Consider the following 69,005-nt stretch of genomic DNA (forward strand, 5'->3'; position numbering starts at 1 on the left):
GGAAATGGTTGAAGAGCTATGGGGAAAGCTATGGACGGACTAATCACATAAAAAAAAAAAAAAAATCTATTCATCTTGAGAGCTCTAAAATACTTTACCTATTTTCCCCTTTTCTCCACATAAACGTTTCCCAATGGATAGCAAATTCCAGACAGAGCTAGGCTACTGTGATTGGCTTGATGGAACAGTCTAGACTATAAATCTAAAAGCAAACCAGCAAACCTGTTGAATGTTGGTCTGTATGACTGGCTTACTGATGAAGCTGAGCATTGAACAAAATGGTATAAACTGATGACATCCTGCTCATAAAACCTAGTCTCCTAAAAATAGTCAGAAGAATACAGCTGTAACTCTGCCTGAGAAGGACAGGTTCAGTGGAGAACTCCAAGCAGCAAGGAGCTTCAGGATTGGTTTTACTGCAATATAGACACCATGCTCAAATCTACTATTGCTGCATCGATTTCAACACACAACCTTTGTGATCAATGGAATTAATTGTGGCTTGTAACTTAAAACAGTTCCTTGCTGTGTTGTATGATCCCTGTTCCATTAGGTGCTCTTTAGAAAAAAGAAAAAGGTTAACCCACAGCCTTGTTCTCAAGCATGATTTCATGCTTGGATCAAAAATAGTCAATGGTTAAAGAGTGAAAAGGCGGCATGGAAGGCTGAGAGACAACAAAGCATGAGCAGCCTATTTAGGAGCACACTATTATGCCATAAGACAATGCACAAGGAATATTCTTTCCAACTCTGTTGCTCTGACTGGTTTAATAACCTCTCTGTAGATGCTGAAAAGCACAACTTTATGTTCAGTAAACAAAGAGTGTTACACATTGGACAAGTATTGAGGTCTACATGCCACTCCTGTGAAAGGATGGGTTTTACATACGTCTCTATCACTGTAGATGTACTCAGCAAGAGCACTGCACCTCACCTATCCCATCAGCCACACCTTGTCTAGGTAAAGCTAAGCCTTCACATGAGGAGTGGGATCTGCCAACCAGTAGTAGAGAGACGCTGTTCTGTTCATTACACCTCCACTGGCGACTCCTTGCAGCAGCAGTTGGACAGGATGCTTTCAAAGACGACAGTTGTAGTATTATATGTTACCTGTTTTTCCATGAGTAGTGATCAAACCCCACACAATACAAACAAGTGCACGTGCTGAATTGTGCATGCTTAGATGATGAGCTCAGCCAGCAAATGACAAACAGAGAAATAATGATTGCCTTCTTTTGTCCACCTGCCACATAATCCAGCAGGTTCCCCCCTGCTCTTATAAGAAATGACATTAGCAGAAGAGCTGGAACTTCTCATGTTGCTTGTCCTAATCTTCCCACATACCACTCAAGGCCCATCCTAGCTCTGCCTTACTGAAAAGTAGCATACAGTACTGATGGAAAGGAGATTCAGCAAAAGTTTAACGTTGATTCAGTGGCTCTACTGGCAATTTGGGGTCAGGTGCCAAGGAAAAGGGAGCAGAATGTGTTGACAGCACCAGGAGAGGGCTCCACAACAAGAACTCTCCCTTACTAAGCAGACAGCATAGACTTACTAGGCAGCACAAGAAGGATTTTACCCTGATGTCAGCTGAGTTGAAACCCTTGCTGCCACTCCATACCTAGGCGGAGGGGGCTCTGCAGAGCAGCAGTAGCATTCAGTTATGCATCTCATGGACTTCATGTAGCTCCTGTGGCTGCCTCTATTGTTTGAGGGATATTCTCCCCCCTTTCCTCCTTCTAACAAAGATTCTGATTAATGATCGCTCATTCCTAATTGTCAAATTTCTTTTCCTTCATCCTGTGTCTAATCACCAGTGACAGAAGCCATTACGCAAATGAGAGCAGACGACTTCCCACAACTGTTCTCTTTGGTAAAAGCCTTGTAATTTAAAGCTCTGATTTGTAGAGGAAAGCTGCGTTTCCCCAAGGCGTCCGGGCATCTGTTCCACTTACACTCCAAGAGACTCTACTTCCGCTCCCTCCCCCCACAATTAGTCCTCTGCTTGCAACAAATATTTGACTTTGCAAGGCAGTAATTAGAACTTACTTTGCATGTGTTTGTCACAGTAATAGCCTCTCTTTTACTTTCCTTGAACAAGAACTCCTAGGCAGCTCCAATATAGAAAATCACGCAGTGAGGATGGCAACTTCCCATCCTGGGACACTGACAGGAGAGATGCCATCTCTCAACTGGGATGAGAAGACAAAAATCATAAAAAACTAGAAAAGTGCAAGAAAGCCTTTCAGGCACACGCAGCAGAAAGGTTTAGAGAAAAGCCCTTCTGAAAAAAAAGCCACATACAAAGGCAGTACTCCTTACTGCAGCTGCTGCTATACTTCCAGGAGAGGACATGCATGAACACCAACTGAGACCTGCCAAGAAACTGCCAGTGCTGGAGTGCATCGTCCCATTCAGAAGCTTCGGAGTTGGGAGTAGCTTGTCTATTGGTAACAACTGCTGCAAAGAAAAGCAGCAGCTGCCCTAGCCAGGGCCTGCCCTTTCTCCCTTCCCCTCCCCCCCCCATCATAAAGAGCTGCTTTGAATCTGAAGATCTCACCCCTCATCTCCACCCGTGTTGGGCTGTCCCAGCATCAAAGCCATGTCTGCACCTGATGTCATAGCTTCTCAGTTTTAACTCTGATCCTGACCAGCTGGCTTCCTGGCCTTCTCCTCCTCCAGGCACCCTGAGTGCTAGAAACCACAGAGGGGTTAAAAATGTACACCAGTCTAGAACACCATGCTTTTATATTCTTACAGGAAAAGTCCTGCAGATAAGGCCTACAAGGATTAAGAAATGTGTCACTCTTCTTCAGAAAAAGAGAATGTTTTTCCAAGAAACAGGAGAACTGGGGAGCAAAATAAAATATCACAAGGTAATAAAAACAAACAAGACTAAGAATCTGACCTGTTTTTCAAGTGACACAGTTCTGATACCTCAATTTTTTCTACTTCTTTGCCTGAAACATTTCTGAGCTTTATAGTACCAGCTGTGCATATTACTCAAGAGATATGCACACAACAGAAAGACTATAGCAACAAACAAATGCAGGCAACTATGCCCAGTGGAAGAGAAGCAACTGCGTATTCAAAGAGGTGATGATCCCAGCAGGCACAGCAAGGGAGAATGCTCATGCTCATAGAAAACACACCCGCTAGTCTTTTCTACTCCCTCCACATTTAAACTGTCCCTCGAGGGTGCAAAGAAAGAATGAATGTTACAGAAGCCCAGGGTCAGGCAGCTGTCTCTCTCTTACCACCCTCCAACATCCCTATCCTCTGTTCAACTCTCCACTATTCTACTACACATTAGAAATTTGTTCTGATTTAGCCAAGGCTTTTTCACTGATGATGCTGAGATCACTGCGGTGTTATTACCACCAGAAAGTAGTCCACATCTTCAGGTCATTGAGAGTACTCTACCACCCACAGCTGTGTGCCTCTGCAAACAGGAAGCCTTTCATTCACTAAGATTACCTTGACCAAAGTATGAATTACATAAAGAACCAAAGAGAGAACAAGATGCACATAGGAGAAGCAATTGATAAAGAACTCATTACACTGATAGTACAGTTTGCTCCTTTGGTCCCGTCAGCAACCAGAGCACAGCAATACCACTCAAGTCATCAGGAAAGGAAATTCGTTGCTTCCCTAGCAGTATATGCAGTTGATAAGTTGTTGGTCCTTGGAAGCTACAAAATTGCTTCTGATAAATTCTTTGTGATATTAAGCAAAGCATTGTTGGCAACAATCATATTGTAGGAAAAAGACAACTCACCCAACTGGTGATAAGGCCTCCAGTTACAGAACACCCCCTCTCAGGAAGTAGCCTTCATCCAGGAGATGTTCTCCTTCCAGAGGCTAGCCCTTAAATGAGCCCAGAGAGGGCCCAGCACCCACTCGTTTCAGCCAGGTGGGAGGCACAGGTGAATTGCTTGAACCTGTGCTTCCCAGGCTGGCCACTCTCTTCCCCCCCCCCCCCCCCACACACCCACCCCAGGTGCTCAATTAGTTTAGGCTGTGTCTTAACAGTTCCCTTACAACAATTTTTAAAGATTCCATCTTATACCCAGCTTTCCTGTCAGGCTTATGGGGACGAGCTTGGGGTAAATCATGAAAATGCAGTTGGTAATGCTGTTGTGAAGTTTCTGAGACCAGCAGACTTTACCAGCTAAGAAAAAAAGTGACATTATTAGACCAAAAAGTAACTCCCTATGTACATCCCTTTATGCAGCTTTCATATACAGTCACTCATAAAATAGAAGCCACACAGTTCTGTTGTTCAACATTGGTTGTATTTAAGAACTACACTTCAGAAGGTACCGTGTGTTTGTCACACCCCACCCCCTGCACACACGCACCCCTAGCAGAGAACACACACAGCTTCCCAATACCATGGCAAGGGGCATTGAAAGCACAAGGTGAAAACGGAAGGGGAGAGTCAGTCCATCAGTGCATTGTAAATGAGCTTTCACAAAGTCAAGTGCAGCAAAAACTGTTCAGACACTTTAAAAGTTAGACCTTTGGCAAACAAAAAAGATCCTAAAGTTACATATGTACCATTCTCTCTCCACATGGGACATGAACTCCCACCCTGAGCTCCAGGAATTGATGGTGTCTAACAAGTAGTACTGGAGACTACTGTGTGATAAATAAATAGCACAGAGATGGGATTTCATTTGAGCATCTTTCAAGCAAGGGCAGAGACTTCCCAGATTCCTGGGAAGGCCTTTTTTTGGGCCAGTCAGCAGACTAGCCTTTTTCCCCACCTGCCCAAACACTAAGCATTGAGAAGCATCCAGGTGAGCAACCTTCATTTGGCAGAATCTGCAACAAGTAACACGGCAGTCAGACTATTCTGTGACATGTACATTTTCTAAACAAGGGCTCTGTAGCTGCCAGTTACACTTCATTTGCTCTGACCTGCAAGCAGCCATAAAACTAGCCCCTAGAACCTCCAGTTCAATAAGTCTATCACCTTTGTGCAAGAAAACCTCACAGTTCGTGGTGCATGAGCTATCTCTGCAAAAGATGAGGCCAATGCCAGAGCACTTATCGAGCAGCATCTTCTCAACACTTATCGAAATCCTGTGTCAGAATAAGACCTGAAGAAAGGGGAAAGTAATGGGAAGTCTCAACAACAACAAAAAAATCCCTCACTATTTTCTTTAATGAAAAAAATAGCTTCTCCCATCTATACTCTTAGGACCCATTACAACTGCATTAGATATACAAGTCCTTGGCACTATCTCCAAATCAGGAACAGCACTGCAGTGCACTCTGGGCAATAAAAAGCCAGCCTCCATATGAGCCTAAGGTGTTTGGCTTTTTTTTTTTTTTTTTTTTTTTTTTTTTGCAGCAGAGATGGAAGAAAGCAAAATGATTTTTTAGGGTGACTGCTGAGAACTCAACCAGAAGCTCCTCTTATTCCTCTGCCCCACTCTTGTCACTTCCAGCCATGCCAAGTTCCAGAATGCAAGAAGGATTAAAATAAACTTAATTACAATTAAACAGAAAGCCCTGACCTCTTTCAAGTGACTACACAAGGAAGGGAACATCACACTGGCATGGATTAAACTGATGGACAGGAACCATACAACATCACACAAACATGTGTGCAGCCACACACACTCGAGTTTTTGCAGGTTTGGTAAAAAGGGCAAAATGTCTGAGGAGCTGGCATCCCTGATGGGGATAAAGGAGACTTTGTACCTGTCTGACACTGTATCTCTATAGTCTCTCTCAGCACTACCACAGAATTTTTTTTTTTCCAGACATGGCTTGATCAGTCAAGACTCAAAGACTGGCCTGACATTTATCTATCTCACTTCACAATTCTTCATCCCCTTTTAAAACACTGCAGCTTAAGAGTGGGAGAGAAGTCTTCACTCCCTAAAACTGCTGTCAGATTGAAGGTTTATCTAGACTCCTACAACAGACACTTGGAGAGCACAGGAATTGGTGCTCACATACTTGGTTAATTCACTTTCACCTCTCTACCCTGTACAAAGTCTCAAGCACAGATGTCTTGAGTTAAAGAAACTGAATCATTTGTCCAGTTACTCGCCATACAAGATCATTTCACTTTTTCACCTCTGCTATACAAAAAGGTGCCAGAGTTGAGCACGGACAGGTCTTCTGATAACAAAGAACTGTGAAACCTGTCACTTTCCATTACATATCCACTGCAGGCACCAACATGTAAACCCAGCCAAGAGGCCCAAACCCCATGAGGCTGAGGAAACACAATCGATCCCAGTTCCCCTTCAAACTCTTCTTCAAATGCCTGAAAATCCTGAAGCAACATCTGAGTGCCAGAAGCCATGCTTCTTTTTGTGGCAAACAGAGCAGAGGAAGAAAAAAAAGTTAGTGAGCATGAATCCAGCTTCCAGTAAGTGCAGACTCTTTCTTGGGAGGTTCAATCAGATGACAGTGGAGAATGATCGGGGTACTAATGGTATTGCAGTTCCAGTAGCCCCCTTTATTGTAGTGGGGCAGGGATAGGGATGGGCCAGGAAACCCATCAGTCTGTTAAGTGCTGCGTGCAATACTAGCTCTCAGTATCTTCCATTGCTTGTGAACAAAGCAGCTGCAACATCAGTCACCTGGGCAGCCAGGCATTTAGTCATACCGTCCTTTAATCATCATATTCAACAAGGGACCCACCTGTTGAAAGCAAAAACACAGTTAGACAAGATAGTTACAGAGAAGAGGCAACTGCACAGCATGCTCCTTTCACATCTAGACAGTTTAAGAGTCAAGTGCCCAAGCGCAGAAGATATCAATATTCAACTTCAGATGCCACCAAAATACTACATGCATAGTATTGGTTTGACATTTTTTCCACTTCCCTGCATATGATTTCTCAGAACACGCTATGAAAAACAGCCAACCTTCATCAGGGGTTGCTTTTTGCATGTTAGAGAAGGGATATTCTTCACAGCTAAATCCACTCTGGTCACTGGAGTCACTTGGAAGGCAGGCTAGTACAGTTTTCAAGCAAGACCACTCCTATCTCTCAGCACTGCCTGTTGGGAAGACCTTACGCATGCTACAGTAGCAAGACAATTGCAGGGGACAGGACTGACCTCACATTATTGAACTAAAGAAGAGTTCCTGCACAGTGGTAAGGGATACAGACTATGAAAGCATTTATATTCATATCCAGTATTTTCACTCTCAGATCAACATGACATCTTCAAAAGCATGTATCAGTACTTCAGTCCACTGTTTTTGAAATATCAGTTAATTAAAATTGGGGGGAAAAAAAGTAGAGATGACTGGGATTAAGGGGAAAGCTCACAACTATGGAAGAGTTATTTCCAATTTAAGATATTTGGACTCAGCAGGTAAAAACAAAATCATTTTTATTTATATATACTGGATATTGTTGCTGCAAGGAGACTTACAATAGCTTGGGAGCAACATTTTCTTGATACTGCCCAAAGCCAAAGTACATCTTTCTCCTTAAAGCTGAACAGTTCCTCCATTGCCTGTAGTTTTCCTCTATAGAGTTATAATTTAAGGAGTTTGCACTTTTCAAGCCAAGAAGAATTCTGAAGACAGCACAAAGAACCAACTACGGCAAAAGAGTAAAGCTGTGTTCTCCTACCTGTGCTGTGACAACACCTGCAGAGCCAAATAGCTTGTACCTTAAGTTTTGCATTAGCCTACAACCATTTCAACAGCAGCAACTATTTGGTTCTCATTTGTACCTCTTGTGGACTTCCTAAGGCTTCTCCCAACATCTTCTCAATGTTTCTCATTATCGCCACTTTCTGATGAGCCTTTAATGGATATTCAATTCTCTTTGGGGTCGGGGCACCCTGAAATACCAAAAGTAGCTCACTGCACGCTTACTGAATTGGCAATTAATTCAGTCTTCTCCCAGCCACTCAGCTCTTCACACCACATGAAACACAAAGTAGTTTTCAACATTAAAGCACACAGTTTGTTGCAAAGCAGATCTCACAATGACAGCACGTGCCAATAGAGCTCTATTTGAAACAGTCATCTGCAACAGAGATATCCAAGGTGTAGGAAGGTGCTTGTACTCACCTTGTACCAGAAGTTCACAGTGATGGTAATCCCACCATTCAGGAGAGACTCGATGTGGTGCCACCTGCACAGAAAGATCAAAAGGAAAAAAAAGAACTACTGAGAAGATATTTCTACAGCTTATAGGCAGATCGTTTGGCTGAATGAATTCAGACTGCTCTGGACAAAATTGGCCCTATACCTCCAGCATGAAGAACTCAGAACTTCTGGAGAACTCCTTTATTAAATACAGATCATTTTCTTGCACATTAGTAGAGAACACACACAGCAAGGTAACATCAGGAAGAATTATCTCTCTCATCTTAAAGCAAGGAAGCAGGCTGGCCCAAGATATAACAGAAAATGACATATTTGCTGGAAGAGGCAAAGCAAAATTCTCCTAAGAGCCAGCCCAAGAGTTTAAAGCAAACTTTTTAACCCCGACTTGTTGGTCACTGCGCAGTCCCTCCATCTTGCTTACCAGTACATAGGTATGTACAGCACATCCCCTGGACCCACCACCGTCTCGTAGCCAACCACGCTCCGGAAATTTGGGAACTTCTCATAGTCAGGATTATCAAAATCCACCTAACATAACAAAACATTAAGATACTTAGAAAAACTTCCTGCTGTGACAGTCCTTATTTGGCCACAGAATGAAATTCCTCCCTATCTTTCTTTCCTGGCTTTTACAATCCCATTTCCATCTTAACTCCATAGTATGCTCCTGCACATCCAGAAAGTACTACCAACTCAGTAAGAGTCCTGAAGTTCCTCTCCAAGCAAATCTATCTTTGGTCAAGTGATCTATGAATCAGAATAGAGGAAGCAGCTGCTGAAGACCAGACGTGCTATCAGTGAGAGAAGTTGATAATCCTAGTGCTTGCAAGTCAGGACCACACACAAACAGAAACACCTCCTGTCCTCCCATCTATACTCAGTGTATCCAATAGTTAACAGATCTGAGCACAGGTGCTGCAAAGCTCAGAAGCGCTATGCAGCTTTAACTGTAATACAGATTCTTCCCACACAGCATCTTCACAAATACCCTTGTTCTCCCACGGAGCAGAAAACAGATCTGCAACTCTCACCTGGCTCTGTCTGTCACATGGGTGGTGCACAGGATAAGGGTAGAGGCATTCAAACTGATCAGGAGGAAAAAGGATACACCTCTTGTAACCCTTAATCTGAGCGAAGAAGTTTTGCTGCTCGTCATAATGAGCTGGTGTCACATTCCCTATACAGAGAGAAAAGATAATCAAGACACTTCTGTGCAGTTATGAGAGACTGAAGCAAGTTCTATTCCTTGCTGGAGACTGTAAATACTCTTCCACATATCAAGAAAACTAAGAAAGGAAAATAACTCCAGGAACATTACAATCTGATCATTTTATCAGTCGGTCATTACTGAACAGTTGTTACCCCACACACAATTGCCATGCTGAATCCATATTCAGCAATTTATGCTCTGCAGGATTAGGATTTCCAGCTTGTCTCCATGAACAGCAGATGGCAAATGTTGATGGGAAGCTTTTTCATAAGATAGTCTGTTTAGCTGAGAATTTTTTATAGTCAATTCTACAACTTATTATTAATCTAGAGAAAAGGAGTTTAACAGCCCGATTCCGAGAAAAGTCCAGTAATTCTGCAAGAAAACAAGTAAACAAACCTCCTTGTCATTTGGGCTTCATAATGCAACACCCTCCTACTGTCTCAGGCACTGATTAACGGTTATGAAACTTGACTATTATTACCAGATCTTAAATATAATCAAATCTTAAAATTTGATTATATTAAAATACAGTAAGTCATTTTATACACATCTGTTTTTTCCTTTAGGGTAGACATTGTCACTTCTAATAGAAGTCCAGAAGGCTAACTTCGCTCATCTTACAAACTCTTAGACTGCAGACATTTTAAATCTATGGTATCTGAAGTGTTCAAACAACAACCAGGTCTCAAAATATGATCACAATAATCACCCTGCAGTATCAATTAGAGCCTTTCCACAAGCAGAAGATTACCTCCAGTCATTCCCAATAAGCAAACTATTCATTTTGGTTTCTTCCTTTTTATAACCTAAGCTGTGACAACAGTCCCATTCCAACTGAAAGCTTTCAATTGCTTGCTGGGGAAGAATGCTTAGGAACTAGCTGAAAATCCATCTGAAAGACTTTCAGGAACTCAAACACAGAGTTGCTAACCAAATCTTCTCCCTGACTCATAAGAAGCTACTCACCTTCCATGCCAATGAGCAGCAAGTTAGAAGTCAGTTGACCCCAGCCACGTTTCCCCTGCTGTTTGTTAATCCAGTTCCAGTTGAAGCCAAGGAAATCCACCACAATCTTCCTTCCAACCGTGTCATTCAGAGTTTGCTGCAGGTAAAGTCTGTATTTCCCCAAAGACAGGCAGGAGGCAAATATTAAGCTTTATGATGAACACATCTCTTAAGAAAGACTTCAAAGACAAAGAAATATAACTCCTAGAGATTTTGTTTTAACAGCACTACACATGGCTGTGAAAATGAATGGCTTCAAAAAGATCCCACAGTTTGCCAAATGGTTCCCTGGTACACAGCAAAGCAGAATACAACTCCATATGAACAACCAAAGGGGGAAAATTGGAATTTTAGATCAAAAAAAACACCACCTCACAGGTGCAGGAGGAAGAAGCCCTGAACAGCCTGGCTCACAAAAAAACTCATAAATAATCCTCAGATAGATGTTTGCACTGTAAGTCATCTGCAATGAGCTAGAAACGTGCAGGCTCGTTTCTCAAGGCTCAGAAAATCCAGCATGTTTCAGTTTCAAGCTGTTTGTTTGTGTTAGGCAGACATCACCTACAAACACACAGCACACAGTCAACTTTTCCTCATCTCTGTAAGAAAAAGTTAAGACAATTTACCTCAGTATTCTATGAAAAGGCTGATTTCTATAGCCTCTACCTTTTTATCCTCAAAGCTCCTCTACCAATACCACAGTTTGTCAAAGTCAAGTGATGCATAAGGCCTCCTCTAGTTTCATGAACTGAGGGCACGTTTTAGTAAGCTAACACAGCTTCTGTCAAATGGCAGCTATGCAGGAAGTGCCTATAAAAATGAAGTTTGAAAGGTTTTTATCACCAGCTCTCACTAAAATGTACCCCGTGGAGACCTGAAGAAATGGGGGAATTTCTACCTATCACTTACCTCTCAGCACTCCCTTTTTGTTGTATTTCTTGAAGTCTGTCCACAAACTCAGCAAACTTCATCTCTTCCCTACTTGACTTAGGTTTGAAATTCTTAAAATTGGCCATCTTCTTTTCATCATAGTACAAAAATTTGTGTGTACTGGCACTGTACACTGAGAAGTCCCCATTGCCAATGTTTTCCTGGAGGTAGTCCAGGTCCCACTTCAGGGCAGGATAAACCAGATTTGTATCCGTCAGCACCACTGGCTCCTGGAGAGAAACAGGAAGTTCAGTGATTCAAGGATCATTTAAACTTGAAAACTATCACGTTTGTTACTGCAGCTCTACAAACTCTCTTTTAAAATTTATAATTGCAAAAGACACTTAGAGCAATGACATGCCTTGGCCTGGAGAGAAAAACACACAAAACACAACAGGAAGTCTTAAGTAAGTGGTGGCTGCTCCCACAGCCAGCTCCTAGTAGCAACAGGACAGATTCTGCTATCTATTTAGCTAATCTCTAACATGGGAGGTTAGGCAAACAGAAGCTGGGGACTGTTTCAGATTTGCTTGGTTCTGTCACGTAGCAAGGAAACAAATTCTGCTCATCATTTCCACTCTGACAACTAAAGGGTAAATACTGGCAAAAAAAAGTAATTCTAAATCCAGAGAAAGTGTTTACTGCTTTTTTCATGGAGAAAAACTGCAAAATACAACCATCCAAAACCTGAGATTATAACCTCCCTTCTACCCAAAAAAACACTAGAGAAGTAAGGTAAAAAATGTTATTTGTCTCCTCGTCTACAAACACTGAGAGTCCTAAACAAGAACGACACCTGCTATATTCTCACACTGTGCAAACACAACACCCCTTCCTGCTGGACTGCTGGCCCCAAACCTGGCAATCTTACCAAACTCTGAGCTTGTCCTCCAGAACCAATAGAAGAGCAGCCACTGCAATGCAAACTTCACATCTGTGGCCACACTCACTTCAACAATAACTCCATGCACACGGTTTTACACAGTATTTCCGTGATTTCCGCTCAAAAAACTGAAGTAAATAAAGCAAAAGCTCCTATACGTACAAAAGCCAAGGCTGCAGCACCAGAAGGAATAATAACAAATAACGGAACCGGGAACCCGGCGGGCTACAAGTCCGCACGGGAAGAGGGCAAGCGGGGCACACAGAGCGAAGAAAGCGGCAGTCCCGAGGGACGAGTCGGGAGGCGGAACGGATAGCACAGGCGCCAGAAGAGCCCCGTAGCCCATAAGCTGCCCCGCGGGCTCCGTTCCGCACGGCCGGAGGAGCAGCGCCGCCCGCTCCCAGCCTCACCTCGTTCTCGATGAGCTCCTCGGCGCGGGGGTCGCTGTGGCTGAGGCGCGGGATGGGCCGCGTCTCGAAAGAGTAATGGCGGAACTGGGAATCGCTCCAGCCAGGCCCCGCTGGGCCGTCCCGGCACCCCGCCGCCGAAGAGGAAGAGGAGGAAGAGGCCGCCGCCATCACCGCCTCGGCCGGGGAACCCGGAACTAGAAAAGCGGAAGCGGAAGATGCCCGCCCACGGCAACGCCGGAAGCGAAGAGGAAGGGCACCACGGAGACGGAGGTGGGAATAGAGGCTAACGGCGCCCCCCTGCGTTGTGGTGGTTCTGGCGGAGGGCCGGCCCCGGCTCTCGCTTTTTCCTCTCTTCCTTTCTGTCCTTGCCAGCCACCGTCGGCAGCGCTGCGCGGCGGGGCGATGGCGGCGGCGGGGCGCGGCGGTGTTCTCTGGCAGCAAGCAGCAAGTTGGCTGCGGGCGGCGCGGGCCGCCGCTGCGGCGCCCTCAGGGGCACGGGCGGGTAAGGGGCGGCCGGGAGCGGGGGGCCGCGGCGGGCCGCGGCGGGATGGGCGGCTGCGGTGGGATGGGCGGCGTCCTTGAGGCCTGCGGGCTGTGAGGGCGCCGTGCCCTTCCCGGCCGGGCCTGCGCCCACTGCCCCGCTCCGTCTAGCTTCGGGTCTGACCAAGGATCAACTGCCCGGGCCATACCCAAGAACGGCGGAGGAGCGGGCGGCAGCCGCCAAGAAGTACAACATGCGAGTGGAGGACTACCAGCCCTACCCTGACGACGGCTTCGGGTGAGTTGGGAGCCCCTGCCCCCTGCGGCCGGGGTCTGGCTGCAGCCTGCTGCACTCCTCACTGCTGCGTGCCTGTGGGCTTGGAAGGCATCGCGTGGGTATTGCAGCGGTGGGTGTGTTGGCGTAGGTGTGTGTTCAAAAAGATACATGTGCACGTGGATCCATATATAGATATGTATATGGATATATATTATGTGCTAAATGTGCCAAAATTAACGCAGATTTCTCGAAGCTGTGGGCTTTTGTCTGTTTCTCACAGGTATGGTGATTATCCCATGCTCCCTAATAAGTCCATACATGAGCGAGACCCCTGGTACCAGTGGGACCAGCCAGATGTGAGGCGCAACTGGGGAGAGCCGGTGAGAACACCTGCAACAGTGTTCAGCATCAGTGCTGCTGTTACTGAATGGCATTACATGGGCATCCTTACTGTGCTTGCTTTGTTATTCGTTGTTCAAACACATCCACAAGCATGGGGGTGTTACACACAGTGCAGGAACAGTCAGAAGTAAAGGCTGTGACCATCAGGAGAAACCTGCTCAAATAAAGCATCTGTGTCAACTTTCATTATCTTAAGCTCCTCAAGCTCCTGGTCAGGAGTAAGCACTTCTGTTAGTATGTGGCCTTTCTGTGAAGGACTGGAATCTAGCTGTTATTATTGAGTTGGTAGTTGACTTGAGCTCTTTTTACTAGAAGTAGAGTTTATATAAGTTTGTGATGTAATACATCATAGTATAAACATGCAAGAGCTTACTAGCATGTGTATCACAGAGTAGAGTTTGAAGTCTGTGTTGCAGTGTCTGCAGGAAGCACCACATAGAAAACCTTGTGGTGATTCTGTATTTTTGTGCTGGTCAGCACATGAAGGCATGTATAGGTAATGCTGCCCTTAAGATGGGTAAGATTTTTAGTTGTAAGAACTGGCTCTTGTTACTACTTGAGGTGGCTTCCCACTGCCCTTACTCTTAAGGAGTAGCAGCAGGTGCTTTACCTACTTTGAGGAACCAGCTTCCAAATAGCAGGTGGTTGCTTCTTTGTTTGGAATACAGCTGATAATTCTGTTCAGATGTGTGACTGATCTTTCATAAAAAAAAAAAAAAAAGGGTCCCAGTTTCTACCATGACTTCTCAACTGTGCTGGGGAATAAATCTAAAGTGGAGTGATTATGCATATAAATAAACATTGCTCCTGTCTTATAATTAAGCATGATTGCCAGGTATGAACATAGGATGGAACTTGGAGCCTTGTTTTACCGTAAGCAATTATTGCCTCTGTGGCTTTATCTCCACTTGTGTGGTGGAGATTAAAGGTAACTTCTAGCAGTTTTGTGATTGAGAATGTTGTAAATAGTTCTAGGTAAAAGCAGCTTGAGTACTGCTGGTAAATCTGTATCCTTCTTTGTTCTTGTTATTCTTTAGATGCACTGGGACTTTGACATGTATATTCGGAATCGTGTTGATACATCACCTACTCCAGTTCCATGGCATACTATGCGCAACCACTTCCTGATTTTTTTGGGTACCATGCTGGTCATGTTTGCTGTTGGAGAGATCTATCCATCTTACAGGCCTGTGGTGAGTGATACTCTTGGGCAGAGGGAGGGAAAATAGCTGTGCTGCTTGTCACTGCTGATGGCCAAAAGAGTATTTTCTGCTGCAGTTGGGTGAGTGTGGATGTGAAACCCTGCTGGCAACAAGAGACACTTAATTCAACCTAAGTTACTCTGTTGGCTGGCTCAGTTGAGTTCACAGGTTGTTTCACAATGAGCAGTTCTCATTTCCAGGGAACTAATTTTTAATTTTCTTACGGGATCCATCCTTTGGTCTAGGCTTTCTACTGCCTGTGTGCCCATGTGCATGAGAAATGCCTTTTTGCTCTTCTCTAGCCCCGTGTTTTTCATTCTCTCCAATGACCTGCATCATTTTGAATACTACTGATAAATGAGTCTGAACACAAACAAGCAAACAGTTCTTGCAATGCGTTATCCTCACACTGTGAGATGAACTGTTGGTTGATTAAATATTTCCCTGTTGAAGGGCTTGGGTTTTTGCAAAAAACAACCCAACCTCTAATGTCTGAATTTCCTGATCTGATATTTCTACTGAAGCAGTTACACTGAAATTTAAAGAGTGGCTGACATACCTTCTTTTTTAAGGGGGAAAGGTTAGGGGTCTTAGAGGAGACTGAGGGGGAAGTTGAATGAGATGTTTTCTCCTTACCTCCTAAGTTGCTTGTTTGAATGTGGTGTATTTGCTGCTGTTTTTGTTTTTGTAGGGACCGAAGCAGTATCCCTTCAATGATCTGTATCTGGAGAAAGGAGGGGACCCCGATAAAGAGCCACCAGTTGTGACGCACTACAAAATCTGAAAGCTGCTGGAAGTGCTTTTTATCCTGCACTAGCTCTGCTGGGGCTGGCATCTTCTTTAGTTTTCACTGCAGCATAAGTTAATGCTTGTTCTTCAACATTGAACCACTAACTGCAGTGAAATATATCAATGATACCTGTTGTGCTAGTTGTCTTCTGTTGTTTTAAAAAGGTAAAGCAGTGGCCAATGGAATTAAATGTTATTTGCCTTTTTTCTAGACAGGCTATGATGTGGGGCAAACTTCTGGCTTATAAATATTTTTGTAGAAGGTATATTTGTTAAACCTGTTTATGTTGAAGATATTGCTTGTTACTAAGTGGCTTATTGGAGATACAGCTTGGAATTGAACTAGATCATATAACTTGATGTGAAATGTCTGGTCTGGTTAAGTGTAAGTGCCAGATTTCGGGAGTCTCATTCCATGCGAACAACTGTCCTTCCTCAGTGGTATTTGGCTTTGATCTTTTCCTGCTGTAGATGACTTTAGTGAAGCCTGCCAAAAAAAGCTAGCAAACAAACCCAGCTCTGGCCTTCACTTCAGGTCTGAGAGCACAGGTGCTCAAGCTGTGTGCTACCCAGCCTGAGTTCAGGTAAGGGCCTCCTGTGGTGTTATTCCCTGTTTGACTGGGAAAGTTATGCATAGTTTAATTAAGCTCTTTTATTTTCTAGCTCCACCCTTTGCCATAACCTTTTCCCTCTTTGCTAAAGGGGGCAATGCCTTCCGCATAGGTGTGTGATAGAAGTTCCATTTCCCTGCTCTGCTGTCAGCACCCTGCTGTCATTCAGTTGTGTGCATTAAGGGAAGCGGACATTTACAGGAAACGATTTGCAATTACCGGTGTAAGAAAAGACCTCATAACGGCATTCTAGAGGGCAGTTTGGTCTCTGTGTCATTTCTGTAGGGATGTGTGTGCAAGGAAATGAGGTGACCCAGTCCTAGGACACAGAAGTGTTTGTAAATAAGGCTGACCTCTTGGGCAGTGCTGAGCAATCCACGCGCTGCCTGGCTCCTGCTTTTAAGCTGGAAACAACGGTGCTTTACCTCAGCGGGGTTTGAGTTTTTCGGGTAATTTTTTGAACTGCGGGGACCACGAAACAACGTGTTGTGCACAGGAAGGCGCTCCTGGGGACGCTGAGCGGTAGGCGCCGCGCCGCAACTCTGCCCGCACTCCACCTGCGGCCGAGCCGCGGGGAGGCGCCACTGGCGCGTGCGCAGTGCAGCGGGCGTGGCGCGTTCCTCGGAGGCGGCGTCTTTTGGGCTCCCGGCGGCCACCGTCGTAGGGCTCAGCTGCGGGACCGAGCGGCGGGACGGCCGGCAGCCGGTAAGGGCCGCGGCCTCTCCTCCCCTCTCCTCCATGTCCCGCCTCGCCCCCACCCGGGCCGGCACCGAGCGGCCGCTTCTGCTGCGCACCTCTCGGCCCCGGGAACCGCCCGCGGGCCGACCTCGCGGCCTCCGAGCCAGCCGCCTCCGCCGCTCGGGTCGGCGTTACCGCGGCTCCGTCGCCGCCCCTCTCTCCCGGCGGCACGGCGCGCGTGACCGCTGGGTGCGCCGGGCCGGCCCCGTGCCCTCGGAGCGGCTCTGCGCCCGGCGGCCTCCGCCGCCCCGGTACGTGTGCGCGCTGCCGTGCACAGAGCGTGCCTGGCGATAGTTGGAGTGTGCTCGCAGCGTGACAAGTTTCTTTAGGCGTGTGGCTGGAGCGCACGAAACTCAGAAGTTTCTTTCCGTGCCGCGATGGTGTCGAGCCGAGCCCTGCCCTGCTGCGACCCCGCCTCGGCAGCGCCGGCGATTAGCCGCGATTAGTGCCTGTGCCGCCTGTAATCTGGGTCTATAATAAGCACCTGGTAGAGCTGTAGGCTGCGATGCCGGAGAGCTGCGGAAAGGAAGGAGCGGTGCGAGGGTTTGTGATTGATCCTGGGGTGTGGAGCGTCACGCAGTTTGCGTCTCAGCTCCTGTGCCGTGGCCCTATGGCCTCTGTCGGTTCCGGGGGGGCTGCTTTGCTGCCAGGTGACCTTGGCTGAGTGTTGTGTTCTGCTCTGTGCTTGGTTACAGTGGGTCGGGCTGGCAGCTTCCTTCGTGGGCTGTGCAGGAGGGCAGCATCACCGGGAGCTGTTGAAAGGAGCGGGATGCCCGGGGGCGAGGGGGTGTGGTGTCACTATCCCTGGAAGTGTTGAAGAACCGTGGAGGCGTGGCACTGAGGGATATGGTTAGTGGTGTTGTTAGTTGTTGGTGGTGATGGGGTGGTTGGACTCGATGACTGTAGAGGTCTTTTCCAACCTTAATGATTCTATGAAGGGGGAATGGTTTGATGCCCAGTGGTGTGGGGGACTGGAGAAGTGAGTAGGGCCATACTGACAGTCCTGGGTGGGGAAGGAGAGAGGCCTTGCAGGAGTGGCATCGGGGTTGGTTATTGTGGCAGCTCTGAGATTCAAACAGAAGATAGAAGGTCAGCTTGGTCTTTACAAGTGTTTCAAGCTATTGTAGATAAGGAATTCTGCCCCTGTCAGCACTGCGTGTAATCCATCACGGTATTAGAGCATGTGCTCCTACCCGTGCCCTCCATTTCCCAGCAGTGAGCGGTGCCCGGCAGGGCCGGGTTTGGCTTTGCAGGCGTTGTTACCATTTAAGGACACTGCAGGAAAGCAAGGCTGGGAGAGGCTTTAGGGGAGCACTGCTTCTGTTCTGCTGCTGCCACTTGGGCTGAGATCCGCTGATGCATTGTGTCTGTAATCGGATGTTCCTCTGGAGGAGTGGGAGGTGGAATTGTCATGGCTAATTAATTAAAGGTCGTAAGAAAAGCATGAGCTTTCTCAGAAGTCTTAGGTGCTATTTTGGGAGATGACAGCAGGTGGCAATCTCTCCTTAAAAATTGTGCTGTGGAAGAGTCCGCTACTTGTGGGTTTTTCTCAGACAACCACAAGAGGTTGCTAAAGAGCCTTTTCTTTCTTTAAGGATCGTGGAAGACTCAAGTCAGGGCTTCTTACTTTATGGACTTAGAGCCCAGGGACTTAAGGAAGTGTTCCTGCATTGGTACTGCTGCAATGGAGCTGAAATAGTAGAATTTGCTTTAGGGCATGATACTGTGATCTTCTGGCTTCCTGTTGTCTTCTGTGGGCCCTCAAATCTGTTGGCCCTGCTGCTGCATTGCCTTGATGGCTGGGGACATAGAAGCTGTCCAGTTCCTGTTGTCTGATACTCCTGCAGTTGTCCTGTTGATGTTCAGCCAATTTATTAGGCAAGCCACTTGTTTGCTTTCCTGTATCTGAATGAGTTAGCATGGGCAAGATGTTTTACCTTCCAGTTTTGTTCTAACAGAATTTTGTGAGAAGAGAACAATAATGCTGACTTTCTTATGCAAAATGTTTAGTGCTTTACTGACAAGAAGAGCTGGGCAGTCAGTAAGGTTTTTATGGTTTTGTGAGTTTGTCTTTGAGTTTGCCTGTTAAATACAGATTGTGGCAGCCATCCCTGCAGCCTATCCAGCACAGAGGGTAAGCAGAGGGAGGAAGCCTGTAACATTCACCTAGCCAGGAGTTTGGTGGTTATACTCTTTATTGTTTTACTTACCAGGAAGAGGGGGTCTCTTGGCCATAATGTAATAACGTTAATGGGTCAGCAGGAGGTTGTCATTTCAAAGTAAAGCAGTGAGGCTTGTGTGTGCATCTGACTCCTGCAGCTGATGGAGCTCAAGCAGAGGAGGGAGAGGCAGGGAGGGGACTGATAGGAAACACACCGGCTGTCTGACACCCCTGTTCTGATGGAGTAAGGGTGTTTTTGCATCTTGCTAGCAGATTCCTGAGGCTCCTTTTGGGGATGTTTTCATTCCTCACTGCTGAAAAGGGGAGCAGGCCAGGACAGTGTTTCTCTGTGACTGTGCTCCCTAAAAAATGAATGCTAAAAAGCATTCAAACAGCATGTCCTGGCATGACATGAGGAAGTGGGAATATGTCCTTACCCTTCTGACTGGCGACAGAGAATAAGCTGAGGCTGGAGTTACTAGACATGAGGTCTGAGTCCTAGAAATGCTGCTGACCAAATGTCTCTGCATGGGGAAACTGTCAGTTGGAGGCCGTCAAGATGATGGAAGACTTTCAAAACTTTTCTTAATATGCTTTGGCCAGGCAGTGGGCTGGGCACAGCGAGCTACCTTTATGAAGGAGACCAGGAGGAAGCGTCTGTGTTCTGGTCTATGGTCAAACTCTGTATGATTGACATTTGTTATCCTGCATCTGGACAGAGAGACCACGTGGGCTCGGGATGTGACTAAACTAACAGCCTGGCTAATGGTTATGTGCCTGAAAGGCCTGGAATTGATTGGTGCTGGCTGCTTTCTACCCAGTAGGAATGAGATCCTACCTGGAATAGCAGTTATATTTGTACTCAATGTTGCAGTCTCCTGACTGTGCACTGTTGATGTTTGTCTTTCAATTATTTCGCTACATTATTGCCTAACTGTTTCTGCAGTGATGTTGGGAGGTTGTGTTGCCCTTGTATGGATGTGTGTCTGTCTACTCAGTCTCAGTAAAAAGAATTATGGTCAGAGCTGGGCTTGAAACCCAGTGGATAATTCTGGGTCACTTCCTCTCTCCTTTCTGCTACCATTTACAAACTGAAGCAGAAGGTCAAATGATTTTTCCTTTGGCTTCTCTGAGGTGTGAGAGCAAAGTACATTAATTAAATTGGCATGTGGTAGCATTGCACTTTGTTTTCTGTTGCCACATCGCTTTGCTGTTTGGAATTTACCCTGTCCTTAGATTCCATCTGCTCCATTTTTTCCTATGTGTCCTGACACCAGCGTGTTCAGAGAGAGCAACTGGTGCTTTACAAATACATTTAAGTGAATTTTGGAGCTGATTTAAACCAGCCTGGGCTGAAGACTTGAGTGCGTTGTTTAATTCGGATCCCCTCCCTTTCACTGAAATTCTCCTGTAACTGGAGTATATGAAAAAGCGACATGCACTAAGGAAACTCTGAGTTCAGACAGCAGGAATTGTGTTTTCATTAATTTGTACCAGTAAAACTGTACTAACTCAGGAAGCAGCAAATAATTACTCTCAGTAGAGAGAGAGCTTTTTTTCTTGATACCACTGTAAGGAGTATGCTTTGTTACTGTTGTTATTTTCATGTTGGCTTTGTCTAGCTATTTAACTGCTGTGTGAAATTTCTTCTAGAGCCTAGAAAATGAAGCTAAAGGAAATTGAACGAACTGCTGTAGAAGCTTGGAGTCCTGCAAACAACCACCCCATTTATCTAGCAACAGGTAAAGTTCTTCATGATTCAATAAACTCAGAGTATGAATCACAGAGAGACTTTAAGTAGAGCTGTATTGGTAAAAAGAAAAAAAAAAAAAAAAAAAAACCCAGACTTTCAGGAATTCCTACTTTAATTATCTCTTGAAATTATCTCTTAATATGCTGAAAACATTATCACTTTTTTTTTTTAAGTGACATCCCTATGGAGGTTATTTTTTATGCCTGGCATTAACACCTTAAAGAGCAGTCATTTTTCAGAGGGTGAATACATTGCTTTTTTGATCTAGCTTCTAATTAAGTCTGTATGAACTCCAGTGCCTGCTTGCTATAAAAAATTAAACAAAGTTACATAGTATATCTGTGGAACTAATGCACCCTAATCGTGTTCACTTAAGCTCACTTTCAGTTTGTTGGTTTTCAGTCATTATCAAGTAGCTTGACAGCCAAAGAATAAACTTCTTTTCTTCCTAATATCACTTGGTTTGGTTTACGTTCAGTTTTCAATGCTTCTGCAGAACCATCATTTACAATTTTTATAACCATATTATTTCCTGAAGCACAAAATCACCACGTTCACAGAGTTGGAAGTAGGTGAATTTAGCGTCCATGTGGATCTTACAGCTTGCGTTGTCTACCCAGTGTGGGAAGTAATCAGGCCTGTCTGCTGTCTGTCTGGGTTGTGCAGGGTTGACATATTGTCCTGCTTTTGTTTTTTTTCAGGAATGGCTCTCAGAAGACTACAAAAGCCAACTAAAGTTTGGCTTTTGCCTTAAAAGCAGCATTACTGTTTTTGGGGTAGATTTTCTATTTTGAGTTTCTCTACTAAGACCAGAGTTTTGATTGGACCAAAGGCCTTGGCTTCAATCTGTTTTAGATCAGAAGCTGCAGTTTATTGTTTGTACTGCTTTTTTATGATCCCTTGGGCTCTTCTCTTGCCATAGGCAGTTACAAAGCATCCCTGTTGTAGCTGGGTAATTGTTTGCATGGCAGTGTCTCATTAGGTGATGTTAAATCTATTTTTAACTTTTATTCCCTAAACTGGGGAGAAGGAAGCCATCACTGAGTGACTACTGTTTCTGTGTGGGTTGCAAGGAATGCTTTGTTGGCTTAAGACTGGAGAGCTTTTGTTGTAGGCTAAGTATAAAACTTATGATCGTGACTTCTGGTCAAAGTTGAGTAGTATACAGAAATATTTAAGAGCATAATTTTACCTGGATCTGAAAAAGCAACTGTATTTGTAATTTCAATTACAACTTAATATCAGGAACTGTGGTAGTTTAGATAAGATACATGAAGTATATCTATCTAAAAGAGAGGAAAATACTTGCATAGCAGTGATCCTCATGCCCAGAATTTCTTGAAGAGTTTTTAATTTCTTTTAAAGTCTCAGTTGTACTAGTTCCTGTTTCTGAGGTACTTGCATATGTCCTCTCCCTGAATAGGCACAGCACTGATGATGTGTTGACTACTAAGTTTACTAGTGCCTTGTTTATATATAGTGATCTTGAAAAAGTGTCAGTTCTAAGTACTACCCTTGTACTTCTGCTAGGAACATCTGCCCAGCAACTGGATGCATCCTTCAGTACAAATGCCACCTTGGAAATATTTGAGGTTGACTTCAGGGATCCCTCTCTGGACATGAAGCAGAAAGGAACGCTTCCTGCCTCAAACAGGTATCAGTGTCTCATGCTATTGCCCAGTGGAACTGAAGAGGGCTTTTCTGGTACAAAAAAGGAGAGAGGGGATTTGTTTTCAGGGTATAAAGTGATCTTTTGAATCAGTTTATCTCTGTCATCAAGGACTAAATATTTTTGACTTCACACAAATCCCATTGGAGGTTTGGTAATGCAAAATGTCTTGACTTCCACCAAATACTGTAGCCTATGCCGACTTTATTTTCTTCTTTAGGTTTCATAAGCTGATCTGGGGTAACTTTGGAAATGGGTCCCCAGAATCCTCTGGAGTGATCATTGGTGGAGGGGAAAATGGTGTACTGACAATGTACAGTGCACACCGGATCTTGGCTTCAAAGAGTGATCCTGTGATTGGGCAGACAGAGAAGCATTCAGGGCCTGTTCGAGCTCTTGACTTCAATCCTTTCCAGGTATGTCACATAAAGATACTTACAAACAAACATGGATTTGTTTTTTTTTCCCTTGTATATACAGATTTATTAACTGTAGGAACAGTAGTTAATGTGAAAGAGATGTGCTAGTTGTGTCACAAGATTGATTTGGAACTTTGATTAGGGCAACGCTCACAGCTTTGTTACTGGATTACACAGTGACCTTGATTCATTTTACCTCAAAACAAACCATATCTTGTAATGCCATTACAAGCTGGACCATTACCCATCTGAAGGCAGGACTTTTTTTTTTAATTAGTGTTTAATGCAATGGGGTTTTGATTACGCTTGAAGAGGCTGCAAAATAAGCAAAAACTGCACAGAACACGAGTTCTTGTGGCAGCACAAAGGCAAATTGGTCTGTGAACGCAAACTGTTTTGGGAAGCCTGCCCTTTCTGATGCCTGGAGCAAAGGCTCAGCTAGCCAGAGGCAGTGGCTTCCAGACCTGTGTCAAAGTTTCATGATTAAAGGTATTCAACTGCAAATCTAGTTGCCTGCTAGACAAATTTTAAATAAGCTTCTATCATGGCACAGCTGAAGACATAGAGGCCAGAAACATGCTCAGTTTATAATTTTAGAGGCATCTGTTAAATACAACTCTTATTTGACTGTGGAAGTCTTGAGTTTTTTTGCTTATGCTTATTCTTAGGAAATCTGTCCTCTTTCCCCATAAGCAGGAAATTCAGATGACCTTTTCTTTTTTTTTTTTCTGCAGAGCAATCTTCTGGCTTCTGGAGCCAATGATTCTGAAATTTTCATCTGGGACTTGAATAACTTCACTGTGCCTATGACTCCAGGAACTAAATCACAGGTAAATGAGTTTTCCTCCAGGCAATAGCCCCGCAGTCGTGTATCTCAGTAGGGAAGGCAAAACGTGTGACTGTATGGAATCATCTTGGTGTAGTTAGTCTGTGAAGGGAGAATAAGCTTGACCTTTGTCAGGGGAAAGATGAATCATAACTGATAGGCTTCATTTTGAGGGGGTGGAAAGAATGCTGTAAGGAAGGTGAGGTAGGCTAATAAATTGTGGAACAATGCACTTTGCATGGATGAGTAAGCTCTTTGTGAATTTGCATCGGGTACCTGACCAGTTTGTCTTAAGGTGCAGCTGGGGCATGTGTTTTGGATTAATGATGCTTTATTGTGCTTTCTCTGAGGAATCAATTTACTTCAGGCTTCATGTGAAGCTTTTCATATTCCATGAAGGCAAAATATACCCAGCGTGGCCAGTGAGCCATTTAATGCTTCTCAGCTGTTATTTCTAGATAATTTTTCCTGAGTTTGAAAAGGAATAAGCTGATTATGATCATGTTATTCAGGACAACCATAGTAAACTTGTCTAAAAGCAGGTTAGCTTTTTCTCTAATAAGCCTCGCATTTGTCTCCTTTCCTATCTATCTCCTGCATTGCAGGAGATACAGAAACATCAATTAGCCTTGAATGCTGTACCATTTTCCATCTCGCTGCACTTCTGAAATGTTGCACAAGGTCATTTTTTCCATTTATGTTTCTCGTGGGAGTCAGAGTAAAAACATTAATATTCTCTCAGCTATAGTTTGCTCTAGTCTGCAGCCTGATCTTACATGTTTTGCAGGTTCTAGTTAGTCTAGTGTCAGATCCTGTGATTAGTGCTTCCTCAGCACAGAGATAATAGACCTATGGCCATTTCTATCTTTGCAGCCTCATGAAGATATCAGTGTGGTGTCTTGGAATCGGCAGGTGCAGCATATTCTGTCCTCCGCTCACCCCAGTGGCAAGGCAGTGGTTTGGGACCTCAGGAAGAATGAACCTATCATCAAAGTCAGTGACCACAGTAACAGAGTGAGTGAAGACTGATTCTGACTTGTTTATGACATGGCACCACAGCGAAGCAGTGGCACAGCTCTTGGGTTCAAGTACTTGTACCGTGGGAGCTGTTGTGACTTCTTCTTGGAGCTACAGCATCAAAGCACACTTCTCTCTCTCTTCCTAACAAACTGCAAAAACAAGTTTCCTACCTATTCCTGAAGTACACAGTGCCCTTGTTTTACATTTGTGTTTGTGTCTCATTTATGAGAAGCCTCCTTCATTTTTATCCTAGCTGTCTTCCTCAGTCAACTTTGACCTAGTCATCCAACTTCTATTGGTTAGTTTTTTGGCTGTATAGAGAAAGTAGAAATTCTTGCTTCTCATAGTAAGGTATTGCTAGACTTGCTCTATGTCAAGCATTCTAGGCAAGTTACTTGCAGAAAGAAGTGGCTCTTGGCCATTTGTGCCATTGCCAGCTTGCGTGGCTGAATTTTCATCCTGTGCTGTTTTTGTCCCGAGATGCATTGCTCAGGAATGGCCTGGCACCCAGAAGTTGCAACCCAGCTCGTTCTTTCCTCTGAGGATGACCGCTTGCCAGTGATCCAAATATGGGACTTACGTTTTGCTACCTCACCTTTGAGCCAGCTGGAAGGACATACTAGGTGAGGGCCTGCTTGTCACGTTGCCTTTTCAAGGACCTCCATCTTTCAGAGGCCAGCATCTGCAAGACCGGCTTTGGAGAAGTGAGGCTATTTATTTTAGGTTGTTTTGCTTCACAGATGAGTCTGGTTGAAGCAGGTATGAAAACTTGTGTTTCTGAACTTAAACCAACATGCACCAGCACTTCTTATTGACAGAGTGAGAGAGAGGGCTGACTATGAAGTACCACTGATTTCTTTCCGGTCTGTTTTAGGGGGATTCTGTCTGTCTCCTGGTGCCAGGCTGACCCTGAATTGCTGTTGAGTAGCGCCAAAGACAACCGGATCTTGTGCTGGAACCCCAGTACAGGGGAGGTACTTAACTACTATAAGTACACCTTGTCTTCTTCATACAAGCCTGTGTGCTATACTATGTGTTTGACCCCTTTTTTGTATTTGTGTGGAATGCCAATGTTGTTTCCTCCACTATGTCTTCTGCACTGTTCTTTTTTGGATAAAATGACAATGCTGTCCATATCCTGACTAAAAACAACAAGCAGAGATTTTCTCTGATGTATCTGTGTCCAGAGGTCATGGACACAAACTTTGACTAAAACTTTATTTAAGCAAATCAAGTCTACTCTGCATTCACACAGTGTTCACTATGTCCATTTGTTTCTTTCTCCAAGAGTACTAGAAGATGGGGGGAACTTAAATGGGAGCAAGGATCATTTTTTGTGGTCATTCAGAAGGGAACAATATAATTAAATATGCTTGCAAACTTTATTCAGAGCACAGTGGTTTCACATGTAGTTTTTTACCTGTATCTCAGAATTAACATTTTTGAAAAAGTTATGCTTCACGCTAAATTTAAGCATTTAAAGTAAATCTGTGTAAAAAATTCTCAACATGCCTCCTCACTCAGTGCTGAGCTTCTGGATAAAACGGAAATTTGAACTTTGAACAGAATTTGCTGGGTGGATCTTGGTGATAGCGCAGGGAAAGTACTTCTACAATACTGAACAAAGTACGCCTGCGAGCTTCAGAGTGGATTCACCTCATGGGACAACTTGATGTCTGACCACTTGCCATGAAGGCATGAAAAAAGGTTGCCCCTTTTGTAAAAGACATTACATGTGCTGTTGCAGTTTCATGGGTTTTGGAGCTCACTCCATACGGGTAGCTGATGACTGGAAGAGAATCAGACTCTGAAATGTGTAATTCTTACTGAAGTCTTTTCCCTTTGTTTCAGAGGAAGAACTTAAAAAGCATTTTTAGTACAGCTGGCTTGTCTTTATGCATCCAGATGTAGATTTGCAGAGTCTAAATTCAAGCTAAGGCATTAATGCAGCTTATTTTTAGGGTGCTTGTTTGACTTTGTGCCAACAATTAGAAAATTTTCAAATGATACCAGAACTGGGAGTTTTCAGTAATAAGGACAGGGATTTACATAGATTGGCTGATCTGCTAATTTTAGGGGTAGCATTGGTTTCTTTGCTTTTTTTTTTTTTTTTTTCGGGGGGGGGGGGGGGGGTGAGGGGATTTATTCTTTGAGAGCAGTCTGCATTTTAATATAAGTAAACGCAAGGTTTTATACCTGCAAACAGACAACACAAATAATCATCACACAGAACAAAACTGGGATTCTTTATGCTGGAAAGTTTTCTACCTGAGAGGCACAAAGCAGATACCTTCATTTTACGGACTTGGAGGTTTACACAGAATCACAGGGTTGGAAGGGACCTCAAGGATCACGAATCTCCAACCCCCTGCCACATGCAGGGCCACCAACCTCCATGTTTAATGCTAAACCAGGCTGCCCAGGGCCCCATCCAACCTGGCCTTGAACACCTCCAAGGACGGGGCATCCACAACCTCTCTGGGCAGCCTGTTCCAGAACCTCACCACTCTCTGCATAAAGAATTTCCCCCTGATGTCTGACCTAAATCTCCCCTCCCTCAACTTAAAACCATTTCCCCTCGTCCTACACATATCAACCCTTTCAAAGAGTTGATTCCCCTCCCCTCTGTAGGCTCCCTTTAGGTATTGAAAGGCTCCAGTGAGGTCAAAGGTTGTGGTCAAGGTTGTGTTAGTGAGTTGCCCCAGGTAGGCAAGAAATCTATGAATGGGCCATTAATTGAATTTTGTATTTTTAATTGCTGGACCAGAGATTTGTTGGCTGTAATATCCTTTGTGGTTTGTCTGCAGCTATTGCAATCCTCGTTTCTCGTTCTACTTTTTTCTTCCATAAGTTTTTCTTTCTATAATTTCTGCCCACATGTTCTTGCTCATTACACCTTCTTGCTTATTGACTTCTGGTTTTCTTGCATGGTTTTCTGATGTTCAATGGTTAACAGTAGTTGCAACAATGTTATTGTGCTCTGATACTTAGCAGAACAAAATCCAAAAGTAGCAAGTCAGTTGTGCTCTACAATTAGAATCCCATTGTTAACAGCATTCTGTTGTTTGGGCTAAGTGTGCTACAGTTTTGATCTTGCAAACGCATTCTTCAAGAAGCAAAAATAAAATACTTGTGTCACACTTTTATTCAATAGTGATATGTAAATTAAGAGTGGGCTAGCAATTTGGGAAAAGCAAACTATGTTATATGCTTCAGTCTTCTCTGTTTCTGTGATAGGTGGTTTATGAGTTGCCCATTCGTAGTCAGTGGTGCTTTGATGTCCAGTGGTGTCCTAGGAACCCTTCAGTCTTCTCTGCTGCCACTTTTGATGGATGGATTAACATTTACTCTGTTATGGGTGGGAACTTAGAAGCCCAGCAGAAGACACAGGCTGACAAGGTAAAGGACCCAGAAGTTAATACTACTGGTACCTCTGTAGTGTGGTGGTATGATTTGTTTGTATCTTTTAAGGTTTAGGGTAACCAATCTGTTAAATTTTAGCTGTTCCTTTAGGAAATGGTCTTTCTTTGGAATAAGCTTCCTTTCAAGTGGCTGAGTGACTTGAAAAATGAAACATATAGATCTTGCCTGTGAACCTCTGGCAACCTTACCTTGCCAAGGTTTGTGTTGCTTTCTTTCAGACATTCTAGCCAGCTGCATTTTGGAGCTATGTCCTATGATCTAGTCAAGCTTATCCTTAGCAAACACCAAATCTATTCCAATAATTTTAAAAATAAAGAATGCTTTTAAACAGCATTGTATATATTCTCATCAGCTTCCTAAATGTCAGAAATCCAGATCAGAGGTCAGTTTTGACATACACTCATCTAGGCAGTAAAGTATGGAGAAATTATTTCACTAGCTTTGTCAAAGTAGTATAAAAGCTTGAGAAAGTCTTTAAAACTAACTCATTTGAAAGAAACAGCAATGAGCAATACAGGAAACAGACTGACAACTTTTGACCATGTTTTGTCACTGTCTTGCATAAAACAATTTTGCAACCTCTATTTTTTTATGCGCTGGGTGCTACACTAAGCAGTATTTGTTGGGGAGTTTTGTCTTGCTAAGGAAAACTTAGAAAATCTCTGAAGGTGAAGCTTTGAGAAATAATTTTGAGGACTATTCGGTAATACCTTTTGTCTTACAAAGGGCTTGGTTGTATTTCAGAAAGATGTTCTGTCATTGTCTCTCCTTGCTGATGAAGAAAGTAATTAATTATTAGCAGTATTTTCATTTTTTTTTTTTGGTTCTTAGTCCATTACAGAGAGAAATTGAGTTGTATCTTATCCTTTTCTCTGTCTGATTCTAGATCTCTTCCTCCTTCAACAACCTGGATCCATTTGGCACAGGACAGACCCTTCCTCCTTTGCAGGTGCCAGAGCAAGTAGCTCAAACCACCTTGATTCCACCATTAAAAAAGCCACCCAAGTGGATTCGCAGGCCTGTGGGTGTTTCATTTGCAGTAAGTAAATGGAGTATCCTTCACTGAAAATGCTCCTAGTGTCTTCTAGTGATGTAACCCCTTTCTTAAGCAAAACCTTTTGATCTTCCTGCTGCTAGTTGTCTTAATGTTTGTTTAAGGAACAGTGTGTTTTCCCATCTGGGTAAGCTCTTTTGCTCAACATTTGGATGTATTTCTAACAAGAAAGTGTCCTGGGGCAGAGAAAAGGAGACTAAGTAGAAGTTAACAGAGCTAAGAAAGACTCACAAATCCTGTCTTTGTAGGCTGTGATATGCATTTCTATTCTGTCTTTCTCCTCTCTATTCAGTATTTAATTTTTTCCCCCTTTTCCTCCTAAATCAAAATTCTTTATTCCCTCAGCCTGTCTTGACTTGTTCTCTGTCTAGTGCCTACTATTTGCATGATGGTTTTCATCATTGCAGTCTGCCTCTCAGAAAAGAACAAACAGTACTAAACGGTCCTTCTTCCTTTGTGCCTCTCTGACATTTTCAGTTAGCAATGCCTGGCAACGCATACATGAGTGACGTGCTTACCAGCAGGAGTTACTGATCCTTCATCTGAAGGACTCCCTCTGTGTTCCTGCTGTACACGTACATGGAACTTTGGGTTCTTATTGGTCACAGCTTGGAGCTTGAGTCAGCCTTGCTAAATGAAGAGTTAAGTGAAGTTGTTAAATGTTGTAAAAATGCTTATTTTGCCTCTTTCTGTCTTTCTCAGTTTGGAGGAAAACTGATTACCTTTGGTCTTACCAAAGCTCCTGGGCAGCAAATGCAGCAGACTTACCCCCACCAAGTTTTCATCAGTCAAGTCACTACTGAAACTGAGTTTTTGCTTCGGTCCAGAGAACTGCAGATGGCTCTGCAGTCAGGAAACCTCCTTGATTACTGCAAGGGCAAGATCCAGACAGCCAAGTTGAAGTATGAGGAGAACCTGTGGAAATTCCTAAAGGTAGGATGCCACTGGTGAAGCACAGGGGTCAATTCTGTTATGTGTTTGTGTATGGGGAAATATCAGGACCTTTTCAATAGTACAGCATTTGCATAGTAAACTTGATCTCTGGAATGAATAAGGTGACCAGTTACTGTCTTAAGTTGTGACAAGAGTCTCCATTGCAAGGATCACTGCAACCATGTAGCACTGGATATCTCAAACTGTCACTCTGGGTTTTTATAATCCAGCTTGCCTGCAGTCCTGTGGAACCGGGGACAGGCAAGATTAATTACTGCTATCTTAAACTACAAACCAAGCATCTTAATTCTGTTCAAAAGAATGTTCTGCATGACCATTTCTGCATCTGCAGGAACAGTTTCTAACTGTTTACAGGTATCTTGTCTATGTACAGATTGCTCAGTTTAGTAGTAGGAATAGCCTCAAAGAGTTACTGAAATAGCCAGATCTCCTTGCAAGGTATTAATCGGTCATTAAACCACACAGGTACCACGTGAGCTGGGCTATGTAGAGCCTGAGGGAATTTCTGAGTCTGTCTGAAATCCCTACTCAGAAAGCTTCTCTAACAACTAGTTTATTACTTCTCCTGTTGAAGCCGACTAGGAGTTCATGCAACCACACTTTCATTTTCATCCAAGCTCAGGTTGGTCCATTGTCTCTGTGCAGAGATAGTATCAGCAAATTCTGGGCCATCCAGGAAATTAACGGCCAAGTGCACTAAATGTGCACCTGCATAGACCTCTTGCTTGGTTGCCACTTAGTTGTAACTTTATAACAAGCTTGAATGTTAAGGCAAGCCTTTATTGTTACCACAATTTAAATTCTATAGGTTTTCCCACTGTGTACTGGGTGTACTTGTCATAGTTATTTATCTGTAAACTGAGCTCTAGACTTTGTTGCTGCTAGAAGTAGCTAGCTATTGGCAGTATGTAGATGGGTAGGATTTTATACATTTTCTTCTCTTTTTCAATGTCCTTTGGGATTCAGGTGAACCTGGAGCAGGAATCTAGAACTAAACTCCTCAAGCTGCTGGGCTACAGCAAAGAAGACCTGCAAAAAAAGGTAAGGAGACTTTTGTTAGAGAGAGACCTTTACAGGGCTAAAGCTTCTGCTCGAACATTATAGGATTCCTACTGGAAATGAATACTTGTCCTCATGGTACACAAAGGGCCAAACTGTATGCTATTTCAGTTGAAGGGCGCTTGAGGTATCCCTCAGACTGAAACCTGCTGCAGTGGGTAGGGAACGTAAGCAAGAGTTATTCTGTGGTTTCTTTTAGGACTGCATTAGGAATGCTGGATCAGCCCAGATTCGTTCCTTCTGACCTGAAGCTGTACAAAGGCCTCCTTGTCCTACATTGCACTCAGCAATTCTCTATTTAGATCTTAAATGGTAGAGCTGAGCAAGCTGACACGTGTAACAAGTATAACTAAACCTCTACAGAGAGTCCTTATCCTCAGAGCTCAAAGATGAATTGCTTATCACAAAGAGTGCTTTGAAAGAGGGATGATGGAAAGAAAATCCAAAATGACCATTCATATCTTTTTTTCTGATTGTGCTGGTCAACCGGACCTAAGTTTCCAGAGTTTCTATTGAAATGAGTATGTAGACACTAGTAAGAGTATAGCAGTAGCTTTACTGGATCAGACAAAAATGGTCTTGAGCCCTATTATCTTACTGCCAGTTGATGCTCAAAGAGGTGTATAACAGCAGCACAGCTGTGAGAGCTTCTAGCATCGAGCTCTGCATCTCAGGGTGTTCCTCAGCCAGGAAAGTGGCAGATAAAGATATTACACTAGTTGGAACTGCAACAGCATGGACAAGTGTCTGAAAAGGCTAAATAATGTCTGTTGTGTGGCCAGCCAGGAGTAGGGAGATAGAACTTTTCACACTGGTGAAAAGCCAAGGAATTTTGACTGTGCTGCTATCATGGTTAACCTTTACCTTGTGAATATCTGTTTCTTTTCTAGATCACTTCATGTTTGAGTAATGGAATCCCAGATAAACAGCCCCTTCTTGGGACAGATGATACAAATGCTGCACAGTCAGATCAGGTATGTTCTGTACATATTACCAGTCTGGGAGAAAAAGGGTAGAATGAACAGAAAGGTTTAATATCAACCATAAGTTGTTGGGCTCAAATGCAGGAATCGCATAGGGCAGTTCACAGGCCTGTCAGACTCTCACAAGGTCAGACTAAGTGATCCTAACTGTCCCTTCCGGCTTTAAAACAAATCAGTGAATGATGAAGATGGACTCCTGGCTATTAACACTGCAAGAGGGCTTGTTTGCCAGCGTTGATTTCTTCACGATAAACTTAGCCTTACCCTGGCTTAACTTCATGCTGCAGTTCTGGATTTCCTCTGTGAAGATCCTGCTGTGGTATTTCTTTTGCATTTCTTTCCTTTTCACTTCTTCTATCCTTTGAACTGTATTTTCACATGATTTTGAGAAGGCTGTCTTCACATGCCTCCCAATGCCTGGTTCAGCATCCTCTGTAAATTGTGTCCTTCTTAGGAATCTAAAGCTGCTATCCTCAATGTAGTAATTTTGAACACTTGCTGAGATACTCTAGGGATAGCAGTTGTCCTGCATTCCTATCGAGCACCAAATGTGAATGTGACCCTGCCTGTTAATTATATGCATCTCTTGCTGGGCTTATCTCTATTCCATGCAAAATTGTTCAGCTTGCTTACAGGCTGACCATTGAACACAGGAAAACTAGACAGCAGTACTGTTGTCAATGCATGTCTTACACTGTCATTCTCCTAAGCATTGTTAATAGCAGCACTACTCTTCTTGGTGCCTCAGTAAAACTACACACATTAGTAGAGCAGTGGCAGGAGGCATGAAGGGCTTCCAAGCTGAAATTCAGACTTATATGAGCATTCTCATCCAAATGCATAGCAGTCCCATCTCACTCTGCAAACCTTCAAACTGTTCTGGGCAGGATCTGTGTGCTCAATGAATAAATTAACCTCTTGCACTCTTTGCACAGCTTTTGATAAATTCCAGTGATGATGTAGCTGCTGTTTCCTCCTCTTCAGCCTTCTTTGACAACCTCATCCCACAGAATATGAGTATGTTGGAGATTCCTGTCACAGAAGGTATGTTACCTGAAATGTGTTTTTGCCATTTTAGAAAAAGGGACAGAGGTAACATGAAATTCTACAGAGTCCAGGAAGAATCTGGTCCACTCCAGCAAATGATTATCTTTAAAATACAAGGCCTACTCAGCTGTCATGCAATATTTATATGTATTTTGTAAGTAAATTCTCTTCACAGACAAGAGACCTATTTAAAGTGTAGGAGAATCATGTAGATGATGGAAGACTTACTGTTGAGTCAGTGGAGGTTTTTGTTTGATTGTTTTGGTTTTTAAATGCAAAACCTGATTTGTTTCCAAATCTTCCTTTATTTGGACTTCCATATGTTACTGTTTCTTACTGTCTGCTCTTTAGAACAGTCGTGATCATGCATCTGGATGATGCCCCTGTTGGTTGACTCTGCTTTCTCACCTCTATAGATACTGATGGACTGATCAGCCAAGCTCTTTTGTTGGGAAATTTTGAGGGTGCTGTGGATCTGTGCATGCGGGCAGAGCGATTTGCTGATGCCATCATCTTAGCTATAGCTGGTGGGGAGAACCTCCTAAAGGAGACCCAGAAGCGCTACTTTGCCAAGCAGAAGACAAAACTCTCCCTGGTTAGTGACAGTTTTGTGTGCCCACTGAGCAGGATATGATGTGTGATATCGTGGCAGATGTTTGAGTATATGTTGAAATGCTTAGGCAGGAAGTCAAATGTTCTCTTGGATAGACATTGCATTTTATCTCCTGATAGTTTTATGATGACACCTAGAATGTCTGTTCTCTGTTCCTTTTCATTTGACAGTTTATGCCTTAGCTCCCTATGCTTGTAACCTGTTGAATATACAGCCTCTTTCTAGCTCAACAAGGAGAATCCTAGCTTATTAATTGCCATATAGCAGAGTGTAAGAGGGAATGGGAAAGCCCAGCGCTATATTCACAGTCATCAGTGCTCTGAAGCAGGATATGTGTTAGACAGATTTTCAGTCTTGCCTAGTGCAGCTACTTTCATTTCTCAAATGCTTTGGGCTTTTTCCTTAGAAATATAAGGTACCAATTACTGTTAACATTAGAATGCTGGGATTGGTGAACCCTCATGTGCAGTGAGGTGGTTACTGGGAAGTATCGCTGAAAGGGAGCTGTTCCTGTGGATGCACTTGCTTGAGCAGTCACTCTTAATCTTCAGTGATTGATAGGCCTTCTTTTTCCCTTTACAGCTAGTTTCCTCCATTGTGCAGCAGAATTGGCAAGACATTGTTCGCACATGTGATCTACAGAGCTGGAAGGAGGCATTGGCCATCTTGTTAACATACTCAAAGCGTGAGGACTACACTCAGCTCTGTGGTATGCAGTGTGTTGTGTATATTCCACCTGAAAGGGATTCCCCTCCCTTTTAAATTCAGAGATGGATTATTGACTGTTTGACTTCAGTAGTTTCCTCCATCTTGTTAAAAAGCCAAACATGCTCAGCAACTGGTTGTTCCAAGAAGGCGGAGTTAGGGGGCAATCTAGTGACTGAATCTCACTCACAGAATCGCAGGGGTTGGAAGAGACCTCAAGAGATCATTAAGTCCAACCTCCCTGCTAAAGCAGGTAAGAAATGCTGCTTAGCTGGTGAATAGCACCTGGCAAACAGAAATGACTCGGCACCATTGGAGAGGTTCCATCATTTCATACATGTGAGATGACATCTTGAAATGCAAGAGAACATGGCATCTAATACAGAACAAATTGTAGGGCTGGAAGGTTACCGTGACAGTGGTGATAAGGTCATTCCAGCTTACCTTTATCTCCTAGCTTTTGCTAAACATGGATAATTACCGGGCTATTTACTGTCTCTACCACCAGATGCTACTGTTGCCTGGAGATACCCACACCTTTTTGGAAAAAACAATGTTGAAGTTTCTTGTCACATTCATTATTTTTAAGGGTTTTTCCTTCTTTTATGTGACCAGACAGATGTACAAAAGATGATAGATGCGTAAGAAATGACTTCTCTTTTCAATCAAATTGACTTTGTATTTTCTTAATGCCCGTTTTTCTGTGTTATCCTAGACTTGGATGCAGATTCAAAGCTCTCATTACCTTTTTATGCCAGGACAGCGTGAAATTGCTAAGAGAGGACTGTGAGGGTTAATGAACTCTTCAAAATAGAAGTGTTAAACATCGGCTGTGTTTCTTCCTTTTAGACATGCTGGGTTCCCGCCTAGAGTTGGAGGGAGATGCAACCCTGTCCAATGATGCCTGCCTCTGTTATATCTCATCAGGCAATGTGGAGAGGTTGGTGGAATGCTGGGTAAAAAACCATGAGACTTCATCACCCCTTGCCTTGCAGGTACCAGCGTTATTATGTTGACTTGACTTTCTCTAGGCCAGTTTGGTAACATTAATCTGTTTGCATCATCACATCAAATCATAGAATGAATCATGGAATGGTTTGGGTTGGAAGAGACCTTTAAGATCTAGTTCCAACCTCCCTCTAGGCCAGGTTGCTCAAGCCCTGTCCAGCCTGGCCTTGAATGCTCCTGGGGAGAGGGCATCCACAACCTTATAGGACAACCTGTTCCAGTGTCTCACCACCTTCACAGTAAAGAATTTCTTCCTATTATCAAGTCTAAATCTATCCTCTTCCAGTTTAAAACCATTTCCCCTTGTCCTTTAACTACCCGCCCTTAGAAAATAGACTAGCTGCTGGCTTCCAAAAGACAGTGAAGAGCTGTTTGCAGTCACCAAGGTGATCTCCTTCTAGAGAGAAAGAATCTCCTTCTAGCCTGGACTATGGGCTTACATCTGGAGATGACTTACACTGTTAAAAGTTATGAGTCTGTATGTTTGTGCAGAATACTGATTATGCTATGCATAAACACAGCTATGGATGGAAGTTACAGCTTGCACGCCTGTCTTTGTACACTGGTGGTGTCTCAGCTTCTCTAGACTAAATCTATTATCTGACTGGTAGTTACCTGGGAGTATGTTTGCAACTGGACTGATCAACTGTATAGCTTTGGTTATCTAATGCTAAGGTTATCTAGCTCTTACTTCATCCAGAACAGTCTGGCGAAATGAAGTCCAGTCTGTGTTCTTTGCACTGCAGGTAGAATAACCTTGTATGGGCAAAACCTTGAAGATGAATCAGGGTTTCTAAGTCTTAAGTCAGTATTGTTGCCTGTTGCACTTAAACCAGTCCTTGCTAAGGCTGCTAACCTGTGTTGTGTCTGTCAGTCACTAGAATGAACTAGTCGAGTCTTCGACTCTGACATGTGCTGACAACACCCTCTGCTGTAGAATTCCCTGGTCTTGAAGCCTGCTAGTAAATAACAGCAACAGTAAGGCTTCTTTAGCATTTCTGATTGAAACTGACCTCCTCCCAGTCATAATGATACATACATCATTAAATAGATACAAACTTTGCTTTGATTTGTAGGAGTTGAAGGAGCTTTAAATAACCAAAAAATTTCTGGTCTGTCAGTAGCAGTAGTTTGTCCTAGTGAATTTCTCCTGGTATTGTTGTTATCCTTTCTCTTCCAAGCTGATACCTTGGTCTCCTAGACTTACAGGAGTAAGTACTTAGTAAAAAGATCATAGCTGATGGTAATGTTCTTGTGGTTTCTCATTTTCTTTTTCCTTTACTGTAAAAGTAACTTGTGTCAGGATATGCTTCCTGGTTCCTGATTTTTCTGCACAAAGTGCACTTTAGGAAATAGTTATCAGTGGTACTACGTGGTGCCAAATGGAGTAACTTCTGTCCACATTGGACCCAATGGCAGTTGGAAGGGAGGAGCCATCTGGTGCTTCTCAGTGTGAGATGGGCCAGTAAAAGAAATCGGATTCTAAATAGTCCATTTCTCCCCCTCTCCCTGCCTATTCAGGATCTCATAGAGAAAGTGATGGTGCTGAGCAGGTCCATTGAGATGCTCCGAGGAACAGCAGAACCAATGCCAGGCCCTGTCTTGGCAGAACAAATCACCCAGTATGCCAGTCTTCTGGCATCACAAGGATGCTTGGCAGCTGCAATGAATTACCTACCCAACAGCTCTAAAGAGGTGAGTGAGAAACAGGTTTTTGTAGGAAAGAGTACTATGTGGGGAAAATGATACTTTTTACAAGTGAGCTTGGGGTTTTACTTGTGTCAGGACTTAGGATTTAACATTAATTATGGTAATTCAGGAGTAGAGATGTTTTGTTTTTCTAAGACATAGCATCTGTATTTGTTTTTTTGTTTGTAGCCCCTTTGCTTTGGGAAATAGGAGGGAAACTACAGAACTGTAAAAAGTTCTTGGGGATGTCACTGGAAGGTAGTTTTCCAGGGAAACTGCGTCTAGTCTTGAAACTACCTGATAGAAGAAGTGAATGGAGAGGCTACTTATAAAGTAAATCTGCCCAGTGCCAAAATGAAAGTGGGGCCTGAAGAAGGTATACTGTAGAGATTGGAGGAAGGATTGGTGAGACTTCATCTGCAAGGAAATACGTCCTAGATTCTGTCACCTACAGGTTCTTTCTTTTCTGATGGCTATTGTGTAAGTGGCCTGTTCTGCAAATTGATGCCAGTGCTCTGGATCAGTCTGCTTTGAATGCCTCCCCATAGCCTTCATTTGAGGCTCTTGAGGCAGTTATAATGCATGGTTTGTTTCAGCTCCTGATTGAACAGCTCCGAGATCGGCTCTTCCACGCTCAAGGAGAGAATGTGGGAGATCAGCCACCACCACCTTTCCCCTACGCTCGTGTCAATGTAGGTGTCACGAAGCACACATCTCCAGCAGCCCAGAGGGACTCCGCCCCTGAAGGAGCAGCACACAGAACAGATCGCAGACATCCAGAGAAGGTAAGCCTGTAATTCAAGTGCTTGTGGGAGAAGGAGGAAGGCTACTGGGTTGGGGAAAATGTATGGAGAATTATGAGATAATGCAGACTGCAGGCATTGAGGAACTCACCAGTAATGTCCATTCCTGAATTAAACACAAGGTTTTTGATAATGCAAAAATGGGCTGGATGGCTTCTTTTCATAGAGCCCTTACCCACACGATAAAGAAAGGGATTGCTCTTCTCCACCTCACCCTTGGATCTCAGTAAAACTAGTGCACTTCATCTCAGTTCTTGCACAAGAAATTTGCATTCAGAAGGTTTTGTTTCCATTATTTCATTATTATTTCTTCATTATTTTCTCTGTTTGTGCTTTTAGGAAGAAACAGCATAGGAACTAGTTCCTAAAGGCTAATCCTTGTGAAAGCCTGAGAATATTATCAAGTGTGTGGTTCCCAGCTTCATGAACGAGCTATGTGGTATGAAAGGAAGGGTCATCAAGTCTTGTACTAGCAGGGAAGACAGCACCCAGGCTTCTGCTCTTTGCCTTTTCCTGCCAACCACACTTAAGGGTGGAGAAAGGTCTACTGTGCTCCTGACAGCAGAGAGGCCTCTGATCCAATCCATCCAGAGCACTGATAAAAAACAGCATCTTCTCTTACCTGAGAAGTGACAGAGATAGAAAGTGAGGCTTTCTAGAGATAGAAAGTTTTGTGTGTGTTTGTGTCCTGTATGACTCTGACCATTTCAAATTTATTTGTTTTTTTTAATTGCAGTCCAACTATCAGTCATCATTTGCCCCTTCAGCACCCTCTCAGCCTTCAGTGCCTTCCTTCTTCCCACCTCAGCCAGTGCCAGCAATGTCTGCACCTCACCATATTGTCCCTCCCCAGACCAGCACTAGTCCACAAACAGGTGTCTATTCCAGAGGACCGCCATACCCACAGTATAATGTGGGCATGGTTCCAGCAACAGCTTCAGGGCCAGGTAAGCATTGTCTGATAGCTGGTTCCATTATCCAGAAATTCCTTAGGTTTTCTTAGACTAAATCCATAGGCATAAGTGACTGCTTTGCCTCTTTCTCACAAGTCTGTTTTACTTGCAAAAAGCAAATTAGCAGTCAGAGAAGATTCTCAGCACTTCTGCTTTATCTAGTTCTAGAAACTGTTGCTGCCCTCCTACTGTTAAGCACGTATAGAAATGGAGAAGCCCCTGCTAACTTTGTGGCACTATTTTACTGATCTCGCTTGGGCTATGGGGAATACTCCTGCTGTGGATTGCATAGGGCATGACTTGAAGAAAAGGCTTACTGGCATGAAGGAGAGTATCAGTAGTAGTTTAGACATAGAACAAGTGATGCAGATGCACTCTCTTTCTTGTTTGTAGCTCTGTCACAATCTCAGCCATTCAGCCCAGTAGGAGCCAGACCAGTTGGTCCTGCTCCCTTTCCCAGCCAGCCGCCTCTGTCAGGACAGTCCATGCCCATGACATCTCCTGGTGTTCTGCCATCTGGACCTGCTCTGCTTGCTCCGGCCTCAATCCCATCATCTCAGCTTCTTGCAGCCTGTCCTCTACCAGTGGCAAGCCAGTCTCCTCTAGGTTTTTCATCAGCACCATTCAGCAGCCCCATGAACGTGGGTTACCCACAGGGAGGTCCTGGAGCTCCATCTACTAAACCTCTGCCAGCAGCCAGCCTTCCTCCTCCTCCCATAGGTAAGTACTGCCTGTGTGACCTGTGTGTACAGGATGCTTGTGGATGCAATTTGCTGTAAATAGTGGACATAGGCCTTCTGGGTTCTGGTCTGCCACCTTAAGGGCTGGATGTGATATTATCTGAGGCCAACCTAATACGCATATTGTGCTGAGTCCTGCTATGGTGATGAAATACAGCAGTGATTATGGTTTTATTCAGGCTGTTCAGCCACTCTGTCCCTCAGGCTGTGGTTACAAGATGCTGTCTTTCCAGGTTCCCAGTGCAACTTTAAGCAGTGGTTCACTCCAGAGGCATCTGGTCTGACTGAAAGGGTGGTAGTTCCCAGGGAATGCATGGTGGAAGGCTTGCTGATCTTATCCCCACTTCTGTAACTTAAATGAGAAGTGCAGTTGAAATGCTGGGACAGCAAGGTGGTTCTTCTTTGTACGTGGGATACTCCTTGCCTAGCTTCAAGACAAAATTGTTGTGTGCCGTGCTACAGTTCTCCTCACTGTTTCCTGTTGCCATAATTCCTTGCCCTGGAATTCTCTTCTGGTTTCCTCTATGCACTAAATCTGAAACCTTTCTGCTCTGGGTTTGTGGATTATGTACAGCCTAGCCTGCGAGTTGTGTGGAGTCCTTACAAGCATGATGAAGAAGCAGCACAGTGTTGGTCCTAGTTCCCAGTGAATGGGCATTTGCTCTTTGTTTTTCACATCATCTCAGCTGGTGCTTGCTATCTAAAGGGGTAGGTTTAGCCAGTCTGTTGAGACTCCTAACAACAAAGCTGACAATCCTTTGATCTTTGAGCAGATGCTTTTCCAAGCTATACATATTCTGTGAAATGAAGGAACTGTGGCTTTGAGGTTTGCCTCCACAAATCGTTTGCTGGTTTAACCAAAGATAGCAAATCCCACTCTGTAAAGCCTATGGGGACTAAATGCAAAGAATCTAAAGCTGTTCAAGTTTCTTCTGAAAAGCTAATGGATGGTAGTCTAGGGACATTACTTGCTGAGTAAAAGCTGTTGGTGATGATGACTGTCCCACCCTGCCTTGATTTTCAGGTTTCTTCCCTTGGCTAGATCCCCACATGGATCATGCAGGTAGTACACAGAGAAGTTTCTAGACCCGCTGGGGAGGCAGTGTTGTTGCTTCCTGTGAAACATGTGGGGTGTGTGCATGTTTAGTGTGTGCATGTATGCTCACTGCTATTTGTTGCATGTTTGGGGAGCTGTACAACCAGGGTAGAGCATATACTTGTCCAGGGCACTGGTAAGTGACAACTGTGGGTGTTGCAAGTAAAATGAAAAAAAACTACTGTTACTCATGAATCTGAGTACAGAGAACAGGGACTTCTCTATTTGCCTCCGGTTTTAGAAGAGTTAGAGCATTCTCGATCTGTGTCCCTTCTGCCAGTGGGGCATGGCACCCACTTGGTTCTCCAGGCAATGAACAGTCCAGTGGTTGTAACTCACCTCATTTTCTCGCTGTTACACTCTCAGACTCATGCATGGCTTTGCTTGTGCTTTCCCTGGTAAGACTGAAAGAAAGGAAGTCCAACACAAACAGTGATGAAGTAGAGCTTCCCAAGCAGTCTGGGAACTCTCTTCCAAAGGAAATCGAAAAGTCCTCTTGGCTTTGGTTATATGATAAAGCTCTAATTTGAATCTCCATCTTCTGGGGGAAAGTTGAACTGCTGAGCTTTTTAGGCTGGTGCTTTGTATGGATTAAACTCTTTGGAATTCACTGATGACAGAAAATAGATATCTCCCAATCTATACCAAGAGTAAGAATCAATATCTTATTGGGGTGGCTCTGCAAGGGGCTGATTGTACTAGAGACCATCTGTCAGGCACAAAAGATTATCAGAGAGTCTCAGCTTTGTGTAGGAAATCTGAATACTGAGTACATACTTATACCAGCCAGCAATCCTCACTGTCCTTGCTGTGTAGAACAGAGTCCAGAAAGAGAGTTGTCCTTCCAACAGGGAAACAAAGGGCTCGATGATTCCCTGTTAAAGGAAAGATGGTTCCAAGGCAAGGACATCAAACACTTCTTCAAGCTGAAGATGCCCTGTGGTAATTCACTGCTAAGAAGTTCCCTTCTCCTAGCAGCAATTAGCCCCAGTAAGTACTAATGGGGCTGTACGGCATGCCTGGATGAGCAGTGCAGATAAGTTTCCTTGAGTGTGCTTTCTTGCCTGCTGCTGTCCTGGTTTTGAAAGGTTCTTTTTTTTTTTTTTTTCTTCAACCTGAAAAAGAACTCTAAGATCTTGCAATCTAACCAAACTTCCTGCTTTGTAAACTTCTGCATGCAGGCTCATGGAGAAATTCTCTCTAGTATGCTGAAGGAAGTTCTTCACTCGTAGAAATCCCATGCTCTCAGAGAGCGTCAAGGATAGGGCAAAGGATAATAATATGTTGGCTGATCTCATTTATGGCTAGGATAATCCCTGACTCCATCCTGTGACAGTTGTGGGTTTTCTAGCATAAGTGTTGCTGGAGACCGCTGCCATGGAGCATTCCGTTCGGAATTGATGAGAAATTGTCTTTCACAAGTAGCATAGACAAGGTAGTTGGGTTTTATCCCAGCAAAATGCAGCGAAGTCCTGTCGTCTTGTCTGCTGATTAAGTGCCTGGCTTAAAGACTATAATTTAAATAGCTGTTTCCTCTGAGGATTCAAAGTGCCACTGGACTGGAACAGTGCCAGGGACTGCTAGGCCACAAGCTTGGTGGGGGAACGCAGAATTCTAGGGCACAGAATCCCCAAGCTACAAATAAGTGCCAATTTAATTAAACTGCTGATCCAAACTCATCAGAGAGTGAGTCTTGAAATCATGGGAAAAGGGAAGGCAAAAAGAGGCTGCCAGAATTTTAATAATAAAAGTAATTAAAGTAATGAAGCACCTTTAGCATCTTTCCTCTGTGATTTTTAAAGCCCAGTTGAGGATCAGTGGCTCATTAAGTGTGGTGCTGAGCTCCAGGAATTTTGATATTGCCCCTTAGAATTATGCTGCTTTCTCACAGATTCTTCCCATCTCATGGACCTGAGGTTATTAAGATCAACGTGACAAAAGAAGCACTGGGGTTTTCTGTAGAGATCCAGATACTCTTACAAGACAGCAGCAGACAAGGTAGCTGGAATTTGACCTTAGCAGAATGAAGTGTGCTTGCAGATCTTTTGATGTCATGTGATCTGATAGATTTTTAATTACCTGGAGTGAGGTTTGAGGCTAAGTGCCACAAAAACGTCTCTGAGAAACCTCAAAGTAGTAATTGGCCAAGTCTGCTCCTTCCTAGGTGGGATGCCAACAAATTTTCCTAAGCTTTAGTCCTGAACATCCTTGTGAAAGAGGAAAAATTCAACCCACCTCTGAACTCTTCCTCCTCCTATTATGGCAACCTGTACCACGTTGAAATTCCACAGTGAGGCACTTGTGCAGGCATTATCAAGAAAACTTCTCACCTATAGCACAGCTTTTCCTGCAATATCACAACAGTAGATTTTTCTGTATAGGGAACCCCAGGAAGTCCCTGAACATACATGTGTGTGGAGTTCCACACTGACTCTGAGACTGACTTCTGCAACCTATGCAGATTGTGGAAGGCCTCAGGTAGTTGCAGAAAAGGCTTTCAGTGTGGGAGTGAGGGTGTGCCAGGACAGTCTGATCAGACATCACCTCATGAAGCATGTGTATGTACTCAGCTGTTGAGAATGTAATTAAGAAAGAAAAGCAAGAGCAGTTTTCTGGTCTGCCAAGTGGACCTTAAATTCCTCAGCTGAAATGGTCTGAAGGTACAGTGGTGGGGGAATTGGAGCTAAAGGGAATTTCAAGACATGAATTGCTGCTGTAGCCGTCTTCTCAAAGCCTGACATCTGTGTCTTGTTCGCTCTCCTGACAGCTCAGGAATCTTGGACTGATCCCTCTGCTGCAAGAGGAGGCCTTCAGAAGAAAAAGGTAAGCTTTGGGCTGGTTGTCTTTTAGCCTTGGGAACTCCGTGCAAGAGATGTTCCTTTAAATGCTCATTGTCACACTGAGCCACTCTCATGTTGACCCGTCCAGTTCTACATGATGCGCAACACTGGAACTGCAATCTGAATCATCTCAACTCTTTCCCATCCGAACTTGATATACTGTTATCCAAGGTGGCTGTTTTATGACATGGTTATCATCTGTGTTGTAACACAGTCACTCATTACTTCCCAGACTGACTACAGTCACCTATTGCTAGAAATACTGATTTAACCTTATCCCCGTGTACATGCATTTTTTTTTATTCGGATTGGAAGATCATGGTCAATTCACACCTAACAGCTGGGGGCAGCATTTCCCCTCAGCGCAGTGAGATCTACAGTGATCTTCCTCAGAAGCTTGACACTGGCCAATACGGTACCATGTTGGCCCTGCTGCTCCCTGCGTTGTAGTGATTGCATTGGAGGGCCTGTAAGCTGAGCAGTTTTGTAACAAATGCTCTCAATACCCATTTCTGTTACTGCTGCCTGCTTGCAGGTGTGACAAGAAGCTTCTTTGGCACCATTCCCACCCCCCACTCCTCTTCTTTAGCTTGGAAGAGACTTCTCACCCTTTTTCTGGCAGCATAGCTGGGAACCTGCTTCAGGCTGTGCTCACTACAACAGGATTAGCCTCTTGTTAAAGCCATCTCCTTTTGATCCAGTCCTGTCAAAGTGAATCTATCCTGACTCTCTGGCTTAGCAGGGGCATGATGAAGTGTTTGCAAGAGGATTCTCCCCCCATGTCATGGGATTTTCCCCAGCTCTTGCTCTGCTGGACGCTTTACTGCTGCTAATCTCTACATTCAGGACTCGTGCCATTGCAGAGCCAAGGCGGCTTTCTGAGGACCAGTGCTTTCAGGGGCAACGGATCTCTTTGACTGAACAATTCCAGAGTGGTTTTCTTGCCGTTGCTTTGACTGTTCATCTAGGATGCAAAAAGGGCCCCGTGCTCTTGAGGGGGCTTGAAAGAACAAAGATGTGTTACACATCTTGAGAACTAAGCTCTGTGAAAGTTAGAAAGGAAGTTGAATTTGACTGTGGAGAGAGTAACCAGCCCTCTTTCCTTGGACTTGTATTTTTGTTTGTTTTCAGCACAGATTTTTTTTTTTTTTCTTTCGTCTTTAATCTCTCTTATTTTTTCTGACAGCTGCCTGAGAAATTTGCTCCTCTAGCTCCCATCACAGCTCCAGTAATGAGCCTGCCCACTGAGCCTCAAGGGATCCATCCTCAGCTCTCTAGGTTGCAAGAATCTGGCCAGTCACCCCCAGGGGCACCCAAGGAAGGCAGCCTGCAGGTATCAAGGGGAAGTGCGATGTTTCCCAGCCACCAGCTCCTTGTCAAGTACAAAAATGTCTTGGCTTTTGAGATGCTTATTTCTTGGCAGCTGCAGGGCTTATGTGCCTGCTTCTCAGCCCTTATAAAACATTTCTGCCTGAGTGCTAGAGGAATTGCTAGAATTGCTACCAGAGTTGAAAATGACACCTGTCTGTGACTAGAAGGGAGGCAGGCCAAGACAGGCTGTCAGCCTCCTGAAAGATGGGAATCCACAGAGACCAGTAACTGTACTGTAGTCTGTGCTTCCAGATATTTTCTGAATTTGCCAGAGGGTGAAATTCTTCCTGTTCATAGTTGCAGGAGGGGAGTTTCCCTATTCCTGCCTTTTGTGCTCCTGTTGTGTTTATTCATCTGTTTCTCTCTCTCTGTTAGTATCACCAGCTACCTGCAGAGAGAGTTGAGAAGAAGGAGGTGCCCCCTGAACACCAGGGTCTGAAGACCACACTTGAAGGTTTGGTGCAACGCTGTTCTGCTGTTGCCACTGATCCAGTAAGTCCTTTCTTCTCTGGTCTTTGGCTTCTTTGTCCTTGCAGATGTTTGGCTGATATTTCTGTCAGCCTAAGAGAGGAAGAGGCTTCGCTACATAACTAGGTTATTTTCCATTTGCCTCCCTCCTTTAGGCCATGGGCTTGTCCATCTCATGGGGTTTGAGATGTGTTCTCCAGCAGTTATCCACTACCTCTTCTTGCCTCTCTAGAGCAATGGCTCTGTACTCCTAGCTCTTTGAGGAAAGCAGAAGAAATGACCCGGCTAATTTAGCTTCCTTTTCCATCGTTTTGATGCATAGGTAGTTACTGCAGAGTGGCTGGCAGTACAAGCTCTCAGAGGGAAAGGCCAAGATAGACTGAAAGAGAAAGCCATACAAGCATTGTGTTTGAGTCGCTGTAACTTCTCCAGCTCATCTCTTGGAAAGTGTTCCCTCTAGGGATGGAAAAACCTATGGTTTGGACTTAATAGTCTGAAGCTCTAAGCTGATATTGAATTTGAGTGGCTGGATTGGTAGAGCAATGCAAAACACCTGAGTTCCTAAGCCTGCCAGCCCTGTCCCAGCGTTGCCCAGAGCTAGGCATTTCTATCCACAGTGTAACGTACCTTTGAGTGGATTATCCAAGGTGGAACAACCAGATCTTCAGTACTCAGACCCTTTTCTTGGTGGCTATCTAGAGTACGAAGAATGTTTCCTCCCTTCCTCAAGAGGACTGGGGTTTCTGCTTCTAAGCTTCTGCTTAGGTGAAGCATGGTGAGGTTATCTGAATGTTCAGTGGGTCAGTTAATGAACATCTCCCTAGCTTTGGAACTAGTTGCTCTGTTATGTAGTCTGAAGGCACTATTAGAAGGGACAAATGTCTTGGCTGCAAGGCAGAAACAGGGACAAATCCAGCCTTCTGTTTTGGAGAGAATACATGCATGTATATGTACATTGCAAGGATATGGCCAGTTTGTATCACAGTCTCTGGCTGTAAACTGTCTGGCAGAGGTTGTGATGCTGCTGAAATTGCAGGGTGCTGAGGGGAGACCTGAGTGAGAGCAACCTGATACTGGGAATAGTGTGTTTGAAGCCCTATCTGAGCTAGCAATGTCTGTTTTACTTTAGAAAACTCGAAGGAAGCTAGAGGATGCATTGCAACGGCTGGAGACCTTGTATGACAAACTCCGTGAGCAGGCGGTAAGTGTATGCCTGCTTTTGTTATCAAGCTGTGGGCCTGAGGTGAACTGAGGTGAACTGTGCTGTGGGCCCTGGTGTCTGTTCCAGTGTTTCTACTACAAACCCTCTTAAGAAAGCGAAGGGATTGCAAAACCTTATAATGCTCTTTGATTCCAGCCAAATTTAGCTATTCTTTTTCCTTAACCTTGGCCCGGAAATAGAGTAAGGAAGAACTGTGAAGGGACTATTTGTAGGGTGGTTTTCCTCCTAGGAAGTACACTTGGGAGATGTGTGTGTATCGTATATGTATAGGTTCTAGACGGGGAGGAACATTAGTAAAGGAATGTTCTAGGGGTACTTATGAACCTGATGTATCCTCTAGCTAAGAGGATACTGCTGATGCCAGCTGGAGGGTTATTAATCAAGGCAAGAACTTCTATAACATATATATTTTCTGAAAGTGTCCATTTTATGCCTGAATAGAGATGAGATTCTGTGCTAGATGGACCACTGATCTCCTCAAATACATCAGATATTCATTTAATGTTGAAGTGTCATTACATAAGACCTGTGTTAACTATAACTTAACCTAGGTATTGGATTAATGTTTGCTATGGGCTAGGAAACTGAGGGATGAAGTGGATTGTCCCTCCTGTCAGTGCCTGGCTTTGTAGGTGCTGCATTTGGTGAAGATCAGGTAGAGAGCAGGGGAGAGTGGTATGGAGAGGGGTTTTGTGTCACAGCATTAAGGATGCTGACTCATTTCTGCTTCTCCCCACAGCTCTCTCCAGCTATCCTCATGGGTCTCCATGAAATTGCCCACTGCATTGAAGCTAGGAACTACCAACAGGGTCTCATGGTTCACACCCAAGTGGTGAGCAGCAGCAGTTTCAGTGAAGTGTCTGGTTTCATGCCTGTCCTGAAAGTCCTCATGACCATTGCTGGCAAGCTGAATGTGTAACATGTGGAAGAGCTGGTACACTGCACATGCTGAGCTGGTGGACTCTCTCACCTGTCGATGTGCTGCGGGTTGCGGACTTTCCTTCCGACTCTGGAGAAAGAAGTCTGCGCCTGGAACCGTGCTTGACCAGCATGCCTGGCCCCATCTACTCTCCAGACAGCCAGGAGTCGATATCCTGGAGACTGCTCTCTGTCTGTCTCTCCCTCCCTCTCTCTTTCTCTATTTTCCCCCCCACACCCCTCGAGTCCACTTCCCAGCCTAGGGCTCTCAGTTTCAGGTGTCCAGGTATCACAGAGATCCTCAAAGACTGCTCTGTGTTAGACTCCTTTTCCCTGTTCCCCAACCACAAAGGGGAAACTCCTTCCAGGTTGATACTGCTTTTGTATAGGAGACAAACAGCAGACACCTCAGGCTCTACTCCCTGCTGCTCAGTGGCAGCTGCCTCTTTTGGGACCTAAGCTGGGGTGCCTCTGCTCCATTGGGCTGCAGTCAGGATCTCTCCTCTGGTTCTTCCTTTATCTTCGTTCTAATCTTCAACTCATCTTTTGCCCCTCTGCTCCGATACATGATACAGCTAAAGTTATCTGCCAGCCTACTCTGGGCTAGCTTTGGTTCTCTCTTTCTTCTTCACCCAGTCGTCTTTTCATAAAAAGTAAACAGAAGACAGCTTCCTCAGTATCCTTTTTGCCTTCCCATGAGCTGAAGGCTTGAGCCTTTTTTTTTTTTTTTTTTTTTTTTTTTTTTTTTTTTTACCCCCCTCCTCCCCCTTTCTGGTTCCTGGGACTCTCCCATACAGGAATGCAAGCAGATTGGGATGCTCTGTATATTCCTCCTCAGAGCCAGCAGCTTTGTTTGGGCTAAAAGCTGTGCTGGCTGGCCTTTTTCACTTCCTCTGTGTTAGCACTGTGGGCTTATTGCCAACTGATGATGTCTAAAGGTTTTCTAACTAGGGATTTCCAGGCAGTCTTAGGACTTCAGAAGCAACAGAGATTGTACAGGCCCCTTAAAGACCAGCCCAGACTTGAGCAGAAGGAGAAGCCTCCTGACAAAATAGTAGAAATGTGCTGCAGTAGGAGGCATTGACAGGTCCCAAGGACATGGCTGTACTGACACTTTCCATTACTATGGCATTTCCTCTGAGATAAAATAAGTGAATGAAGAGTGCCTGTCCTGTGGAAGAAGTCTGGGAAAGCAGATAGGACTTTGGGGCACTTCCATGTGCATCTTCTGTTCCTCCTTCCTCACCCTCCTCTCTTTCACATTAACTAGGCAGTGCAGTCCTTGGACCCTAGCTGGGAGTGAGGCTTCTTCTCAGTGTTTGGCTGCAGCCAGCCCCTGCTTCCTCTGCTTGCTGCTTGAGTGATAATGCCATCGTGGGTCTGTGGTTCAGTGACTTACACAATTCAGCCTGTTCTACCATGAGACTTAGGAGGGAGAGGGATCAGAGAAGGGAGGGAGAGGGTACATCTCATTCTCTCCTTTCCAGGTCGAAGTGCCTCCTTGTTGCTGCTTTGTTCTGTTTCTATTACTGCAGTTTGATGCACTGAGAGATTACAGAACAGTGAAATAAAAGCTGCGTTTTGTGATGCTGCTAGTTTTTTTTTCATAGCGTTGATCTGAAGGCAGTTGCCTGTCACGTCTGGCTAAAGGGTTGTTCCTCTCAGTTTTCAGGGTCACCCACAGAGTTCTCAGCTTGGGTTGGGGGAGCAGATTTTCAATGGTATGGGGCAAACCAGATCATGGGCTCTGCTGGTATGGGCAGCAAACATCCTGGTGTGGTGAGACTTCAGGCCTTACCTGCTCCTGGGGCTGCAGGGCCAGAGATCTGTTCTACAGTGACCGTCCTCAGCAGTGACTATCCATCTGTGTCAGGCACAAGAGGGTCTGGGAGATGTCTGGAGTTCTCCTGGGGAATCACAGTGGTTTTGGGGATTTTATATTTCACTTTAGGAGTTGGAAAGGCATCAGTAAGTAAGCAGCCCCTGATCAGATCCTCTCCTGTTGGAAGTCACTGTTATGCCACCAAAGCAGTTATGCTTAAATTAGCATGCTGATCTGACCTCCTTTGCAGAAATCAAATGTATGCAGCTGAACTGTCAATCCTTGCTTCCAGTTAATAACTTCTAAATCTGTTGGCTGATTTCAGGTAATCTTTTAAGGATGTAAGAAGGCTGAAATGGAACATCAGAACTGAGATAAAGTGGAGAGAATGCTGTAATCTTTCTATATGCTGCTAGGTCGCTAGCTAGTATGCTTGTACAGATCAGCCATCAGAAGGCAGAAAACTGAAACGTGCAGGGCTGTATTACACAGCTTGTGGTTAGAGGGCTTGCTAGTAGTAAAGGTTGAAAAAGATTGGATGGGAAAAATTTGAAGACCCATTGCAGGGAAGGGAGCAGAGCTTATGAGGCTTTTAGGGTATTAGAGTGACAGTACATGCATTCAGGGGAAAACAGCCTTTGTTATTTCTGCTTCAGTGTCAGGGAGACTTGCAGAGGTGCAGCAGCGAAGTGGGAGCAGTTGGCAGCCAGTGTTGCCTCCCAGCTTTCCCCTGTCAGAGAGGTGCAGACTGATGATTAAGGACTGCACTAATGTTGCGACCCTTCTGTTGCTGAACAAGCAAGCAGGTAGCCAGTGACATCCATTTGCCTAGCAAGTATACAAGGGTTCTTAGGTGTTCTGTGGTAATTTAACAAACCTGGTAGTTGGCAGACTGCCATTCTGGACTTCATTGTAGCACCTGTGCAGCCCAGCCCTTTCGCTTCTTTAAGTCAGGCTACTTGTAACACTGAGAAGTAAGGATTTTTTTCCGTGTGTTTCTTGGATGCCTTGGACTTCAGTTTCCTCCTGCATGCACTGCTCCTGCCACTCATGGGTTCATGCAGAGACCAGCTCTTCATCCTTCTTTTGCTGCGAGTCCTTTCCTGTCCCCTCTGTCCCACTGTTGCTCAGTTCTGCTTCAGGTGAGCTCCATCCTTGAAATTTGTTAGGGAAACCAGGCAGCGAGGTGACCTGCTCAGAGTTCCCAGGGAGGCTGGTGGCAGACCTCCATTTCTGTGGCCCCGGGGCTTTCTGCTGCCTCACAGGTTCCGCTGCTTCAGTTGCAGCAGGTACCAGTGTGCAGCCATGCTTCCCCCCCATGCGTGCACATGCTGCCGCAGCATCCCTGTGCGGCTCAGCGTGGAAAAAACGTTTTCTGTTGAGTGATGAGAAGGCCTTTGGGTTGACAAAGAACAAAAGAACGGGGAGGCAGGAGGAAGGGTTCCCTGGGCTTGGAGAACGGGGCTCTAATCCTGTTGCAGATAACATCATGTCTGCGGGCTAGGTTTGTGTGTGTTTGGGGGAGCTGCAGGGGCAGAGATTGTTAGGCAGTATTTGTTTGTAAAGCCACTTGCTCTGAAGATAATGCTTGCACTAACTTCTATTGAGGGAGCAGTGTGAGTCCCTACAAAGTCCTTTCCCAAAGTGTCTTTGAAGCCAAGAACCCATTGAAAGGAAGAAAGGCCAAGAGAGGGGATTAGTTTGTTCAGCAGCTGTGAATTTCAGTGGGAGGCTGATGAACTCCAAAGTCTTTGTTGGGATTTTTTTTTGTATGGAGCCCTGCTGGAGGGAGAGACCCACACGGGGGCCGCGGCCTTAGACAAGAAGGAATCCGAAGCGGCAGGGAGCTGTAAGCGGGCCACAAGGACTTTTCCCAAACACTTTTCGGAAAAGGTGTTGTGAAGAGAGCGGAGGGGGATTAGCATGTGAAATGACACTTTCCATTGACTCCGCAGAGGGGAGGGGAAAAGGGCCGGCTGGCTGATTTATTAGCATTTTGTTCCCTTTTCTGTTCTTCTCCCCGGCAGCCCCCCTCCTCCTGGAGACCTCTAAAGAGGTTTGGATTGGAAAAGGGAGCGGGGGGCGCCTGTTTGTGTGTCATCTGGGCGAAGGTGACCACCTGGGAAGCTGAGTGTAAATATTTCTCCTCTGAGGAATGCGCCTTCATTAAACCGAAATGAATACATGGAAGCATCCAATCCCACCGCACAATGGCCGCAGTGCCTTTACTGCTCAGGGCTGGGGAGGGGGACCTCTCCGGGCTCCGACCCGCTGCTGAGGTCAGCACATTTTGCAGCTGCGCCGCCGCCATTTTGTCCCGCAGGAAGCGATGCGTGCTGGTGGGGCCCTGCTCGCAGCGCTCCCTGCGTGCTCCTCGCTCAGGGAATGTGGAGATGGGGGCCGTTCCCGCATCACTGCATCCCGTGGGTGCATCCCAGCCTCGTCCCCGGCCTGCACGGGATGCTTGTGTGGGGTATGGCACGCAGTGGCAGTGGGGGCACAGAGAGCAAGGAGTGGAAGCTCTGCTCTGTGCCTTACACCTGTCCTTGGGCCAGCTCTGTCAGGCAGGCCCTCTCTGTGTCTCTTCACCCTCCTGCCCCAGGATGCAGCCCCAGCACGGGGAAGCAGAGGGCAGGGTGGTGAGCCACGTGTTAACAGGAACCCTGAGAATTGGCTGAGATGATTTCTTGAAATTTGCTGGATTCCTGCATGCTGTGGAGTCTCTTTCTCTGGCGAGACCTCAGGTTGCCCTGGGTCTGAATGCCCATCCCCAACATCGTAGCCCAGAGATGAAGAGGATAGTTGATAACTGAGATTCATACAGACTGCTGAGTGTCTTCCGTGGGTCTGAAATGGGTAACTGGGCCCCTCTGCCTCCCTTCCACCTCCTTTTCCTCTAGGCTCAGGTGTGCTGCAGGAGAGAGCAAGCCCTCTCTTACGGTGGTAGGGACTGAGGTAGGGGAACTGATCAGCTCTTTTTGTGCTGAACAAATGAGCAAGGGGCTCAGTTATAGTCTCCAGAGCTGTAGCTGCATGCATCCACACATGCAATTGGACACGACGGAGTTTTGCAAGCACTTGGCTACTGATTTATTGCATTGGCTATTCCTTTACAAATATTAGCTACAAGACAGGTCTAATGGCCAGTAACTTAACTCTGCTGGCTTCTCATATGTCTAAAGATACTTCAAACAACAAAGTAGAATATAAATTTACAGCCCCAAGGACATCACTGAGGGTGCAGTGAGCTTCCCCTGGGTCTGCAGCTGACAGCCTCCTCCCTCCCTGCCCTCAGCCACGACAAGGGAAAAGAGATGCATCAACTAAGTCTTCCTGCTGCTTGCTTAGCCTATAGAATATATACAATAAGATGTAGAGGAAAAACTGTTATGTATACATCACAGTAACTGTGCAATAAATTAAACTTCAAAGTGCTTCACTTTCCTATTTACAACACCATTAAATAGTAACTGACTTTTTCTCAGACTAGGAGGAAGTATATAGTTAGTTAGTTGACAGGTGAGTGCTCAGCAAGTACACCAGGAGGGGAATGGGCTCAGCTGCCAGTTCCTCTCTGGGAGAAATTGGGGAGGGAAGGTGGACTGTACAAGTGTGAGAGTGTTGGTATGGCATCAGTCAGGGTGGCTGGGGTGAGAAAAGGGGACAGGACTGGTGGCTTAGAAGATTCAAAATAAGCATAGAAAAAAGCGAGTGGCGTGATCCCTTCCTAGGATAAATATTTAATGAGCTGGAATCTTGCTGCACAGGAGAGATGAATTAAGCTGTAAAAGGCAGGAGGTGATGCCCAGGTAGCTGGCTTGCTACAGGAAGCAGTTGCATACATTTTCCTCATAGTGCAGGGTTTAATAAAAGGCAGTACTATTTTTCTTAGAGGGATTCAATTTTTTTATGGCATGAGAAGTCTTTTTAGGGACTACCACCCTGAGTGCTCTGGTGATGCCATCTAAGTTGCTTTCCCAAGTGTTGATCTTACTTGCTGAAAGGACTGAAGCAGTGTAAACTGTACTAGTCTGGGGAGCAGGCAAGCTGAAAAGAGCAGAAGCTACAGAGGGCAGCTGGTTTTTCAGCTGTAAAACTATAGTCACTGGATAGATAGAGTGACCCTGGGGGGGTCCCCTGAAGGGACCAAATCTCACCTGGTTATGTTAACACTTAAGTGCCTTCCCAGAAGTCCTCAGCCACTGCATTACCAGGAAATGCACTGCATGGCTGAGGGGTTGCAGAAGCTCTTCTGCCTTGTCCGAGCCACACAGTGAGGTGATGTTGGATGAAGGGGCCTTGCCTGGAAATGAGATAAAACTAACCCAGAAGGAAATGGTGCCAAGGGAAGTAGGAAGGGAAGAAGAAGAGAGGAGGGGCAGACAGGACCATGGGGGAGCAAGGGGCAGTTAGAGCTTCCTTTTGAGCTTGCGGCTGGCCCCGCCACCCCCGCTCCGCTCCCGCTTCTCTTTGCGGACACAGAAGTACTTGGTGACCCGTTTGCGGCACTGCTCACAGCGCACAGCACAGCACCAGTGGAACTTGCAGTTGCAGCTGGACACCATCTCAGCCCGTCTCTCCTCCACCGCCAGCCCACAGTCCCCACACAGCCGCCGGCAGCTCCGCTTTTCCCACTTGCTGAGTGCCTTGCCTCTCTTCAGACACTCCCGGCCCTCCGTGCCCAGCAGCCCCAGCGTCTTGTTCTCCAGGCAGTAGTCAGGAGAGTCTTCTAAATGGACCAGCTCCTTCTTGGAGATCGAGCTGAAGGTCTCGGCAATGGCTCCCCGGCTGGCAGCGCTGTTCCCCACCCCCTGCAGCAAGTCCACCTTCAAGGCCTTGTGGTACCTCTCCTTGAGGTAAGTGCCAACCTCGCGGAACTCGGGCAGCTGCAGCCAGCAGGTCTGTGTGGTACAACTTCCTGACACACCATGGCATTTGCAAGTCCGCTTCATGGTCCCTTTGACAGCCTGGGAGATGAGGAAAGAGAGGGGATGTAGGAAGAAGCCCAGAGGGGTCACTAGTGTCATTTCTGCGGTGCAGCTTATGGATAAGTCTGGCTCATAATTGTGGAGGGGTCTGCTGTGGCCCCTTCTTGTACAATAGACCTGCCCGGGGAGGGTTGGTTGAAGGTCTACATTGGTTTCTCCAAGGTATTCTACTTCTTGAAGAGGGAGAAGGAGGGCAGCAGGAAGGAGTTAGCAGGGTAAGCATGGAAGGTTTGCTACATTAGGACAAATGCTATCGGTATTGCTACCTTGCACCCCCTCTCCTCAGCAAAATAATTGCTTCTATTCTGCACATGCTCTCAGCCAGGACATATAGTGAGACTCCATAGTGAATGGCCAGAACACATCAGATACGTGCCTTCAGGTCTGGAAGGAGGAAGGGGGCTTACCTTTCTTCCTGCCTCGTTGTTGTGCAGGTTCATAGCAGCTCTGGCATCTTGTCCAGTTTCCAGGGCATCCACAAACTGCTTGGAGATGGCTTCCCCAAAGCCCACATTATCGCTGCAGCCTCCCCACAGCCAGCCTTGCCCACCTAGGAAAGGAGGTAAGAGGTGTGCTGCCAGGGAACCAGCTCCTCTTTGTGCTGTGCTCCCCAGGGAAGGAAAGGGTGATTGCCAGCAGTGATGGAAGGAATGAAGGCTGGGGGATGAAGCCAGCCCTTTGCCTAGTGGTGCCTGAATCCTAGCAGGATTCAGAATTCATTTGATAGCACTCCTACAGAGATGAAACTCTGGATCTTTAATCACCTTCCCTCCAACCACAACTTTAACTGGATCAGTCTGAGTAGCAGGGATAACTTGCCTGTTCATAACAGATTCCTGAGATGGATTAACCAACTTGTGTGCATAGAATCAGAGAAGAATCCTTAGAGCTGGAAGGGATGCCCTGTGTGCACATCCTGGTTAGTAAGAACAGAGTCCCCTCCACCAGAAAAACTGCCCAGCCCTGGTACACCTATATGAAGGAAGCCCTCTTTTTGATGTACACAAAATCCCAGGCTGATGTTGGGCATCTCAGAAGGCTATGATATTCCAGTTATCATAAAGGAACAAGGGAGTCAGCGCAGATTGGGAAACTATACAGGAAATTGTGGAAAGTACTTTTTCTAGCCTAGTGTGGGCTTGATAATTTAGCACAGCTGCCTGGAAACGCATCATGCAGTTTCTTCTTTTTTTTCCTAGAGAAAAATACCGAATGCTCTGGGAAGAATTGAAATCTGAAATATTCTGACCCTTGTGTGCCTTGGTGGTACATCATGGGCACTGCGGTTTGATTGGTCTTGTACCTTTTGTCCCTGCAAGGCCATGCCATTGCCTTGGTGCTTTCTTGCAGGGAAAGGCAGCAGTGCACCTGATGGGAAGGTGGGTGATTGCAGTGGACATCAAAGGGAGAATAGAAACATGTATCCAATGCAGCTACAGCAGCTTAGAGTCAGCGCAGTGATATTTGGAATTGAACCATGATGTTTTGGACATACACGAGTTTCCTTTGCCCGTCAAGGCTTTAAGTTCACACTAGAAAATTTTCATGAGAAACAAATATGTTTTGAGGAAAGAAATTGTGGCATGACTAGCTCAAATAAAATTTGGTGTGTCATTGCCCTGAAGGCTTGGTCTGAGAGATGGTCTGTCCCAGGCCTCAGACACCTACAAAGCAGTGGCTGTTGTAAAAACTGTTAGCCAATAAGCAAATTACACAATACTGGGCGCTCCAGCGGAATTTGTGACAAATTGACACCTACAGCCTGCCAAGTACGGCTGAGCAAGGAGAGGCTTTTAAAAGGTTTTGATCACTTGAAATTTGAATTTTTCCTTCCAAAATACTCAAACTTCACTATTGCATGAGATCTGAGGGGAGAGCCAAAGTGGTGAAGCCCTGGAATTCCCCACCAAGGCTGTCCAGTGGCTGCGGGGATGGGGTGAGATGAATGCTGGGCACTGCCACAGCAGTTCTCGCCCAGCACGCTGATGAATACTCAAAGGGTCTATAGATGCCATCCTGCTTTTCCCAACAGTAATGCTGATGGAATAATGGAGGAGAGCTTCCTTCAGCAGCCCAGGGTTTGATAGTGGGACAACCGCTTGTCTCTCCTTACCAAGCTGCCCATTGCGGGAGTCATCACAGCCACAGTTGTCAAAATCCCCCAGGCTGCAGTTCCGGGTCAGTGTGTACATGACACCTGCAGAGCTGATGGCATGGACAAAGGCAGTTTCTCGGTTCGCTGTCAAGCAGAAACACAAGGAGGGCAAACATGTTAAAGATTTCATGGCAAGACTGGTGTTAAGAACAGCTCCTACCATGCATGAGACTGAGTCAGATGATGTTTGCAATGAGCAGGGTTGTGTTGGATGGAAAAAAGGTCCTACAGGTCAGATGAGCTTAGTTTTGGCTTGAACCAGATTTGATCCAGACTTACCAGTGCCATTTCTAAGGGTGAGGAAGAGTTTTGCACCCAGGTATCATGCTCACCGGTGGTTATACAGCACAGATGCCCAAATATCCCCATATCTCACTGATACATCCCAGAGAGGAAGAAGCCCTCTCCAAGGGTCAGATGTCTTCCCCACATCCTCCTCGAGCCTTGCCTTCTGCCAAACCACAGCCCAGCCTGCCCCAGAAGAGGAACAGCCCAGGTGGAAAGGAGGCACTTGGGAAGAGAGGAAGAGCTGCTGGGCTCTAACCTGCAGCAAGTGGGTCCCGGTAGTGGTATCCAGTGCTTTCCTTACCGCTGCGCAGCCCGCCATGGCTGGAGAGTTGCAATGCCCGCTCAGGGCAGTTCCAGCGATCCCAGGCAAACTGGAACTTGCACTCCTCAATGCCACTCTGTGCCCCAGCAGCCACACTGCTGGAGTAGATGAGATAGGCCTAGGAGAAAGCAAAGCAGTGAATCAAGATGGGGACAGCATCAGCCTGGTACTGAGGGTCCAGCTGTGCTGAGAAGCATGGCCCCAGTCTTGCCACGAGGCTGTCAGTCAGCTGCAAAAGGACTCGAGTACCATCTATAGAGACAAGATGTGCACAGCTGAGGGGGCTGCCTGAGCTTAGCTCTGTGAGGTCTACTGGTTGCCAACAGCAGCAAGAAGTGTGTTCTCTGCAGTGCTGCCTCAGAGGCTGAGCCTCCCGGAGGGAGAAGGCAAAATGGAGCTGTGGGATGCTAGCCATGTGAGGAGCTATGTGTAGCCAGCCCTGTGCAATTAGGGACCTCCTTGTCTCTTCAGTTCTTCAGTGTAAGAGGATTTGTTTTTTGAAGATGCTTTTTCAAGACAAACAAAAATATGAGGTAAATTTTGCAGCTGGTCTTACTTAGGAAATAAAGGCTCTGAAAAAGGGGTGCAAGGAGGAGAGGAATCAAAACCACTGAATGAAGTCCTGGCAGTTCTAGCTGTGCTCCTTGGGGAAGTGTGTTCTGCAGGGCCTGCAGCAAATGCTCCTCCAGCTGGATGAATGTAGGTCCTAATGCTGAGCTGGTCAGCAGGAAGCAATGGATGACAGGTGAGATTGGCAGTTGGGGTCAATAAACACATTTCCACAATCTGACCCAATCAGCTTAGAAGGGTCCCAGGCCCCTTTGCTGAGGGCTGCTGCAGCCTGCAGAGCTCTCAGGAGGACATCCCTGGCCCTGCCCTGCCTTGTTGCTGCGTGCGTGGTGTTGAGGGCAGTTCTGGCCAAAGCTGGTTGGAGAGGAGTGAGAAGGAGGAGCCCCCCTTCCCCCCTTGGGTTTAGTGGGATCAGGGACAGAGATCAAAGAGATTTCTCTTACCTTGGGGCCCGTCATCAGGAAATTATTCACTGACCTGGAAGACAGAGACAGTGTCAGCAGGGAGGGGGTGATGATGGAGGGGCCTGGGGAATGCCTGGCATCCCAGGGCTCTCCTATCACCCTGCCTGACTTCCTGGCTGCAGGCACCTCTGCTCCCTCAGCACCTTCCCCTGCCCATACCTACTGGGGTCCTGTCTGCCTGCCCTGCCTCCTTGGCCCCCTGTTCCCCATGGCTGTGCTCTCCATTTTTTACACAGCTGTTCCTAGCACCCCTTCTTCCCTCCCGTTTCCCTCACTCACTGCTCCTTCCTTTTGCTCTTCTCATAGCTGCTAGTTACACCAATTCCCCCATCTTCTCTGCTCCCCCAGATTTGCTTTTCACTAAACCCATCTGCCGCTCAGCTAACTCAGGGTAGTGTTGCCCCTAGCCCCAAGAGATGGGCCATGTCCCTTAGAGAGGAGGACGTCACACCACAGCTTGATCATGGTGCATGTTTCAGTGACATCCCCCTGCCTTGTGGTTCCTTGTTTTCCTGTAATGCCAGATTTGGCTGACCACACTCTCTTCTTGCTGTGCCAAAGTGAAATTTTCTGATGTTTTCCAAGTGAAATATGAAAAAGTTAGATGAAATGTTTCCCAAGGTGCCTGTTTGCATTCTTGCAAAATACTTAATATCCTTATTATTAAAAGAAAATTTTTCTACTGAGAACGTGCTAGGCCTGTTTTAGTACCCAGAGCCTTCAGCTCAGCAAGTTTCATGATTTCCCCTATTCTGTAGATCAGCAACTTCTATTTCTTGTACAGAAGAGGAAAAACTTCAAAATGCAGGCCATCTTTCTAAATATACTTGAAAGCAAATGAAAGGAACTCTCATTTATTTTTGAATCATGAGATTTTTGCTTGCTGTGGCATGACAACATCTTTAACTCATTCCTCACACTTGGCAATGGGAGGGGAGGAAAAAGCAAATCTCTTCTCATTGCTCCCCACCTGGGAGCTCGATGACCAGAAGATCTCTACTGAGATCTGCCATCTGTGGATGATTGAGCTCAGCTTCTGCCTTCGTTTGGGCAGTGGCTGCCAGCTGGGATGGGCTGTGGCCTGACAGTCAGTTGTCCTCACCTGGAAACTAGGGCTGTCCTGTGCATTCTGCTTGGGAGGTACCAGGCCAATTGCACATCAGAACAGGCTGTTTTTGAAAGATGGGTTTCAAAGAGTATTCTGAAATCTGTGCTGAATGGTGTTCAGTCTGTGCTGTGTTCTGTGGTACCTACAGCCTGAGAGCCTGCTGCTGGTAGCTTCTCTATCTTTGCTGCCTGGCCATGGGCTTGTCCAGCCAAGCCTGGTCACAGGCCAGCATCCAGTGAGTATTTCTCAACTGGAAAAAATCCCCATGAGCCTTTCCCATTGCTATAGACTTGAGCTCTTTCCCCTGCAACATCGCAACCATATGCAGGATTGAGCTGCAAATTAGGATCACTGAGATCATCTGAGTTTCTTTTTGTAGCCAAAAAGGCTTATTTCAGTGCAAGTGATCATCAGTTCCAGGACTGCGAATGGTGCTGTGATTACCACTCGGGATCTAGAGGATGAATTCAGGTTAGCTGTGCTTGGCAGAAAGGACAGAGCGCAAATCCCCATAGTCCCTAGCCAAAAATGAAGCAAGAGAAGGGAGGTTTATCCTACAGTCAGCTCATTTCAAATCTCCAGATTTGCAAAATAACCATCACGACTGTTTCTGGTGACCCTGGGGAGTGCCTGTCCCATGGGCACCTGGCAACTCTGGGGAGGTGGCTGAGTGCTGTATCCCCAGGGAGGACACTGAGAGTACATAGGCTGACTGAGACCTTGCAATGAGCAATAGGGCAGAAGTTAGGGCATTTACTGACAGAAATGAGGCTCTGCAGCTTCTGTTTAACGTGATGTTCTGCTCACTTTGCTGGTCATATCCCAGCAGGGGATGCCCTTGCTTCTCAGCCAACCCTGGCCCAGCCTTGGTGTTGGGGCACACCAGGGCTGGCTCCAGCATCCCAGCACTGCAGACCACAGCAGGCATTACTGTCCCATGCCAGGGATCACAGCAGAGCTGTGCCACAGTCCCCTCAGTTAGAACAGCCCTAACGGGGATCTCAGAGGTACACCACAAAAAGGAGGGCTGGCTATTCCAGCTTGTTCAAAACCAAAAGGAACCTGACCTTTGCTATTGCTCATAACTGAGCAGGAGTTCAGAGAACTGGCTTGCAAAGTTGTTCTTTGGCAAGTCCACCAAGTATCTACTAATACAGTTTATGGGGGGAAAGGCTCCCCTGGGCCTCAGTGGGAGGGAGGAAGCCATGTCCAGGGCACAGTGTGAGAGCAGCACACCCTTCCCCTTTGTTTTGGGCCCAGCTGTCCTTCAGCCCCACTGGGTGCTTTCACATGGAGCTGGTGGCTGTTTTGCAGAGAAATTTTCCTCTGGGAGCCACTTCTGCATTGTATAACTAATTAAATATTTCCTGGGAACTGGTGAGATGGCATCTGCAGCTGAGTGATTGGAGCAACAGTAACCCAAATCACACAGGGGCATGAGCCGGGGCTTTTCAGACTGTGTGAGCTCTGCGGGTCCCCATCCTAGCACGACTGGGTAGCAGCACGAACAAGTTATTTTCCGTCTGGTTTCCCTCCTGCCCTTTGCCTTGTTCTTAAGAGCTTTGCCGTGGAGACCATGCTAACTTAAGTGCTCACAGTGATGTCAGTGTGAATCTAAGGCCCTGGTAGCAGCTGTGAGAAAATTCTACTGAAATGGCCTTGTGTTGGGAAGATCTAGAGAATTATAAGTCGTCTTATGTAGCTTTTCTGACCAAAACAACAAATACATCCAATCTGCACTGATTCTCACTTCGTTAATAGGAAAAGGTAAATTCATCATGTGCAAGAAGTATTTATTTTAAGTTGGCTTCATTTTGGACTGGGAACATGTGAGAAGCTGCAGGAGTGGCTTTAGGAGAGGATGGTAATGCACAATTCAGGGTTAACCAAAAACCAGTCTGCTAGCAGGCGCTGGGTGCCGTAACCGCACTGAAGCAATGTATCTGTTCCTCCCAGGATAAACCTTCAGCTTCACAAAAAGGCCAAGTTCAGGATACACCAATTCCTGATCTGCAGCTGAGCAAATGGTACAGTAGCAATTTCCCAGCAGGATATTCTCAGTGTTTTTATTAAGTCAGAGAGACAGAAGGCGCTTTCCCGGAGCCCTCCGATCAGCCGGCAGGCATGCTGCTGGGTGGCTTGCAGGGCTTAGAGAAGCAAAGAGTTCATTCAGACCGGTAAGCTTAGCCCCTCCATTTAACTCTTGCAGCTACAAGTGGATTCAAGAGAAGGGACGATGGGGCAGTTTGAATACCTATTGCAAAATGGGCCAGTGTATATCTGGAAAGCATCTGGAAGTTTTCTTATTTATACTGAAATGGAACAAAATGTGGTAATGGAGACAGACTGTGAATTTTGTCCCTGTGCCTATGGTTTAGCTAAGAAAAATGTGTCTCTTTGCTGAATATCTAGTGGGACAGAGAGCAATTAAGTCACTTGTTCCACAGAAGTAGCACAATGCTGGAAATGGCCCTAGAACAATCTCTGCAAAGAAAATCACTGTGAAAAAGAATCTCTCTTCATCTTTGTCTCTGCAATGTAATTTTTTTTCTCAATAATTATCTATATCGCCAAATGAAGCAGAATGTAATCCAAAGCTCAGTAGCTGGCTGCGTCTGCACCCAGCCCACTTCCCACAGCTCCACTGTCACCGCACAGATTTACGACTTGCTGAAATCACACACCCAACAGGAAACTCCTGAAATGATTCTCTTCTTCTGCACAGCTTACAGCTTCTAGCTACCTGATGCTCTTTCCCTGCACTTTCAGACTGCAGGACAGCATGACATGAGCAGCAGTGGAGCAGTAGCAGACTCGGTGGGCAGGGAGAGCAGTTCTGAGTGCCACAGCTGCCCTGGGTCCATGCAGTACCCTGGGCATGGTGTGATCCCTTCCACTGCTCTGCTCATCTGGGAAAAGCAGACACGGGGCAAAGCAGGCTTCATTGAGTCAGGTACTAGGAAACTATATCAAAGCTAATGCATAGCTATAGCAGGGGCTCTCTATTGCATCCTATTGAACCCAACAGCAAACAACTCTGCCAAGCAGCTGTTGCATTATATTTTACACATATCAAATGCTAATAACCTCTGACAATTTCTACTCATGCACAACTTCACCCAATAACAGCATCCTGCTCCTCACTTCTATGTCAAGTCTCCCATTAAAGAACTTAAGATACCCGATCACCCACTCACACTACCTTGCTGCTGATTCAGTTTTCTCTCTCTAGAGCTGTATTTAGATCTTACACTTCTGTATTTCACTACAGTTTCGCATTGGATCTGAATTTCACCCTCAAGTTATTAGAAAACCAGTGATATCAGAAATCAGGGACAAACCCACAGATGTAGTTAAAAACAAAACAAAACAAACCCAAAAACATTTAGAAGCAAGTTTCTAAAATAAAGGCTGTTATATTATTCCCATAAGCGAGGAAACTGGGAGGCAACTCGTTAAGGAGGGCTTTACATTTTTTTACTTAATTTTTCTCTGTTTCATTATATTTATTAATTTTATTTTTAGTTCTTAAATACAACTCTGATACTTTGGCAGTCTACAAGCGTGCTGATATGAAGGAATCTAATCCCCACCCAGAGAAGGAAAGCAGCACAATATATAAAAAGCATTTTATTGCTGATCTAAATACTTTCCTCTGTTTTGTGATGAAATCACAGGAAATAGTATATATATATATATATGTATATATATATATATATATAGTTGCATTTTAAGCAGCTGGATCAGATAATGATAAACAGCAAAAAATGCAAACAGGATTATTGCATGATTCCCATGAACTTTTCTTTTTCTCTGTGAGAGTTAAGAGACAGGGTCTGAAATAAGATAATTTCAAATGAAGTTTGCAGTTTTCCTTTCTCTTGGGAAACTCTGACCTAGGAGATGGACACTATCTTGAGTTACAAATTTTTCCCTGAGATAAAACCTTCTGAAAGGCAAGTGGGGCATTTAAATATTCCATTCCCAGTGAAAATGTCTGGGATTTTTGCATTTAACATCACTTTGATGCTCTGAAAATCCACACCCTTAGAGCTTTTTCTAACAAATGTTGATTTATTTTCTCTTCTAATGTATTTTAAGTCCATTTATGTTGAGGAAAGCAAGGGATATATACAGGCAGAAGGGAAAAATGACATAAATCCTGCATGAGTTTCTGCAATGCCCAGCCTCTCTGCATAACAGATATCCCCTTCCCTCAGGAAGGAAAATTTATCTCGAGTTTGCTATTGTATAATATTTTGAAATACACAGGGGAGGAGAAGACCTCTGAGAGAACGGAGATTTAACTCCCACCCTAACAGGAATGAGTTCCCATTCAGTCTTGAGTTTCTGTAATTTTGGTTATTCCATCCACAGTAAGAATGCCATAGAACTGTTACGGGAGATGCAGGGAATTTTTGTAATTGAATGGGAAAAGCCTTTCCTTGAGATAAGTCTGTGACCCACTGAGCAAATTCCCCAGGGCATCACAGAAGGGCAGAATAAAGTTTAGGTACTCAATAGAAATCACACATGAACAAAAATATCTACAGAAACAAATCATTTGAATCCATCTCCATTTGAGCATCGGCTAGATACACTAAATAAGGGATGACAGTAGAATTGATGCAAACATAATCTCTTTCTGTTCACCCTATAATGGATTTCTGGTGATAAAATAAAGCAACTCTGAGGATGAGAAGTAGGGCACTGAGAGTGCAGATCTGTACAGATTGCTCTGCCGAGACCCAGCTGGTTGGAAACCAAACTGTAGCAAAAGCTTCTCCCCGGCAAACCATAATACACGAATTTCAGACGCATGTAATCCTGACCCTGTGCCTGTCGGGGAGTCGGGTCTCAGGCTGTTCTCATGGAGTGATGCTCACACACATCGAGCTTATCCCTGCTGTCTCTGAGCTCTTAATCAGGGACTGTCCTCTCCTGGGAGAATGAGAGAAGCCCCATTTGATTTGATTAAGACAAGACTCACACAGACAGCGAGCCTTCAGAAAAGCAGAAATAGCTGCCTGTCCCAATGGGTACCTTCCCAAGGGGTAGGTCTTCTACATCTGCTCTAGGGGTATCTGCTGTAATTTACCCCAGATTAGGATTTGTCCCATAGAAGGGGGAAGAAGAGGAAATCTCTGCTTAGATTGAGCTTTTCTGCCAGTGGTTCTCTTGGAACTTAGCTAAGTGTCCGGTCCCACAAAAGACCAGAATTGAGCTAATGGAAAGAGGAATATTTAGGAAGCTGAGGAGGAATATCCTTAGGGTCTCCAGGAAGGGCACCTGCCTGCCACACAGACTGGGGTGCTCCCAATACTCACCAGGCACAGCAGGGCTGGAAGAAGGGAGTGAGAAGGAAGATGCCCAGATAAGGGTCCATGTGAAATATAAAATCCAAATAAAGAGGGAGAAATGACATCCTAAAAAAAGACAAAAACAACAACAAACAAACAAACAAAAAAAAAAACCAAAAAACCACCAATCAACAAAATTGGGTACCAACACTGAGGGGGAAAAAAAAAAAAGAAAAAAAATATAACAGAAAAAAAAAAACCACAGTAAAATTAGGGAACGGATGGAGTTATTTTCCACCCAGTGCTCCTGGTGTGATGAAGAAGCGTATGCCCCCTGAATCCCAACTTCTGCGAAGGTTAACCAATCCTAAAGTAAGAGCTAAAGGGGGTTGGTGAAATGAAGCCGCAGAACTTCCTAAGAAGAGATTATCTACTTAATTAAAGATTTTTTTTTCCTAAGACCTTCAGCCAATCAGAACTCAAGTGCCAGAGAGAGATTGAACTGATGAAAAGAACACCCCAGGTTCCTCGAAGACAAATGCACCAAGAAAGGGATAAGAGGGAGGGAAAAGGGGGGAAAAAGGAGAGAGAAAGAAAAAGAGAGAGAGGGAGAAAGAAAAAGACAGCAAATCCCTTAAATCAATCACTAGACTCAATCTCCATCAGCACTGCCCTGCCCCTCCATCCCCCCCAGGGCAGTGGGAAGGGCTGCCAAGTGACCTCACCTCCTCCTGCCAACATCTGGGTGCTCCCAGCTGTGTTGGGACCAGCCCACCATGCCTCACGTTAGGAGACAGATAAGCAAATACCATCCCTGCCTCAGTCTCCCCCAGAAGAGTAAGGAGAATCAGTGCTTGTTCCCACCTCCATCTGTTCCTCCCTCATCATGGTGACCTATCCCAAACCAAGACCCAAGCCATTCTATAGTTCTACAGTCCTGTGAATTTTAGCAGGGCAGCCAGCTCATCCCTCCTGGCCATAGAGGACATGTTACTGCCACATTGCCACTCCTACTGGCCCCAGGCCAGCGGGACCACTCTTACTCATCACCTTTTCCTGGGCCCTAGGAGCATCATCTGCACTAGCTCATGTTCACATCCCAGTGCCCTATGGGATCTGTTGAGGAGGTTGGTTAGCTTCCATAAGGACACTAGCAGACAGCTCCATGCTCTTCTCTTCCCTGTGCCCACGACAAAACTAGCAACATTGCCATGCAGCCTGCCCTCAAGTCCTTTCATGCCTTGAGCCACGTGCTTTCTCCTGAATGTGAGCTGCACGTTCTCCATCTTTCACAGCTGTGGACACAGCTGTGGACATGGTCAGCCAAACCACGTACTGAGAACCATCAAACTTGTTTCACCTAGGGAACAGCTGCAAGGCAGAAGAGCTGGACTAGCCTAGGGTGAGGATGTTGCCAAGCTCCTAAAATGTGAAGATCCCCCTAGCTGGTGGCTCTGTCTACACGTCCAGCAGAGATGCGTGCTCAGCCAGACCTTGGACACAGTAAATGGCCTGCAGGCAGAGCACTACCTTTGCCCCTAGCACTGCCAGGGTGGCTTGACTGTTTGCAAGCACCCAGGAGAAACAAAAAATGCAGCCACCATCAGCTTATTCCAGGACCAGCTGTGTCTGCCAGCTGCCTCCTAGTACTGCCAGGATGGCAGTATTTGTACTAATTAAAGCCCCACTAGTTCCTGAAGCTAAGAGCATTTTAAAAGATAAGTTGTTACATCCACTGAGAAAAAAAATCTGAAAATATGTCTTGTAGAGGCTGAAGCCCCAGAAACTGAAAGGTAAGGGTGATAAGCTCAATTATTATTTTGATGCTGTAATGTTGTGCACGATGCGTTGGGTTTGGAGGTTTGATTTATGATTCTGAAGGGGTCTGCTTCTTCAGGGGAGAAGGAAATACTGTTGCCATCAGTTTTCAAAATGTGCTTTGTACTTGGTAAATATTTCTGATGGTAGGTGCTTCTTATGAGTGTCCAAATGCTTGTTTCTGTGCTCTTGAACAGGATTTTCTCATTCCTTGGGTCCAGCAACAGCATTTTGAAATCAGGTTAAACTTCAGATACATTTTGACCAGCTGGAAAGGAGGGTCTGCTGGGGTGAGCTATTGTTATTTGCTTCATGGCAAATTAAGTAAGAGGATTGCAGAAAGGAGGAAAAAAACAAACTGGTAAATGCAAAACAAAGAGTATATTTTTATGATCAGGCTGTCCCAGGAGGCAGGCAGGCTTTCCCCCAAGTTCATATAACAAGGAGCACAGAGTGCTTCAGAGCCAGCAGCCTTCCCGGTCTGTTTCTGATTTCCATTAAATGCAATAGTAACTTTCCCATAAATAAGCGTTTTCCTCAAGCCAAAGAGACTGGAGGCAACACCTGACACAAAACAGACCCAAACATGTTTCAAAGCACTTAATTACAGTTCTCAAAGGCTGTATAATGGAACCTATGAAGTACTCACTAAAGAAATGGGATTTGAAATTGTTTTATAATGTTCTCAAAATGTTGTTGTTGTTACCAACAAAAGCTCTGTAAATTTTCTAAAATGGGCTCAGAGAGCATTAAAATACATTTTATAACCAGAGGGACTGGTGATGTGTCGCCCCATCTGACCCTTTGGCTCGTGCAGATCCCATGGAACCTTTGCATGGGGTTCTGAAATACGTATCTGACTGCTCTCCTTTCAGAAAGGCAGGGAGGGTTTGGGAGTAACAGAAGGTAGAAGAGCTGCAGCCATTTCTGGTTTCTGTTGTTTGTTTCAAAAAACAAACAAACAACCCCCCCCCCCCCCACACACACACACAAAACCCCATGAGTATAAGATGTTTTCATTTACAGAGCCCAGAGAAGATCTCTTTAAAGAGCTTGTAAAAGTAACCACTGAAAAAGTCTCTAATGCTCTGCCTTCTACCTTGATAACAGTGCAAATGATGGAAATGGACATGAGGTTTAGAAGTGTAGGGTAAAAATTTCAAGTCCAGCCCACTGATATCTCATTAAAAAGGCAGGAATTAAAAAATTACCAGTGTGTAGAACTGTGAGATGAAAATGCAGAGTTCAGCCCTGAAAGAGCTAGAAGACACCTCAGGAAGGTCTGCTATTCCACAGCAATAAACAGGCTTTGACTGACCTGACTGCACTTTGCCTCTTACAACAGCCAAATCTGGCTTCAGCAGGATTTGGTCCTTGTCAAAGCATCCCCTAAGGGTCCCCAAAAGTGCAAGTATCGCTTGCAATCCACTACTGAAAGTGCCCTGTGTTATTCTGCTCCTGCAGTCAAGTGGCTCTGGAAACAAAGCAGGGGAAATGTAATACCTTTTATTAGAAGGATTGATACACAATGGAAAAAGCTGATTTGTTTTTTTTTTTTTTTTTTGAGTATTTCAACTCTGAAAAGGCAGGAAAGGTGCTGGTGTGCCCAGAAGCCTATTTGTTTATATATTAATCAATTTGAACCTGAAATCATGTCGGTATCAATAGTGTTGATGCACCGGAACATGTAAATAGCTGCTTGACCTCATCACTGTAAGCCTAACTCTGTAACATTCAGGTTCTCTGTTGCTGTTCCCTGCATTGTTGACACATGCTGAGTTGACACATGACCTCCCATAGGTCTGCTTCTGTTTTACCAGCATTAAATCTGTCCCTACAGTTAATGCAGGGACAGTTCAGGGTATCCTATTGCCATGACCAGGCTGGAAGGAGGATCACATAGGTGAAACCCAGAGCCAAACCTGAGGTCTTCAGTAAGATTCATTGGGGTCTGAGCAAAAAGAGGACAGGGACTTTGCAGGCTTTTCTTTTTCTATATCACTCTGGCTCTCTTCCTTGAGTAACCCAGCTTGCAGAGGCTCACACAGTGTTCCCAAAAAAGTGTTTATTTTGAGAATCTGGAAAGCAAGTTGATATCCAGAACATCTTTTACCATCATGCTGAGCCTGGGCACCAAAAAGAACAGAAGTACCTGGGAATGACCCATTTCAGGATCTATCATCTTAGAAAAACAGGACAGTGAGAGTAGCAGGGGAAATATATGCAGCACTCTGAGAAGATGTAATTAGGAAGAGCAGGATGCAATAAATCAAACCACATCCCTAGCTGTCTGGAAGGGAGATCCCCTGGGATGAGAGGGACTGTGCCAACTCCAGCAT

At 45.2% G+C, this 69,005-nt stretch overlaps 4 protein-coding genes across 12 annotated transcripts; 2 read left to right on the forward strand and 2 right to left on the reverse strand.

The window, feature by feature from the left end:
* Window positions 1–4,276: 4,276 nt before the first annotated feature.
* On the reverse strand, window positions 4,277–12,739 carry HIF1AN (hypoxia inducible factor 1 subunit alpha inhibitor). Its single transcript, XM_042863177.1, has 8 exons — window positions 12,539–12,739; window positions 11,225–11,475; window positions 10,277–10,425; window positions 9,129–9,274; window positions 8,519–8,625; window positions 8,059–8,122; window positions 7,716–7,826; window positions 4,277–6,666 (listed from the first exon to the last, which is right to left on the reverse strand). Exons 1-8 carry the CDS (start codon window positions 12,704–12,706, stop codon window positions 6,622–6,624), a joined length of 1,041 nt encoding a protein of 346 aa, XP_042719111.1. The 5' UTR covers window positions 12,707–12,739; the 3' UTR covers window positions 4,277–6,621.
* A 13-nt stretch (window positions 12,740–12,752) lies between these two features.
* NDUFB8 (NADH:ubiquinone oxidoreductase subunit B8) lies at window positions 12,753–15,879 on the forward strand. Of its 2 annotated transcripts, none has more exons than XM_042863179.1 (5): window positions 12,753–12,808; window positions 13,190–13,316; window positions 13,576–13,675; window positions 14,735–14,890; window positions 15,591–15,879. In XM_042863179.1, exons 1-5 carry the CDS (start codon window positions 12,754–12,756, stop codon window positions 15,681–15,683), a joined length of 531 nt encoding a protein of 176 aa, XP_042719113.1. In that variant the 5' UTR covers window position 12,753; the 3' UTR covers window positions 15,684–15,879. The 2 variants fall into 2 exon arrangements, with proteins under 2 accessions (XP_042719113.1, XP_042719112.1); XM_042863178.1 differs by lacking the exon at window positions 12,753–12,808 and adding an exon at window positions 12,926–13,040.
* Window positions 15,880–16,928: 1,049 nt separating this feature from the next.
* SEC31B (SEC31 homolog B, COPII coat complex component) lies at window positions 16,929–49,418 on the forward strand. Of its 8 annotated transcripts, none has more exons than XM_042862702.1 (27): window positions 16,929–17,004; window positions 20,852–20,940; window positions 22,482–22,605; window positions 22,841–23,036; window positions 23,774–23,869; window positions 24,739–24,879; window positions 25,366–25,508; window positions 25,760–25,859; window positions 28,123–28,284; window positions 29,195–29,347; window positions 30,065–30,295; window positions 31,283–31,357; window positions 32,266–32,349; window positions 33,294–33,402; window positions 33,822–34,000; window positions 34,601–34,727; window positions 35,573–35,718; window positions 37,253–37,426; window positions 38,017–38,205; window positions 38,960–39,170; window positions 39,570–39,896; window positions 40,941–40,979; window positions 43,780–43,835; window positions 45,039–45,185; window positions 45,599–45,715; window positions 46,821–46,892; window positions 47,653–49,418. In XM_042862702.1, the coding sequence occupies exons 2-27, from the start codon at window positions 20,862–20,864 to the stop codon at window positions 47,830–47,832; spliced, it is 3,657 nt and encodes a 1,218-aa protein (XP_042718636.1). In that variant the 5' UTR covers window positions 16,929–17,004; window positions 20,852–20,861; the 3' UTR covers window positions 47,833–49,418. The 8 variants fall into 8 exon arrangements, 6 of the variants coding, with proteins under 6 accessions (XP_042718636.1, XP_042718641.1, XP_042718639.1 ...); XM_042862705.1 differs by lacking the exon at window positions 16,929–17,004 and adding an exon at window positions 17,240–17,288; XM_042862706.1 differs by lacking the exon at window positions 16,929–17,004 and adding an exon at window positions 17,665–17,687.
* A 4,644-nt stretch (window positions 49,419–54,062) lies between these two features.
* Window positions 54,063–58,605, reverse strand: WNT8B (Wnt family member 8B). The gene is made up of 6 exons (XM_042863156.1): window positions 58,600–58,605; window positions 58,420–58,453; window positions 57,386–57,524; window positions 56,755–56,880; window positions 55,049–55,191; window positions 54,063–54,620 (listed from the first exon to the last, which is right to left on the reverse strand). The coding sequence occupies exons 2-6, from the start codon at window positions 58,432–58,434 to the stop codon at window positions 54,063–54,065; spliced, it is 981 nt and encodes a 326-aa protein (XP_042719090.1). The 5' UTR covers window positions 58,435–58,453; window positions 58,600–58,605.
* Window positions 58,606–69,005: the final 10,400 nt, after the last annotated feature.

Source organism: Lagopus leucura, unplaced genomic scaffold (genome assembly GCF_019238085.1).
Source record: "Lagopus leucura isolate 7727_CA_CO unplaced genomic scaffold, USGS_WTPT01 Super-Scaffold_739, whole genome shotgun sequence".
NCBI classification, from domain to species: domain Eukaryota; kingdom Metazoa; phylum Chordata; class Aves; order Galliformes; family Phasianidae; genus Lagopus; species Lagopus leucura.

Bases quoted from the DNA above. Each gene is read 5' to 3' on its own strand.
- HIF1AN (XM_042863177.1), bottom strand. From the start codon at position 12,706: ATGGCGGCGGCCTCTTCCTCCTCTTCCTCTTCGGCGGCGGGGTGCCGG. The intron at 11,476-12,538 runs GTGAGGCTGGGA...GTTTCTCTCCAG, and splicing joins AGGAGCTCATCGAGAACGAG to GAGCCAGTGGTGCTGACGGA. The intron at 10,426-11,224 runs GTAAGTGATAGG...GGGGAAATACAG, and splicing joins CAAAAAGGGAGTGCTGAGAG to ACTTTACCTGCAGCAAACTC.
- NDUFB8 (XM_042863178.1), top strand. From the start codon at position 12,941: ATGGCGGCGGCGGGGCGCGGCGGTGTTCTCTGGCAGCAAGCAGCAAGT. The intron at 13,041-13,189 runs GTAAGGGGCGGC...CGCTCCGTCTAG, and splicing joins GCCCTCAGGGGCACGGGCGG to CTTCGGGTCTGACCAAGGAT. The intron at 13,317-13,575 runs GTGAGTTGGGAG...TGTTTCTCACAG, and splicing joins TACCCTGACGACGGCTTCGG to GTATGGTGATTATCCCATGC.
- SEC31B (XM_042862702.1), top strand. From the start codon at position 20,862: ATGAAGCTAAAGGAAATTGAACGAACTGCTGTAGAAGCTTGGAGTCCT. The intron at 22,606-22,840 runs GTATCAGTGTCT...TTTCTTCTTTAG, and splicing joins ACGCTTCCTGCCTCAAACAG to GTTTCATAAGCTGATCTGGG. The intron at 25,509-25,759 runs GTGAGGGCCTGC...GGTCTGTTTTAG, and splicing joins CAGCTGGAAGGACATACTAG to GGGGATTCTGTCTGTCTCCT.
- WNT8B (XM_042863156.1), bottom strand. The intron at 56,881-57,385 runs GTAAGGAAAGCA...TCTGCTTGACAG, and splicing joins CCATGGCGGGCTGCGCAGCG to CGAACCGAGAAACTGCCTTT. The intron at 55,192-56,754 runs GTAAGGAGAGAC...CTCCTTTCCTAG, and splicing joins CTCCCGCAATGGGCAGCTTG to GTGGGCAAGGCTGGCTGTGG.